This window comes from Zeus faber (assembly GCF_960531495.2).
Source record: "Zeus faber genome assembly, chromosome: 14".
NCBI classification, from domain to species: Eukaryota; Metazoa; Chordata; class Actinopteri; order Zeiformes; family Zeidae; genus Zeus; species Zeus faber.
The window spans coordinates 24,727,818-24,799,165 of NC_137200.1; the positions used below are offsets into that span (position 1 = coordinate 24,727,818).

Genomic DNA, 71,348 nt, shown 5'->3' on the forward strand with positions numbered 1-71,348 from the left:
AATGAGTCAACGACACGAATGAGAAACCGGTTCTGAACGTTAAAGATGCGACTACATGGATGCGTTGACCCCTGGATCCATCTAAATGTACGGTACCGTGGGGCGGTGGGTGGCCCCATTCTAGGGCTACAGACCGGTCGACTGACGCTTTGCTGCTAATTCGGCTTTAAAATGTTTGTCTCATACAAGTAGAAACAAACCAAAATAAAATAGATCTAAAATAAAAACACGGGGAAAACCGGCACGGGTACGGCCGCGGCACTGCGCGGGGCGGCGGCGTCTGGAGGAGGAAGAACTTCCCTCCGATTCTCGGGGTTAGGTTTAGATTTTTCATTTACATTTCGTTTTTCATCGTCCCTGAATCGCGTCGTAGCCCCTGTATCTGGATACGTATCGGTTCCTTTTATCAGGGAGACCCCTAGTAAATAGTTGGGATTTTTCTGTACGGATGAATATATACATAATAGGATAACACGGACACGGGTAACAATGGATGGAGTTGGTGTTGTTGATAATAATAATAAAGCATCATTTCCGCAGAGCTGCATTGTCAGAACACATTGGCAACCGAGGCTCAAAGGAGACGCAAAATGTGTGTGTGATGTGGCTGCGTGCGGGTTGTTGCAGGAGAAGGACAGGCTGTGTGCCCTGGAGAAGAGGAGCCACATGCTCAGCGAGCGGACGAACCCCCCGAAGCTCAGCGGCTGCACAGCGGAGGTAGGACGCGGCCCCGCCACACCCGGAGCGGGCGGCTCCACGGCAGAGCGTCCCACACACGTACACACAGTGCATTTGCTTAGGTTAAAGGAATTAAGTAAAATTTGAAGGTATTTGTACTCGAGCAATTCTATTTTTTTATATATATATATATATATATACTTTTACTTCGCTATATTTCAAAGCAAATACCTTATTTTTACTCAAGGTTTTTTTTTTTTTCTTTTTTATAAATGCGATTCAATCAGTTTGTAGAAAGGTGCTGGTTTTTAAATTTGAAAATGTCAACAATAAAGTTTTGCCGAGCAAAACGGGACCCAAATGGGTTTGGGGCGTTCGGGATGGAACACACCTAAATATGAGGTCGCAAAGCACCTCGCCCCCCTTTCGATGAGTGTTAGGGTTAACACATTCTGGCGTAAAAAGTCGAGTGGGAGACTTTCACTTTGGGGGCTGTTTCACGGGGCGTTCATACTGCTGCTTGCTCCCTCCGGGCGAGTCGCTTCTCACTGAGATGAACTCTTCAAAACAACAGGAAGTGCTCCACATCAGCGAGCCTGACCTCGCTTGTGAGGACGGTCCCCTGCGTAGTCCCTGCCCCTCTCCTTTCCCCCTCTCCTCCCCCGGCCCCGACCCCGGCCCCCGCCCCGACCCCTGCCCCGTTAGGCTCCAGGAGGTAAAGTGCTGTCAACGCCTGATTGCCTGCCTTGCAAAGCCCGAAGAGTTTGGCCGCCAAATGTGCTGGGAATCTGGAATGAAGGCTTGCTTGCTTTTCAAACCTTTAAAACGGATTGAAGTGGTCCTTGGACGTTTCCTGCCTAACCCTTACTTTGGCAAACAGCGAAAGCGTAGCTATTACCGTAAGTGGCTGTTTGAATCGGAACGAGTGATTTAGAGGAGGCTTGTGTTTCATCCCAAGCCAATCTCCGTAAATCGAGCCCGGCGTGATGACATCATCGTGTGCTTGCGGGGGAGAGTGAAGTATCTGTGGTAGAGGTTTGGGCGCATGCCAGTGCCGGCACTCGCTTTGTGCGAGTGCGCGGCTCCTTGTCACCCGTTGCTCCCCGGTTTCCTCCTCTTCCATCTCGGCGCGTGGATCGCCGGCGCAGGAGTACCTCAAGCTGTCGGACGTCTATAAGATGTACGGGAACGCATCCGCCCTGCCTCACCCCGCCTCCTCCTCCGCCTCCTCCTCCACTGCCGCCCTCCACCGCCTGTCCCTGGCTGCAGCCCCGGCTCTGACCTGCGAGGTACAACCGCCTTCTGGCCTCCCCCCACCTCCCTCCCGGTTGCTGTAACGACCCCCCCCCTCACCCTCGTGCCTTTCTGTGTTCGATACCTCTCTCTGACTCCCTCTTCCGTGTTCTGCCCTCTTCTAATTTGCCTGTTGTGTCTGTGGTTGTCGGTTGGGCGCGGTCGCCCGTGTGAAGGAGTACATCACCGTCAATCAGTTGAGCCAGATCTTCAGGATGCAGAGGGTGGATCCCTGCGCCTCCTCCTCCTCCTCCTCCCCCTCCTCCTCCGGCCAGTCATTCCAGCTCGCCGCCTCTGACGCCGCCTTCTCGTGCCACCCGCCGTCTGCATGTGGCACGCCTTCCGTGCTCTCTGTGCAGGTGTGATCTGTCGCTATTTTGGCTCTTTCACTCCTAATACTTTCACTTTTCTTTTATTTCCCGGCTGGGCGATCATTTGGGGCTATTGCCTTTCACGTCGTAGTTCACATATTTCAGATTGCACGATGAGTTTATCTTCTTTATCCCTTCCACTTCTGTGCTGCTCTCTGACGCCGCTCCTCTTGCTTTGCTGCTCTCCTCTCCTCTCCTCTCCTCTCCTCTCCTCTCCTCTCCTCTCCTTTCCTCTCTCCTGGCCGGACAACGCTCCGGTTTCGTGCCGTCACCGTAGAGCCACCAGTTGAGCAGGATGACCATGCCCGCCATTAACCTGGAGCGCTGGTACCAGGACATCATGGCGGCCGGGGAGGCCCGCCAGCCGTGCCCTCCCCCGCTGCCCGCAAAGTGTCTCTCCACGCGCAGACACGGGCAGGTACAGCTCCTCCCCCTCTCCACGCTGGACAGCACGTCCCAAACAGGTGGAGCACGTCCTCAGCAGGTGGAGCACGTCCTCAGCAGACGGAGCACGTCCTAAACAGGTGGAGCACGTCCTCAGGGAGCGCGGCGCAGCTCACGGCTCGGTCGAAACAAGGCGCTGCAAGAGACTGTTATTAAATAAACTGATCAGGTCCTGATGGGTTGTGGTATACAGTATTACTCTACTCTACCTCTACCTGTACTCTACCTGTACTCTACCTCTGCTCTACCTCTACTCTTCCTCTACTCTACCTCTAAATCTACTTTACCTCTACTCTACCTCTACCTCTACCTCGACCCTACCTCTACCTGTACTCTACCTCTACTCTTCCTCTACTCTACCTCTAAATCTACTCTCCCTCTACTCTACCTCTACTCTACCTCTACCGCTACCTTTACTCTACCTCTACTCTACCTCTACTCTTGCTCTACTCTTCCTCTACCTCTACTATACCTCTACTCAACCTTTCCTCTACATCTCACTACTATAACTCTACTCTACCTCTACTCTACCTTCTACTACTATAACTCTACTTTACCTCTACTTTGCCTCTACTCTACCTCCAACTATTATAACTCTACTCCACCACTACTCTACCTCCACCTCCAGCTAGTACAACTCTACTCTACCTCTACCTATACTCTACCTCCACCTCTATTTGACCTCTACTCTACCTCCAACTACTGTAACTCTACCTTTACTCTACCTCCATCTAATCTGCCTTTACTCTACCTATACTTTACTTTTACTTCTACTCTGTAGTGAATTGATAAGAGAGTTCTCCAAAATAATCCAAGAATCCAAGATCTTTCAATATCACGACCAAAATATTTGATACGTTTTGATTGTTAACTCCCCACTACACCTGGGAACGTGTTCGGTCGATGCGGCTAAAACGCAGAATTCTGCTGCCAACAACAGCAAATCTCTCCCCTTTTTTTTTTTTAGGTTTTCCAGCCCAAACCAGATGTCGCGGTTGGACACGCCGCAGCGGCTCCACCCTCCAACGGATTTTCACCTGAGAAGAATACCTCCGCCAAGGTGGGCAAGGAAATCTGGCATGCGCGGGTGGAGGTGCATTCGTCGTCCCGTCTGTTGTATACAGTGTGCGTGACCTCCGTCTCGTGTTTGTGCCAGGATCTGCAGCTTTTACTGAGAGAGCTGTCGAGTCCGTCGGACGCGGAGTCCAAACAGCAGATGTCGCTGCAGAGCCAAGGTAGTCAGTCCCACCCTCCCTTCACCCGGCAACACCTGAATCTGCGCCCAAGTCGACCAACGGCAGAAAAAGGTTCAGGGCAGAAAAGTAATACAGGAAGTTACCTTTTTTTTTTATACACCAGAGTGATGGCATTCTCTGGTGCAGTGGTAGAAATGACTGAAGTACGTATTTCAAGTATCTGTATTTACTTCAGTTTCAACTTTCAAGACCTTCTTCTTACGATACTATATTTCTGAAACGGTTACTTTATTGTTTTGGTTTTTTTTTAGATTAGGATTTATATTTATACCTGGAAATGACTATGACACTGCTTGTAATATTGTTTAACTATTTTTTTTTTGAGCACTCATCTTCAGAAAAAAAAAACCCCGTATCATACACATTTTTGACCATATTATAGGCACTGTTATATCAGGGCACTGCTATGACAATTACTTTCATTACTTTAAGTACGTTTAAGAGTAGTTATATACTTCATAAGTACAAATATCGATGTTGTACTTTCACGTTTACGAGTATAATGCTGTGCAATGGTGGAGAGTAACTTATGTCATACATTTTTCAAGTATCTGTACGTGTACTTTATTCATTTTCCCTCTGTTTTTCCACCACTAAAATGAAAAGCAAATATGTTTGTTTTACTATCTGTATTTATATTTATATTTGCAAATGTGTAAATTGCTGGAACGCCATCTCTGCTCCCGCATCAATCTCCCTTTGCCGTCGGGGGTGTTCGCGCTGGGCGAGGTGCGTCGCAGTGACCCCTCTTGGCCAGTGGAGGTCGCAGTGAGTCCGTGGCAAGTCACCCCCCCCCCCCCCCCCCCCCCCTCCGCCCTGTCCCGCAGATCCCTCCTCACCCACGGTGCACCGCGCCGTCCTGCACCACCAGGCGCCCCCTGGCGGCCACGCGGCGTACGACACGCTGAGCCTGGAGAGCTCTGACAGCATGGAGACCAGCGTCTCCAACGGCAACTGCGCCTGTTTGCCAGAAAGGTGAGAGACTGTTTCCATGGCAACACTGGAGTCTGCCACAAGAAGGGTCACTGCCCCCACCCGCCCGCCCCAACCACAACAGCTTTGCTTTTTTTTTTTTTTTTACTTTGTTCCCAAGACACCGCCTGTTGCCATGACGACCCGCTCAAAGGCGTCTGCGTTTCGGGCAGATGAGGCAAAGGTGTTTTCAAAGCGCTCCGACACAGTTGTTCCAGTCAAAGTCAAAGTCAAAGTATATGAGTACTTGATCTTGAACGTACTTAATGTATTGATAGTAAAAGTACTTGTCACATCCAGTTCCCTGATATAAAAGAGACTATAATTCTGCACAATACTGTAGCTTTCATTCTGCAGATGAGTGCTCATAAAAATAATACAAAACAATAATCAAAATATATGGTGTCATAGTAAATTAAAAAATTTATAAAAATATAAATATAAATCTAGATTTTTTTTCATCTGTGTCTGATGTCGGAGTGAATAGGTATTTGCTTTGAAATGTAGTGTTGTGTCAAACTGAATACACTGAAGTACAGATTACTGAATAATTTACTGAAGTAAAATAATACTTTACTTCATACTTTATATACTTTATTTTTTGAAAGAAACGGCAGTTATTTTTTAAGATACTTACATTTCCATCGTCTGCAGTTTCTTCGCGGGCAGTTGCTACGAATTCCTCTTTCTTTTCAAAGATTTGTGCTGGTCTGCGCAGCCAACAGAGCAATTCGCAGCGGCGCTTGTTTTTTTCTCCAAGCGCCGCTGGGTGGAGTCACTCAGATGGGGGGGCCGTTCTAATTCTACTGAGGCCCTAAATGATGTAGATCGGGTCAGCAAATACAAATAACTTGTTGAATGACGTCTTCCCAGAAATAGGGATCCCACAACAAACTATGCGGGTTTTTTTATTTCACAGTGTGTGTGTGTTAGTGGTTCTGTCAGACACCCAGATGTATGTGCACAAGCACCGAAAAAGGTAACTTTTCATGAAAGGTCCCCTTTAAGTACTTGATCATAAATGTACTTCAATTATTAAAAGTAAAAGTACTTATCTATCATATCCAGCTCACACCACATCCAGTGTCCCGATACAAAAAGCATTAATTTACAGCATATTTAACGAAGTACTCTGCCATGTGTCCTCCATGTTTGGCGTTTGGTGTTTTGTGTTCCATCCCTCGTGTGCGTGGTGCTGCCAGTGGGGGGGAAGCCCAGAGGATCGAGGAGATGGAGAAGATGCTGAAGGAGGCTCAGCAGGAGAAGGCCCGGCTCATCGAGAACCGAGTGAGTCCCAAAAGTCCTACAATGGAGTTTCTGAAAACTCCCGATCTCAAAGATGGATGGAGGATGGATGGAGGGATGAAATGAAATGAAGCATTTTGGGGTGGGGAGTATTCAAGTGGTGGGGTGGGGTGGGGAGGTGTATTTAAGTGTTGGGGTGGGGTGGGGAGGTGGATGGGGTTGTATTTAAGGGTTGGGGTGGAGTCTTGGAAGTCTCTGTTTACACAGCGAACCCCTGGACTGGGACTCGCATTCTCCTCTGACTCCCTTTAGTTTGGCACAGCAGCGTTTCTCCCATCAACATAACCCTCCCTCCCTCCCTCCCTCCCTCCCTCGCCCACCTGTCACTGCTCCTCCGTCACCCCCCTCCCCCCTCCTCCTCCCAGGAGAGGGAGGCGCAGGCTCGGCGGCAGATGCTGGAGGAGGAGCGCGGGAGGCGCGAGGAGGCCGAGCGGAGGCTCCAGGACGAGACGGCCCACAGGCGGAGGCTGGTGGAGGAGGAGGTGAAGATGAGAGAGAAGCACTTCTCCCAGGTCAGTGGAGGGAGGGAGGGAGGCGGGGAGGGAGGGAGGGAGGGATGATCACTGCAGGGGCGGATGAGGAGACAAGATGCTTAAAGGGGAGATCAAAGAGTGGGAGAGGAGAGGGCGAAATGGAGAAAAAAAAAACGGAGAATCGGGGAGAACAGAGCGAGAGGGAGGGAGGGAGGGGTGGTGGAGGGAGACAGGGAGGGGGAGAGAGAGGGACAGAGAGACAGATAAAGAGAGAGAGAGAGAGAGAAGAGAGAGAGAGAGAGAGAGAGAGACACGCTGTATATAAAGGATAATAAACATCATCCTTGTCTTTAATCGGACTGTGTCCCGTCCTGTCTGTTGCCGGGTAAACTCTGTGATTTAACCTCCTTCACCCTCTGACACGATCCTCGTGTTAAAGATGGCGGCCGTAACCCCCTTTCCAGGCGCGCCCGATGACGCGGTACCTGCCGAACCGCCGCGAGGAGTTCGACCTGCGCGCCCACGTGGACTCGTCCGGCCACAGCGTCGACACCTGCCCCTTCGTCATCCTCAGCGAGAAGGTGTGCCGGGGCCACCTGGTGAAGATGGGCGGGAAGATCAAGTCGTGGAAGAAGCGCTGGTTCGTCTTCGACCGCCTGAGGAGGAACTTCTCCTACTACGCGGGTGAGGACGGCGCGCGCCCGGCGGCCTCCGCTCAAACCAAAGCTTCATCAAAGCGATGCGCGAAGGCAGCGTCCCATCCCCCCGTCCCTCCCCCGTCCCCAATTTAACGTGGCGGCGCTGACAGTCATTAGACCCTGCTGCTAATTACCGCTCCAGCCCCCCGGACGGCGCCGCCTCCTCCTCCTCCCCCCGCTGCTTTCAATGCGTCCAAACGCTACAGTGAGGCCTTCAGCTCTCGCACACCGCGTCCCCACGCACCCCCTCGTCACTCCGTCGCGAGACCGGTTGGCGTGGCGCGTGCGCGCCCGGCCACGAAGGGAGCGTCTCGCTGTCGTTTTTTTCAATAAGGCGTCAGCATCATTTCCGAGGGAGCGGGAAGCGCGTCTCCGCTCCGCTTTAGCCTTTTCACCCTCCCGCTCCTGACGAGGAGGAGGACGGCGGCGGCGGCGGCGCGGGGCGCTGATGAAACCCGGTGCAACCCATTTCCGCAGACGCGCGCCGTGCGCTCGCAGGGGGCTCCGCTCGCGGCACGGTCGCGGCGAACCAAAGGAAAGAAATGAAAAAAAAACAAGACAAAAATAAAAAAGGAAAGAAACCAAAAGTCGCACTTTTTCAACAAACATTTATCTCATTACGATGCACGTTCGGCTGCCGCGCGGCGGCGACGGAGCCTTGGTGGCGCAGACTTGAAATTATATCCCTCGGATTTGTGTTGGCGTGTTGTTTGTTCCCGGGGGCGACGTCGGACGTTGCCGAGCGGGGGGGGGGAGATGAAAAGAATGGAGGACAATTTGGGGGAAAAGGCTTCGAGAGTCTCACGCGGGGACGACGCCTCCGGCCGCCGTCGTCCGCACGACAACAACAAACGCCAAACTTCAGCGTCGTTAGGGACGCACAGGAAACGCAGCGGGCACGGGGCACGGAGCACCGAATAAAGTCAAGCACCAGGGGACCGCCTGGAATTTTCGAACGTTTCGAGAAATTCTAATTTAAGGAAATTAAAACTGACGAAAGTGCAAAAGTTATAAGATAAAAAAAAAGAAAGAAGAAAAATAAAAAATCCAAATATATATATTCATGTGGTACATTGGAAATATTCAATATCGTATCCGTGTTCATTCTGGTACAGCGGCTCTCTAGCGCAGCTGTGGCCCGAGGACCGCATGTGGCCTGTTGGCCCCTTCAGTTGCGGCCCGCCACTAGATGAAGACACATCCCTAAAATAGTTATATGTGATTTGTTTTAATTCTAAATATATTTTATTGAGTGTGGCCTTTATTTGTGATTTGCTTTTTGCATATTGGTCGAATAAAGAATTTTAATGAAATATTTTTCTACCATTTTGGGACTTTGTTCTGCGGGCGGCGGGGTATAAAATGGCATTTATTTATAAACATATTTACGATACAGTGTGTGTGTGTATGTATATATATATGTTGTGTTTGGCACTAAAACATCCACCTCAGAGAATCCAAAACAAAACTCTTACATTTTTGTTCTTCTCATTTTGTTGATTCCACTCAAAGTATTTACCCCAAAACTCTTACCCAAACGTCTTTTGAGATCTTATTATGACTTATCAATTATTCATTATTAACGCCCATTTTCCACAAATCCAAACTAATAGTAAAATAGATGATGAGGATTATGCGTGCGCGTGCCCGCGTGTGTGTCCTCCACCTCGAGCTGTGTGATGTGCGGTGAGCATTCTGGCACAAAATGGCTGCCGTGCACCACCCAGGTGGGTGGTGAAGCGTTTTGCATGTCATCCATCTTCTATTCATGAGGGGGTTTCTCTCTCCTCTCCCAGATAAACACGAGACCAAACTGAAAGGACTGATCTACTTCCAGGCCATCGAGGAGGTTTACTACGACCACCTGCGCAGCGCCACCAAGGTGCCTTCCAAACCATGAATGAATGTCTCGTTGTTATTATTATTATTATTATTATTATTTTCATTATTATTTTCATTATTATTATTATTACACCTCCCTCCTTCCCCCTCCAGAGCCCAAATCCATCCCTGACGTTCTGTGTGAAGACCCACGACCGCCTCTACTTCCTGGTCGCACCGTCAGCGGAGGCCATGCGCATCTGGATGGACGTGATCGTGACGGGCGCGGAGGGCTACACCCAGTTCCTGAGCTGAGGGCGACCGCGCCCCTTTCCCACGCCCCCCCGCCGTGACCCCATGAACTGTGTTTGTCTCATTAGCAGAATCGAGGAAAACGGGAGGAGGTTCCACGGCGACGGAAACGCTACTAAAGAGAGAGACACAAGGGGGGCACGTTGTCCCTCTTGATGAAAATTATTATAACTAATATAATTATTATTATTATTATTATTATTATTATTAATAATATTTTACGTTACTTGAAATGTCTCTTTACTTATTGTAACGTGCTTAAACTGTTTACACAACTTAAGGTATGAAACACTTCAGCAGCAAACACTATTTCACAGCTATTTATACTTTGACTCGTCTTTGTGATACCATTTCTACTTTTCACACCGACTTCTGTATTTTTATTTTTGGGTGAGATAATAATTGAAATAATACGTTTGAACAGTTATATTTGAGTCGGTTGCTTAAAACAACTTTCCCAAAGTTCTCACAAGGTTCGTGTCCCCCCCCCCCCCCAGAACGAAGCGGTTTCACAAAAGGGAAATAAAACCATACAATAATATTGTAACTTTACGTCACACATCGCCTCAATAAAGGTTTATACTGATGCCCGTTGGTTTGCTTTGTCCCCGATGATTATTCATATATTCATTAATATGATGTTCATCATATTCATATTGATTAATATTATAAGATGATTATTCGCTCAAATGAGTTGAGAGATTGCGAGTGCTGTCCTCTCCCTCTCCCTCTCCTTCCTCTCCTTCTTCCTCTTCCTCTCCTTCATCTCCCTCTCCCTCTCCTTCTTCCTCTCCCTCTTCCTCTCCCTCGCCTTCTTCCTCTCCCTCTCTTCCTCTCCCTCTTCCTCTCCCTCTCCTTCTTCCTCTCCCTCTCTTCCTCTTCCTCGCCCTCTCCCTCTCCTTCCTCTTCCTCTCCCTCTCCTTCTTCCTCTCCCTCTCCTGCTCCTTCTTCCTCTCCCTCTCCCTCTCCCTCTCCTTCTTCCTCTTCCTCTCCCTCTCCCTCTCACTCTCCCTCTCCTTCCTCTCCCTCTTCCTCTCACTCTCCTTCTTACTCTCCCTCTCCCTCTCCCTCTTCCGGTCACGCGATGGTTCACGCACTTCCTTCGTGCCGTAAATGGGGCCTTCATTTTCCCGGGGATTTGTGCGTTCCGTCTGAATGCATCGTGATGTGGAGTTTTCTGGGGAACCGATCCAAAGGCCGACGGTGTCGTCATTCTCCAGACTTGACGCGGCGCCATCAACATTAACGTCATAATGAGAGGTGAAAACAAAGGAGTTGTTTATTGCCACTTTAAGACCTGAACTGTTATCTGATCCTTCCACAAGCTCTTCTTCTCCTCGAGCCCTTGACTCAACACGTGGACGGATCAGACTTTGGGAGCAGAACACGTCGGATTTCACACGGCCGGAAGCCCACGCCCGTGGAAGAGGACGGATCTCCTTCCTGTTTGGATCTCCTTCCTGTTTTTCGTCACGTGACCTTGTCCCGCCGCGTTCACCTCTGAGCCTGGGGAGTGGCACCGGCAGCGGCGGCGAGATCATTATGATGTGATGAGCGCGAGCGACGCAGAGAGCAGGTGGGGTCGGGTGTAGGGTGGGGTGGGGTATCAATGAGCGGCAGGTGTCCCCCCCCCCCCAACACACACACACACACACACACACACCCCCACCGGCCTCCAGCTCATCGGGACTAACGGGCGACGGGGAAACGAGGTGGAAGACATGTCGAAATGAAGACGTCTGATCTTCGCTAATGAATGCCGCTACATTTCCAGGACGGAGTAATTAAAGAGATGAGCACGGCAGCGAGGCGCCACGCCCGTCCGTCAAACACCACCCGCCGTCTGTGTTGTGTTGCTTTGAACAAATGATCTTGTTTTGGGTCTGTTTGTAACCACATTAGCATATACACTGAAAACACATCAAGTGGAACAAAGAAAATATGTTTTCATGTTTTGTTACAAGCAGAATAATAACAATAATAATAATAATAATAATAATAATAATAATGATAATAATAATAATAATATGTGAAATATATCCAGAGGTGGTAAATCTCCACTGACCTAATGAGGCTGAGAATCCTCTTGTAGTTTTTCCCGCAGTGAAGCGTCCCACCATCATTATTATCATCATTATATTCAAAATGCAGTGCGGTTCTTCCTAATTCTGTGACATTTCAGTGGTGCAGGCAAAGAAAAGGGAACAAAACTTTAGACGATAAATAAAATGTCATCTTCGTTAATTTCTGCATCTACTATTACACTTTTAACTGTTTTCATGCATTTTATTTCACGTGATTTCAAATTTTAAAGTGTCTTTGAGCACAATGCTAATTAACTGCATTATTATTATTATTATTATTATTATTATGTTTATTATTATTATTATTATTATTATTAATAATAATATTGTTATAATTATCATTATCATTATTATTATTATTTTATTATTTTTTTTTGGTAGCTGGATCCCTATTGTTTTTGCTCTGACTTTTATTCTTCATAATCTTCTTGCCATTTTTCGGCCTAAAAGTGTCTGAAACACGACAACCACAGTACGCACAGAGATCGTTGAGGTCTTGTTAGAACCGAGACGTTTTAGACGTCTTGCTGTTTGATCAATATCGATCTACATTTGGAGCAGAAATTAGTGAACTCCCTGTGGATCGCAGTGTTCATAGACAACCAGAGCCGACGCTGTGTTTAATGGAAACTCTGAAAACTGTAATCGGTAACAGAAGGCGTTTTCGCATCGCAGGAAGTTCTCCGTACGCAGGAAGTTCTCACATTCATCACATCACATTTACATTTCGCAGACGCTTTTATCCAAAGCGACTTACAATTATTCAAACACCGACGGACGCAGCCATCAGGAGCAATTAGGGGTTAAGTGTCTTGCTCAAGGACACTACAGCATGCTAGCAGGAGGAGCCTGGGATCGAACCAGCAACCAAGTTCTAAGAACCTTTGGAGGAACCATCCCTTACTTTTGTGTTGATTCACGGAACCTCAGAAACCTGTAATACGTACCTAACACAACGAAACTGGACCCTGTGTATTTCTGCCGGCAGCTATATTTAGGGGTCCAGCCTGCAGGGTTGGTTAGTTACTGTGGTGGACCAAGGAAGGGGTCAAGCCACGGCTGCAGACGGCAGCGTGGCCGTTTCCTGTGGCTGCCAAGCTGCCTCAAATTGGCCGAATCAGCACCCACATGGCGCTGATTGGTCCGATTCGGGGCAGGGAGCTTTCTTATTGTTTGTCTGTCTTGCAGAGGGGATCGGTGCATGGGCCCATCAGCCGACCAGGAGCCAGAGCTGAACGCCATTCCTCCTGCGCCCAAAATCATCATTATTATTTATACTTAATAATAAAAACTCCCACCATTTTGAGGAACTTCAGCAAGAAAGACTCCTCCCTAAAGCTGTACCTGTAGGCAGAGACTCCCCACAAGTGGCACCTGAACAGGGACTCTCCGGCACAGGGAAGGGACACAGAAGGGCCGTCCGAAGACGCCCTGAAGCCACCAGCGGGTCAACGGGCGGCCCCGGCACCAACCCTCTCCCGACTGGCAGCAGAAGCACCCAGGGTGTCTGGCGGAGGACTGGGGGAGAAGCAAGCGCAGAAACCACCACAGGTAACCGCTGGTAGCTAGCTTCTCCACCCAGCAGCCACCACCGGGACCATCCAGTAGCCAGGCCACCCCTCCAAGCAGCCCCCGCAACAGCCAAGTCCGGCCACGCCTCCCCCAGCCAACACAGCAGCCCGAGGCCCCACGCTCCGGAAGGGAGGAGGGGGCAGTCTGTCGACGGCCTGGGGGAAGGAAGCCGGTGGACCGTGCTGTTCCAGGGAACCAGGTCCCCTGGAAGGAGACCAGTTACTTTTTTTTTTGGACATTTGTTTGTTTAAGGTATGGGAACCCTGTTTCAGAGTCCGGTGTTTTATTCATTTTAGGTATAGTATCCTTATGTCAGAGTCTGTATTTTAGGCTCAGTTTGGTGTCGCAGGTATGTGGCGTGGGGATGGTGTGGTTTGAGTGGCCACACCTGACCTGGGTCTAGATAATTGGGGCCCTGGATCGGAGTGGCTGTACACCTCGTACTCACTCGTTGATTGTTCTAACGAGCAACAGGTAAAACCTCCATCCCCACACACACTCAGGAGAGAGGACCCTTGTCATGACTATGTCCATCTGCTCCGGGGCTTGTTCTATCAAGCCCCCTCTCCACAATAAACTTGTGTTTTCTACCCCATCATCTGTGTCTCTGTTGCTGGAGGTCCCTGAAAACGCCACTTGGGTGGCGTGTGGTAGACAAAACTACAGTTACAAACACAGTTTAGATATTGTTTGAACCGGTATGTCACAGGCATGTTGCAGTTCAACTTTCATCCAAATCGATTCACATAAGAAATGAGTGAAAAATCGACCAAATTTGACCCAAATACCAGACAGGGACTAGGTCATTGAACTCCAAAGTATCTACAACAGGGGAAAAAGTAGCAGGAACACAACAATGATGGAAACTGGGAACACGGTTGAGGTGTCGTTTAAAGATCTCTTGGTTTAAGTTTCATCCAAATCGATCAACCTACGGAGCAGATATTAGTGAAAAACTGATAAAATTTAACTCCAAATATTCAGCTGGTCTTGCTGACTGACGCGCCGCTGGTTGTAAACAAAATGAAGGAGATGAGATTTAGAATAAGACGCTTTATGATGTCATAATACTATTTACTATAAATGTGCAGGTTCTGATTCAGAATGTACATTGGACTGTGTCCAGTGTGCGGTGTAGACTCAGTCACTCTGTAGTGGTTAGAGATTACAAACTACACGTTTACATGTATAGTTATGTACCTTCTTACTCGGTGGATGTCTGTGAATCTGTTCCATTGATATTTTATCTATTTGGTCATCATTACTTTGCTGGATTCATAAAAAAATATGAAAAATGTGTCCACAAAAACTCGTGACCACGTATGTGTGTGTGACAAATAATCTCTTGAACTTGAACTTGAACTTGAGTCGAATCTACTGAAATGTGCAACTGAGTGATGCGTTCAAGATCCAGATGGGTGTCGGAAAAATAGAATCGGTGCAATGGTAATTACCCTCAGAAATACCACAACCTTTTTTGTAATTCATGGAAATGTAACTTATTTAAAATTTAATCCCAGGAAAAAAGTCACCACTGAAATACTGTAAATCCAATTACCTTGGTAAACCTACACCTCCATACGTAAAACTGCGATAAACTACTGACAAGTTCTTCCATAATAATTCTAATGCCAAATAAATGTTAAAGTTCCATTTTTGTTGTCTGCGTTACAACATAGACAAATCATCTATTCAACTGAATTTTACAACTGTACATTATTAACAGAAAAAATACAATGAATTAATAGTTACAACTAACACGAATTTATTATATTTATAAAATAACATGTACTTATTATTATTGTTATGTAAAATAATTATGAAGTTTGTTTTCGTTTTCGTTCAGATGCAAAAAAAAAATGCAAAAATCTAAGACAATAAAGAAGCAATTGTCCAAAAATCCAGTCGTCAAGGTCAGTCACAATATTCTAAAAGAAAGATTACAGTGGAAAAAAACAATAATGAGAGAAGAGAGAAAGAGAGAAAATTGGAAATTGTATTATGTTATCAATTGTAATTAGTGGCAGTATAATAAGATGTTTCACTGAACTTCAATCACCTTCAATAGCTATAATGTACAACTAATTCACAACTTCGTCCATCACGCCAAATTCAGATGAGGATCAGGCTGAATCCATGTATTTTCATGTATCAATGAGGAAAATCTTCGAACATCCTCAAAATGTAATTCATGAATAGTCATACTGATGTAAAGAGGAGCGACAGCACGAACTGATGCTACGTTCCATGGGAACTTCAAAAATTGTGATTGGTGTCGATACTGGACCCTGTGTATTGCTGCCTGCAGCTATATTTATTATTATTATTATTATTATTATTATTGTTGTTGTTGTTGTTGATGTTGATGTTGATGTTGTTGTTGTTGCTATTGTTATTATTATAATAATCATTATTATAATTCTGACAAATAACCTCTTGAACTTGAACTTGATATTGTTATCATTATTATTATAATAACTATTATTATTAGCTTTATTATTATTAGCAAGGAATTGGAGGCAGATGATCCGCTGTGGCGACCCCTAACGGGAGCAGCTGAAAGGAGAAGAAGAAGAAGAACATTATAATCAGCGTTATAATTCTTATTATGAGCATTATTATTATTATGGATGTACGTATGTATGTATTTATGTTTAAGTTCAAGTTCAACAGATCATATGTATGTATGTATGTATGTATGTATGTTTGTACGTATGTGTGTATGAATGTATTGCAGTGCCTTGAGCTCTCATTTGGGAGTATTGGGAGACGTCCTCCTTTGTGACATCCCCCTGGAGCGAAACACAAGCTGCGGTGCCTCAAATCCACACCTTTAATTTGCCGTGAAGTCTTTGAGGAATCGTAAATACCCACAATCGGCCGTCTGGCTCCGTTCTGCCGCGGCTGGTGAAGGCTGCAACAATGTAAAGACGAGTGTCTCGTGGGTTCAGTTTTTTTCCCTTATATATATATTTGATCAGATGTCTTTCTCAGATATGCAAACACATGGAAACGGGAGATTTGAAAGCTCACCGAACAAAGCGAAGCCGACAAATCTCTTGTGGCATTGGTTCACGTCTCAGACTGCTGGTGTTCTAAGGACAATACATGCTGAGAGAGATGATGATGGTAATGATGATGATGGTGATGATGGTGATGATGATGATGATGATGATGATGATGATGATGAAATGGCGCTGTAACCCTCACTAATGTGCCATACGTGCTCTTGGCGTGCTGCGTCTACTCTTCCTGACTTTTTCCTCTGCTTTAGCGATTCAGAGAGAGCGAACGTAGGTGTCGGTTAAGGAGCAGCTGCTTCCTGCTCTGGCTCGTTTGGTGATTTCCCGCTTGTCGTCGAGACAAACCTGATCAAAAAGAAAAGAAAATAATCCGGACCGGCCGGATGGCGCTTAAAAGATCGGCTTCGTCGCCGCTGCACAAGTGCTTAAGGCCACAAAATGTGTCTCTGCGTTTTTGTTTTTTTTCACCCATCCCGGCAACTGACACGTCAGGAGCGGCGGCGCCCAGGGAGCAGCAGTTAGGGGGTTAATTAGGTGTCTGCCTTCAACACGGTACCGGGAGGAGCCGGGGATCGCATCGGCAATCGCTCTAACCCATCCCCAGCCACCGCCTCCATAAAAGGTGGGCAGCGACGGGGGGGGGGGGGGGTAACGTGTTGCGAGATCAGGCGATCGTGTGCTGTCGGGCGGCGGCGGCGGCAGCAGCAGCACCGGGGTTTGGCGCCTTCCAGCGCCGCAAGCGGCCCGGCCCTCGTGGACCAATTAGCCCGGGCGGGGGTGGAGGGGGGGGGGGGGCGTCCTGGGAGACTCCCGCCTCTGCGGCTCCCGCCGCTCGGTCCGACCTCCGTTGCGGGCGCCTCCCTCCGTGTTGCGTCAGGTGGAGGCTCCGTCTCCGGCCGCTCGGAGGGCCTTTTTTGCCGAGCAGCGAGATCGTACCCGACGCCGTTTTTTTTTTCCTCCCCCCCAAAGTTGTCGTTTCTCATTGTGGACGTTTCCTCGAAGTGCAACCGGTGGATGCGCCCTTCGTCGGGAGGCGAGGCCCCCATTGGGGAGATTATGAAAAAGAATAATTAAAAATTCGGGGACAAATTTGCCTGACAACAGGTCCGTTACCCAGACCATCAGATATTTTGTTCCAGTAAAACGTCAAAGGAAGAAATACGGCAAAAAAAAACCCGAATAACGTTACAGGGATGCAACTCAGCGAAAGACAAACAAACAAAAAAAAGTGTTAAAGAGCAACGACGGAAAGAACAACATCCAGGGGAGAGGGAGGGAGAGGGGAGTGGTGGGGGGAGAGAGATGCAAATCCCATGGCAACAGCATCCCGAAAACAAGTCTAAAATAGGGGGCAGTGTCCGCTATTACTATAGCAACAGGAGCTCATTCGCGTCTTCAGGATTTTATTAAAAATCATCATTGAACGACTGCCACAGTGGTCCATTGGTAAAAATCTGGTTTTCTCAGGTTAAATGAATGAAGGGCTCCAGCAGACTGCACTCAGTCACATGCAGCTTCCTTTATCTATTATCTCTGGACAGTGGATGTCATGTGGAGCCACAATGCCTGTCAGCAGTCATCCAACCTTCATTATAAACATATTATTATTATTATTATTATTATGATCATGATTATTAATATTTTTTATTATTATATATTATTAAGTATTATCATTAGTATTATTATTATCATTATTATTATCATAATTATTCTTTTTTTATCATTATTATAATAAATATTATAATAATAATTATATATATATATATATATATATAGTTCAATATTGTACTGAACTAATATAAATGTATTGTACTATAACTATATATATATATATATATATATATATATATATATATATATATATATATAGTATCATAATAATAATATACTACTATATATATATATATATATATACATATATATATATATATGGTACTATAATACTATAGTACCATATATACAGTAATATATATGTAATAATAATTATATATATATATATATATATATAGTATCATAACACATAATATACTACTATATATATATATATATATATATATATATATATATATATGGTACTATAATACTATAGTACCATATATACAATAATATAATACTATATATATATATTATAGTATGATAATGATAGTTATACATTATACTACTATATATATATTGTACTATAATACTATAAATTGTACTATAATATTTATATATATATAAATATTATATGGTGTTCCATATACTACTATATATACTGTATATTGTGTACCAATGGATATTCATTCATGCAGCTGTAATTCTCCAGATCAAAACACTCTTTCTGTTTGTTTACGTGAGACACGTGCGTGTGACTCCAGCACTGCGGGGAGGGGGGGGGGGGGGGTGTGGAGGGGGGATGCGTTGCCTTGGTGACTGCCGAGCAGCCAATCAGTTCGCGCCGTCGCGCCCAGCCAATGAGAAAGCGCGTGTCACGGCGCTCGGCCAATGGCCCGCCGCGCGCGCCCCTGATGCAACCCGGGTGCAACGCGCGCGGTGCGCTTCCGCGTCCGACGCGTCAGATAGTCCCGCGTTGGAAAACAACGGCGGACTGTTTTGATCGGGGCCCGGGCGGCGGAGCGATCCGTGACGTGGTGCGTCCCTAGTGACGCGGCCGGTTGCTAGGCGTGAGGGAGCCGACGCCTCCTCCTCTTCCTTACGCTCCGGCGCCAGCAGCAGCAGCGGCTCAGTGCCCGAGCTGAAGCCGTCCAGAGCTGCGTCTCCCCCGGCCTCCCTCTCCGCACCGTCCCGGGTCCGCCGCGCGACATGGCGGCTCTCTAACCGCCGCAGAAGCCGAACCCCGGAAGCAGCCCCGCACCGTGCGCTACACTTCCTGCGAGAATGGAGTAAGTTCCAACACTTTCCAATATTTGAATGCTGGATAGGTTTTTATTTTTATTTTCATATTCATATTAGTATTTTAATTTTCTATCTTATTCATATTTTTTTATTATTATTATTATTGTTATTATTTTATTTTATATGTTTTATCTTTTTTTATTTCCTTTTTCTTTTTCTACTTTGCTCAGCAAAGTCTTTGGAGGTTCCAAAAAGCATTTCACTACATGTTGTAAAGTGCAATATGTATGTGATAAATACTTACATAAATACTCTTATTATTATCTTTTAAATGTTAGAGTAACAAAACTTTTGCATATCAAAGTTTTCATTCTCCAGTTGTTTTATTATTATTATTATTATTATTTATTTATTTATTTATTTATTTATTTATTCATTCATTTATTATTATTAGAAGTAGTAGTAGTTGTACTTTTTCTTCTTGATATACTTAAAAACTCAGTTTTATAAAACATTTTCTGTTTTCTATCTTCTTTCCACTCCTAGAGACAGAAATCACTGCGGGTTGCATTGCACGCAGCTTATTTAATGAAATGACACGCAAATCACTTCCAAGCAGCTGAAGGGGTTAATCTGCATTATCCGCTTAATGATGATAACGGTGCTGAGGAGAATGAGTTGGAGCGTCTCAGCAACAGCTGGTTCCCATGGCAACCGCAACCCCGGTCCCAAGTGTGTCCCAAGTGTGTCCCAAGTGTGTCCCAAGGCACTAGGGACCATTTCCCTGTCGTACTTAAATACCCAAAGAATGACTGTGTGTGTGTGTGTGTGTGTGTGTGTGTGTGTGTGTGTGTGTGTGTGTGTGTGTGTGTGTGTGTGTGTGCGTGCGTGGAGAAAGAGAGCGAGAGAGAGAGAATAGAAGTACCTTTGTTTGTATTCCGTGTGTTGTGTTTTAATGCGAACCAAAACAAACCTTGATAATAAAGGTCATTGATGTACTTTCCCAACAATATTTCAGACTGTGCTGGTCATTTCGAGCTCCAAATCGCACCTCTACGTTCATGACATTTGCTCCCCTTATCTATTCATCTCAGATCAGTTGATTCGTCCTTCGTGATATCACCGGTGGAAAAATAAAACGTGGCCCCGCGAGAGGGGACGCGGCGGTGACAGAAACCCGAGCCCCGTGCGGCGACCGCGCCTCGGTGACGCTCGCGGACGAAACAGTTGGGCGCTCAAAACTGAGAATGACCTCCCCTCCGCTCTGCTCTCCTTCCAGGTCTAACCACGCTCACCCCGCCCTGCGCTCTGTGGCTCGCCTGTCAGACCCCGCCCGCTCACTGCACATGCTCCAGCTCGGACTGAACCGAAACCCCCGCAGACCAAGCGATGGCAGCGCCCGCTCCTCCTGTTTGGAGGGCTCTTGGTGTGTGCCCGGCAGACCCCCTCGCTCCCTCTCACCCACAGGCTAACCACAGCCAATCACAGGGGTGCAGGGGGGAGGTGTCAGAGGAGACTCAGCACTTAATTGGTGAGTCGCTGCGAGTGTACCCTTTTTTTTTTTTTTTTTTTTTTCCCCCCCCGCTTTCCCCATTTCGGGTGGGCACGGCGCTGCGGAGTGCTCATTCTCCTCGGCCGGCGAGTGACAAAGTCGCATCCGAGGCGTGGAAATGTTGCGACTTCCTGCTCGCGCATCGGTGATATCACGCGTACGATAGCGTCGACGCTGCGGGATTACGATGCCGAGTTGATGCGTTTATCCCTCGTCTTCATAAACAAAATGATGCTTTTAAGGCTAGGTAGTTGCAAAGATTAAACTCGTTTTTTTTCCTCTTTTTCCCCTCGGTAGGTGATGGTTTCTCGGACTGGATGACTGAAGAAGTGGATTTCTCTTCATACCTCCCAAACCCTCCCTCCCCGCCCTCCCCTACCAACGCCTCCCTTCCCCCCTCGCCCCTTCAGAATGACACCCAGGTGCCCTCCGACCTGGAGGTCATGACCTCGCTACTGCAGGAGGAGCTCGCTCAGCTGGAGGATTACTTCCTGTCCGAGCCGCTGCCGGAGAAGGGTCCAAAGTTTGGGCGATGCGACAAAGGTCCACCGCCGGCGGGCCCTCAGGCGTTCTGCCAGGTGCCCTACGCGTCGTATTCCGCTTCCGGCCAATCGGAATCGAGCCCTCTCCTTGTTACCCTGGCAACGGGGGAACTGGACCTCCTGAGTATTTGTGGCGGGCCCATTGGCCGCTCCAAAATTCCAAGACACGCCCCATACAGCTGCAGTCGCCCCAAAAGGCTCCCTGACGGGGCGAGGCTAGGCGACGAGTATGAGAATAGCTTATGGAGTTCCAGAGGGAACAACTCAGGTAATTTAGCGGTGACCTTCAACGGAAGCTACGGCTGCGTCGAAGACGAGCAGGCGGGAGGGAAGGGCTACTGCGCGGGCGACGCGGTCGAGATCAGGAGGTGCGTCGTTCCCCCAAAAGAGGAAAAAAGTTATTGCATAGGTCAGGACGTCGGCGGCGGCGACGGAAAAGCGTTTTTTCCCGCTTTCGGCTTCGGCGCGGCACTCGACGTCGCCCGCAAGGAGGAGGATGCGTCGGTGTACAGCGGGAGGGCGGCCGACGGCGGGGCCGAGGCGCTCGGCCCCGTCAAGGCGGGCGGAGAGGCGACAAGAGCCGGCGCGTCGTGGAAAACCGGAAGCCACGACGGCTGTTACCTCCCGCCGACGCCGCAGTCGGAGGCCTACCACGGCTTCTTCGCCGGCATCGGTGAACAGGTCAAGGCAGAGAGTTTACAGGCGGGGCAGCACCACCCGCACCACGCCTTCCTGGACGACCAGGGCCCCGCTTGTCTTCTCATGACCAGGGAAGGTCTCGACCTGGACCCGCCCGGCCGCAGGCAGGAGTGCATGCTGAGCGAAGACCACTGCGCCTTGACGTACGATCTGGAAGGAACGCCGCTGGAGGGCGGAGAACGCAAGCAGAAGAAGAGAGACCAGAACAAAACGGCCGCTCACAGGTACGGCAGCCGGAGAACAAACAGCGGCGAAAAGGCGCTCGATAGATCATATCTTTATTACCGCGTCTTCATCAGGGTCCGATGGGCAAATGGTCCACGTGAAGCTGATGTACATGTTCCTCCTTTTCTTCTCACTGTTGATCGCTCTAGCTCCCGGTGACGGGGTCCACAGTGCCGTCCCGTTGAATGTGATGTCCGCGCCCGTAAAGGTCATTAACCACGCCGTTCTCTCGCTCTCTCTCTCTCTCTACGTTCCACCCGCAGGTACCGACAACGCAAGCGGGCGGAGCTGGACGTCCTGGAGGAGCAGCTGCACGGCCTCGAGGGTCGCAACCGGGAGCTGCGGGACAAGGCCGAGTCGGTGGAGCGCGAGATCCAGTACGTGAAGGACCTGCTGATCGAGGTGTACAAGGCCCGAAGCCAAAGACTGAAGCAGGACGCGACAGCGTGAGGGCGCGGTTCAGCCACACCCATTTGGCCAGGACACAACAGGGAAACTGAAGTTTTTAATTTTAATTTTTTTTTTTTTCCGCATTGTCCAGATTCAAATGTTTTTAGTTTTTTCTTCTTAAGGCGGGCTGGGTAATTTGCATGTTTTGCTCGTGGGTTTTTCAATTTCCACATTTTGAACAGCCTCTCGTCCGCACAATTCCCGTCTGAACATTTGAGCCTGCACCGTGACACTGTAATGTTAAAACGACAATCATTTCGGATGTGGATTGAATTAGAAAAAAAGGCGGAAAGTCATTTTGCGTCGCGCATGCCTTTTATTTATAATTTTTTTTTTTAAAGCAGCCTTTAATTCAAGTTGATGTCAGTAAACAAAAGTAGCTTAAAACTCATTTTATTTTTAATTGTATAATTGAATTGTACCCTTTAAAATAATATATGAGGCCATATATTTTGCTACTACTGATCAAATAGCTTGATTTTAATTTTGAATCTATATCTGGAAAAACATATATATATATATATATTAATGTCATTTCTTTATGGCCCCCCGAGAAAATGGAAATTCATATTTTAAAAACATTGTGATTTCTCATGAATTTTAATTGATTTGATGATAAACGGAAATGGCTTCTACAAGCCGCGTTTTAGCAACTTCAGGTAAAAATAAGAAACAACCAAACATCAGCAATCAATAGAATTATTGTTGAACATCTAAAGTATTTGCTTCTGATGATGAGTGCAGTAGCGCGGAGAAGCGGCTTTACATAAACATCGCTGTATGGACAATCGTGGATTTTAAACAAGAACTACATTCGTTCCCGGAAACGTTCTAAGGTTTTCTGTCGACGGCGTCGTCCCAGGTTTTCTCCGCCCGTACGTTTTTAATAACATTTCTTCGGCAGGCGATTCGGGGAGCAAATTATTTTAAGATGCAAAGTGTGTTCCATGTGAAAGTTGAACGACGCTCTTTCTACCGTTGCAGATTGCAGTACAATATATTTTGCGGCTCAGGTTAAATGATCGCTTCCCAAACCCTGCGGTTATTTAATAGTTTCCGACGGCTGCGTCTGTTCGCGCGGCTGGATTTACCAAATGTACAATAATGTTGAAACTTTTCTTTTTCCGAGACTCTGCATGTCTGTAAGTACATTTCCTCTCTACGGAGTAGAAACTTTCACCTATCGGAATTAGACTGGAGGCTTGATCTCTTCCATTGCTAGTTTAGGCAATACCTTTTCTATGGCTGGGATGCACTGATTTCTACTTTTTGTACACTGAAGGAGACCTTTGCTTTGTAGAAAAATCACTTAAAAAAAAAACAACAGAAATATAATTGAACTTTTATAGCTTCGTGTGAGAATATTGTCTGAGTATCGTCTGTGTGGTTTTGGCGAAGTGGCCGCTGTTATAGTCCGGGGGGAAAGAGGGGGATATCCGCTTTAGACGTTTCTCTTTCCGACGCTCAAGTGAGAGATGTGAACACTATCATGTATGTCGTGCTGCTTATTACTATATTTTGGCTGGTGAAACCTGCTTTAATCCTTGCTGTGAACTATCAATCCCGATGCTAAAATGGGAAATAATGTGAAAAATCCTGGAAATGTTTAAAAATGAAGCTGGAGCTGAGTTGTGGACTCTTGTCGTTTTGTTTTTTTTTGTTTTTTTTACTCCGTTCTCTCCACATCTTTTAGTTTGTGCTGCCTGTCATTGGTTTTTCACCAAATAAAGTGATTTGTGTCCCGTCTTTCCGTCTGGGGTTCTATTTTCTCACACTCTCAGTGAGATGAGCAAGAAGAATAACGACATTGGATCGGATGCCGTTATAAAATAAATCAAACCCTAATTTCAGAGTGCGCTTCACGCATCTTCAAACACACTTTTGAACGATATACGTGTTTTTAACAAACCCAGACAACTGTGATCACTCCAGATTTAATGACTAACATTTGAAGCAACATCCTATTCAATAATCAATGACGTGTAGTGAAAGAAACCTTTATAAATAAACCAAAATGCCATTTTGACTTGACGAGGAGGCCGTTGGTTCATGTAAATCAGACTGAATGTGGGAGTAACAGCTGCAAAGTGTGTAAATGCAAAAGCTAGCAAATGAAAAAGTGAAAATGAATAGAGTTGCCGTTTGTACGGCCGCTGGAGTCCGGCCGAGTCACATGGGAATATTAAAAAAACGCTTCTAAACAGGGCAACGCAAAGCCTGCGGTTTTATTTAGAAACCGAGTGCTGATGGCGGTGAGAAATCGTTAAAACTTTTAAATAAAAAAAAACGTAGAAGACGGTATTTTCCATCAAACGCGAGCTTAAGAAATGTATGATTTTTATTAGAAGTTGAAATATTCCGTTCACAGGCGACAGACACATTTTCTGTAAATAAAAAAAAAAGACAAGATTAAAAGTCATCTGGCAACGGGAAGGTGGGCCCCGGTTACCAGACGGTGGTTAGTTACCGCGGACAGCGTCGCATCTGATGGAGATAAGACAGGAAGGTGAGATGTTGGTGGCTCACTTCAGGAGGTCGATCAGCTGTTGATAGTCGCACTGCGGGGGAGCGAGGTGCGAGGCGTGGACCGCTTTCTGGTACACATCCAGCGACACCAGCACCTGCACACGGTCGGAGAGAGAGAGAGAGAGGGAGTCTGTTTCGGATCAATCTGTCATTTTGTTTTTCATATTTGGTTCCCAGGCACTGCACAAAAATACGGAGGCGCAATGATATTTATTGTGAATATTTTGTATATTTGTTTTGGAAAAGCATTTTGAGAAAGCAGCAGCAAGAGAAAAGTGAAAAGCCGATGAGCTGTTTATGTATGTACAAGTCTGTGACTTTCATTATTCATACTTTTTATTAACTTATTTATTCACATTTATTTAGTTTTTCCTTTTTTTTTCTATTTCTTATTATCATATTGTATTAATTTGTCTCTTTCTCCACTTTTTCAATTTAATTAATTTAAGTCCTGTTTATTAATGTACCTTTGCCTTTTAAATCCATGATCTGAACACTCTGCTTTTATTTCATCTGTCAAAGCACTTTGTAACCTGTGTTTTTAAAAGGGCTACATAAATAAAGATTAATATTAATCTAGATTAATAAATAAAAAATATTATTATTATTATTATTATTATTATTATTATTATTATGAACGCATCAAATAGTCACATGGAAGAATATATTATGTAATATACTACTTCATCAAAGAATATGTAATTTAAACATTTCTAATAACAAATAATAATAAAAATAGAAAAAACGACAAAAAAGCATAATTCACTAAATCAAGACGGGACAATAAGAAAAGAAAAATGTTGGACTCACGCCTTGATTTCATCCCGCCCACTCACTCATTACCTGCAGTGATGGACAGTGGCGGCCGTACAGGCAGAGCGTCCTGATGGCGGCTTGTCTCACGGCGTGGTGCGGATCGGTGCACGCCGCCGTCACCAGTAGGCGGATCACGTCCTCCTCCAGCAGTGCCGCGCCACCGCCGACGGTGGCCAGGTTCCCCAGGGCCGCGCAGCTGTGGCGCCGCGTCAGCGCGTCTTGGTCGGTGATCAGGGCCGCCAGCGGTGACACCGTCCTCCTCGACTCCTCCGCCCAGCCGCTTTCGCCCTCGGGGTCGCCGGGGCCCGTCGGCTCGTCGGCCGAAGCGCGCCCGCCGTGTGAGCGCCCGTTTTTCTTCCTCGGTTTGCCGGGTTCTGCGCCGAACCTGGCCTTCGCGACGTCTCTTCCCATTTGTAAACCTGCCTCCCCGATAAATCCCAGCCAGCTGCCGACCGCCCTGCAGGCCATTCGCCGGACGCGGACGCAGGAATCGTGGAGGCTGCCTATGATATCCTTGAAGGTGGCGGGCTGGAGGGAGGGGAGGGTGCTCGACACGAACGGATTCAGGTTGCCCAGCAAGCTGCAGGTGGCGGCTCTTATCTGCGCGTGGGAGTGTCCCAGGGCCCGGTGCAGCACCGCGGCCTCAAGGTGGAGCTGGGGGCGGGAAGCCTGGGAGGAGCAGCGGGCCACCTGGGACAGCAGCGCCAGGAGCTCCACGGCCGAGTCCCAGAGGACCTCCACCTGCAGCGAGGCCGCCAACAGCGAGCTGATGTTCCGGGTCACCGTCGTCGGGTCCCTGGAGGCGAAGAACCCGCAGTCCCCGGCTGCAGCCGAGAGGCGGGGCACAGAGCGCTCGGGGTCGCACAGGAGCACTCGGCCCAGCAGCGTGAGGGGCAGTTCCAACAGTTGAGGAGGAAGGGTCCGGATCATCTACCAAAAAAAATAAATGAAAAAGAAAATAATCCTCAGTCAGTCAATTCAACGCTGATCAAACACAAAGAAACAGAACTCCCAGCAGTGCTGACAGTTGGACGGTTGGCGCACGCTTCATTTGTACCGTCTGCAACAGTTATCCTCGGTTGCATCAGCGTGTTTGTTACACCCGAAAAAAAAGGGAAGGGAGTCTCTACTGGAAGAGAGGAAGACCCCTCACCTGCAGGAGGCCGGTCACCACGCCGCAGCTGTCGTAGAGCTGAAGGAGTTTGGCCGTCGTCTTGGAAGGAAGGTCCAGGGAGAAGGGGAAGCAAAGCAGGAGGCAGCTCAACACCGCGAGGTCCCCGGGACGCAGGTCCTCCTGGAACGTCTCGTCAGACAACCTGTAAACACTGGAAGGTGCCAGACGTGTCCATGGAGCCCGGTTGTTTTTTGCTACGGGACCGACTACAGACCGACTGTTTTCTGACCTGTCGTCCCTGAGCAGGAGGCCTAGGGTCCGTACGCACTTGGATTCGTTCTCCGAGAACAGAGGGACGCACAGGGGCGGGTACTTGATGAAGGCAAACAGCATGGCCGACAGGAAGGAATACAGTCCTGACAGAACAAACAAACGAGGGGAGAGGGGAATAATCACTTCAGGGAGAACGGTAACCCGCTTGGAATCTGATTACGACCGGCTGGACCCGGCCTCGGCAGGACGACAAACCATTGTCCGAACAGAGGCTGTCGACGCGCCGCGCCGTCTCGAGCGACGCGCCGATGGCTTTCCACAGGTCGAGCAGGATTCCTTCGTCTACGGCCGCGGACGGGGGGCCGCGCTGATACCAAAGACAAAGAGAGGCATTAGGAATTCTCGCTCCGGCGGTTGCGCAGCTCGTGCACTGCGGAAGCAAATTTTCCAGCTCTGGGATCTCCCTGCCCGACCTCGGAGACGCTGTGCAGAATGAGATAGAGCAGGCCGTCGCACAGCCCCCAGCCGGGCGGCAGCGGCAGGCGTGGCTGTGAAAAAAGGGGGGTGAGACCGGGTGACCGACGCTGGCGCTGCTTCACGTTCACCTTCCAACACGAGGCCGACGGAGTACCTTGTGTGGTTCCAGCGAGCAGCTCTTCAGCGCGGCGGTCAGCGTGCCGATGCCGACGTCCACCGAGACTCCGTGTTGCGTGAACATTGATAAAATTAGGGCGGCTAGAGGCTAAGGAAGAAGAACAAACAAAGACAGAAGTTGACAAAAGATAAATGAAACATACAGTATGAAGACATATAAACAGAATATAAGAGGGAGCAGCATTTGTGGAGCTGAGTATTTTAACTTATGTACAAGTACAAGACAAGTATGTTATGTTACATAAGTAAAGATAACATTGTTTATGGTTGTAAACCACCTGTGCTACGGGTACTTACTGCCAAAGGATTATGGGTTGTTTTTTTAAGAATCTTCACAAAGGGCTTGGCAAACTCGTCCAGCCTAAAACAAGAGAAGAGCTGACAGGCCGCACTGCACACGCATTCAGTCGGGTTTAAAGTGGTAATCCATAAGATTATTTTGTTGGGAAAAAAATCCCATACTTTACACTTAAAGACACAGCCGTTCAAATATTTGGATTATGCACGTGCTCTAAATGTTGGTTCCGCAGGGGTCCGCCTTTCCGTTCCTTTCTTTACATGATGTAATTTAGCCACTTTTAGGGCGACTTACAATACAACTGTGGCTATGGAGGAACATTCAGGAAAAAAAGGACGGCAGCCTCGGACGACAACATCCCCGCAATGAGCGACGACAAAAAATACGAACAAATCAATCGATCAGAGGAAGAACTTTCGAGGAGCGGCGACGAGGGTAAACCTGGAGGTAAGAGAAAAAATATCTTGGGACTCTGCCGACCACCTTACGGATTTCCGCTTTAAGTGTAAAATAAAGAGGAAACACGGCACAAACAGACTCCCAAACCTGTTCTCTGCTTGGGCCCAATCACAATGCCGGTACCAGTAAGTCAGAAGCACGAGTATCACCTCTTCAAGCAGCTTGACGATCCAGGGTTGCTGAGCGGGTCAAGGGGAGAGAACGAGCGTCGGGGCGTGGTCCAGCAGACTGTGCACCACCATACTGTGACCCGAAATCCAATACTCAATACGTTTCCCATCCCATTTACCTTGGTAACTATTCGGCTTTCCACTGTCTCCTTGACCAGGTCCAAGAGGAAGTGGGGCAGGCCAACTTGACAGCCAAGATTCAAGGACCTTTCAAGGTCAACGGCCAGAATCAGGTTACATAACACCCTGAGTGGAAGGCACGTCTGCCACGCCACTTCCACGATGCCGTCTTCCAGCTGCCGATGCACAGGAAAGGAAGAGCAGTTTAACTCCCCGTTGCCCCGAGTGAGAAGTGGACCACCTTGACCCACTCTTACCTGGTATTTAAACGCCAGTAACTTCACTTTCACTTGAGAAATGACATCTTGGTGGACCAGCAGTTTGGAATTCTGCCTCGGATCTGTTTCAAAGACCAATTTCTCCCAATATTCTTCCGAGTCGACGTCCTGATACAAAATAAGGGACCAATATCAACTTCGTACAGCATATTAAAAAAAAGTAATTTTATTTTTAAGACGGACATCACAATTTTGTTGAACCATGTTAGAACCCACTTGGGCTGTAGAGCCACTGAACCACACCCAGGGAGGTGACTCCAGGTGATAACCGTGATTCTCACATTGTCACGTCACGTCATATCATGTCATTTCATTTATTATGCCCTGACCTGCTTCGGCGCCAAAGCGTTCTTTCGTCTTTCGCGTCGCACAAGTTGTGGTCCAACTTCCACGGAAGGGAACTGCTGCTCATAGTCCCTGCTGATCTGACCCCTGCTGATCTGGCTGCTGCACAGGAGCAAATGAATCGTCTCTAAAGTCATGTGTGACGTAGTATATAGACTGAAAGAGGGAGAGAGGATCTGAAAGACAGACAGACAGACCCTAACCCTCAATAGACAGACAGACAGACCCTTATCCCAGATAGATAGACAGACAGACAGATAGACCGACAGACCGACAGACCGACAGACCCTAACCCTAGACAGATAGACAGACAGACCCTAACCCCAGATAGATAGAAAGACAGACAGAAAGACAGACAGACAGACAGACAGACAGACACACCTGTGCTTTGACGCTACACTGGACTGTTCCTTTGTGTCACAGATCAGCTTGGCTGTTCCCTTTGTCGCTGCTGAACCTTTGCCCCACTAGAGGGCGCACACAGACCAGCTTAGAGCATCGCCCTGAGTTGTATTGTTGCTTTACATTTGTGTGTGTGTTTTTTTTCCATTACATACATTGTTGACAGGCCGTGCGTCCCCTTCCCCTTTGCTCTGCTTTTTGCCGTCGCAGTGTTTCCTTGCCTTGCGGAGCAGCCGTCTCTCACCGCAAACCGCCGTCTTCTCCTTGACTTGCTGGAGCTTCCGCGCCATCACCTCGGGGCTGGGCGTGACCGTCAGGGGGCTGAAGACACCGGTGTCTGACAGCACTGCCACCGTTGGGGGAGAAATAAGGGTAAGAGTCAGACGCAAAGCTCCCTTTCAAGCAAAGATCCATCTCAGCCGTAGTGTGATGAAGGCCCGCACCTAAAACACCATCGGCGACAAAAGGGTGATGCAAGAGGTCTGGCCATGACAACCTCTTCTGGGGATCTTTGGTCAGTAAACCTTTCAGGAAGCTCTGATGTGTTCAAATAGGAAAACAAAACCAAACACGTGATTAGGACATTCTGATATTCGATCATACACAAAAATGGAGAATGCCCTGACTTCATTAGCATCATGCAGCTTGGTTGTGGTATACAGTATAGGGCATGGCATGGTATGGTATGTATGTATGGAATTGTATAGTATGTATGGTAAAATATGTATGGCATGATATGGTATGGTATGTATGGCATGGTACGGTATGTATGGCTTGGTATGGTATGGTATAGTATGGTATAGTATGTATGGCATTTTATAGTATGGAATTTTATGGTATGGCATGATATGGCATGGTATGGTATGCATGGCATTTTATAGTATGTATGGCATTTTATGGTATGGTATGTATGGCATGGTATAGTATGTATGGCATTATAGGGTATGTATGGCATGGTATAATAGCTATGCTATAGTATGTATGGCATGGAATGGGATGTATGGCATGGTATGGTATGGTATGGCATGATATAGTATGTACGGTATGGTATAATATGTATGGCATTGTATGGTATGGTATGTATGGCATGGTATAGTATAGCATGGCATAGCATGGCATGGTGTAGTATTGCATGGTATAGTATGCTGGTCCACCAACTAGTCAACCAGCCTTGTAACAGTAGTATTCAAAGAACGTGAAAGGAACCTTTGCACCTCAGCTACCAATATATTCTGTATTCTCTCTGTTGCTCCTGATGTAAACAAATTATGTGTAGTAACTCATAATTACTCGTAATTGCTTTGACCGATATTCAGGATATTGTTCAGATTCCAAAGACCATTTTGTACCCAGCATCAAAAACAATAACTGTTGTTCTCATGACTCTGGCAAGGCCCGGCCTCGGTTCAGCCAAGTCGGAAGACATTGAACAGACATAAATATAAAACACAGCGAGGCTTACACTCTGCTACGGGGACACAAGGCCTAATACTCAAGTTGCTGTACCGTGCACACCGGGCTCATCGTGTCCGGCCATTTCACCGGGTCTCTCACTATGATCTGTGCCAGCTGGAAGATGGAGTAGGTGTAGAAGGGGGGCGCCCCCGTGTGGAGCTCGTACAGAATGCAGCCCAGAGACCAGAGGTCGGCCGTGTGGTCGTACGGCTTCTCCTTCACCTGCTCGGGGGACATGTACAGCGGTGTTCCCTTGATAGAAGTTAGGACCAAAGTGGAGATGCTCATTGACCTGGCAAACCTAAAAGGAGGGGATTCCACAGACATGCAGCTCAGGAAAGGGACGACTTCGGCAATAATGGGTTTGCACATACGCTCCTCTTTAGAAAAGGAAACGCTGATCGATTCGAGTCTTTCCAAACGTCTCGTCGGTCGTGTCGTCCGGAGCGCGACGGCGTTGCGCGGGGAGAACGTGAAGCCTGCCTAATGTCGTTTTACTGGACTTCCTGAAAAAAAACACACCACAGGAAAGGGGGCCCCTGGACACCGCCCGTGCTGAGATGCATGGTGCTCGGTGAAAAAACCAGGCGGGACATTGGAGCCGCTCTCAGGTCGCGCTCCGTCAGATCAGCAGTCGGGTCAGGAGAACACACCGTGTTACATGACATCACTGACCAGACTGTTTTGTCCAAAGCGACGTATAATAAGTACAACAAGTACAACTGTACAACACTGTAACGGATGAACCTTCACTCGGAATCAGCGGCATTAGTAGGATTTGAAGTGGTTTATTTATGTGTGTGTGTTTAGGTAAACAGGGGACAGATGTGAGAGAATCAATGAGAGGGGAGAGGTTGTCGACCAACCAGGCGCTCCTGGATGTTCCGCCATCCAGGCACCGCGCCTTCGCAGTGGTGGCCCCTAATCTTTGGAATAGCTTGCCTATACACATAAGCCCTGCCCGTACCGTAGACACTTTAATTCTTTGGCATTCCCCTTCAATAATCGGTCAACGTGAAGATTTTGTCCGTTGTGCCGAAATTATTTTGTTGATATATATATTTTGTATTATTCCTTTGTTTTATTTTAATGCTTATTTATTTTCTTCTATTACTTTTTTAACAATAACTTTATCGTCATTTTTACATGTATGGTTTTATTCTCTTTTTTTATCGGCCATATCATTTTAAAATTTAAGCTATCCGATTTAACTGTTTTACTGCATTCCTATGGTTTCCGTATTATTCATGTATTTCATATCTCAGGCCTATTCAGCACTTTGGTCGACTGTGGTTGTTTTAAATGTGCTTTATAAATAAACTTTGATTGATTGATTGATTGATCCATAACAGAAGGTTCAGCTGAAAGAGATGGAAAGTCCTTTAAAACGAATTGATAAAGAAGTTATAGTCATTTTGTCGCTTTGTTTAGACAGTGTAATGGTAAAAAAAAAATGCTGGAATAAGAAAAACTATGGGGCCTTGAAGTAATCAATAATCAATAATAACTTACCCAAAATCACATAGCTTCACCACCCCACATTTTGCCAAAAGAATGTTTTGGGGCTTTAGGTCACGGTGGAGGATTCTATGTGAATGTAAATAGTAGAGGGCGGAGACCAGCTGGCAGGCGATATGGCAGACCTGGAGAGAGGAGAACCCACATCCTTCACCAACGTGATCGGTCGCGTTTCAGTCGTTGTTTGGCCCCGCGAGCGGCGGCTCGAGGCACGTTACCTGACTTTCTGGCAGGTTCCCGTCGTCTTCCAGGATCTGAAACAGGTCTCCCTCCGCGTACTCGGTTACCACCACAAACTATTGGAAACAACGCACGGAAGAAAATAAACATTAAAAAAATCCTCCACGGGAGCAGGGCCAGATGCTTTTCAGCGGGATGTTCCTACGCCGTGTTAAAAATACGAGGCAGTTCAGCCGCCGTACCTCCGTCTCCGTCTCAAAGCTGTCGAACATCTGAACAATGTTTGGATGTTCAAGTCCCCTCATGATTTCGATTTCCCCTTTGAGACTCTGCAGCTCCTTCTCGGATCGACCGACCTTTGGAATGAACTTCAGGGCCACGATCTGGAGACAAAATGATTTGTGCGGCAGCACAAACATTAAAGCAGAAATGTCATCAATCTTGATCGTTCCTGGCGGGGAATAAACACGGGGAATGTGTTTCAGACAAAACGGTCGCTATTCTGGATTTAGATCGTTGTTTCAGGACACTGGACACTGAAACCAGTACACTGAGACCAGGACACTGAAACCAGTACACCTAGACCAGGACACTGAAACCAGTACACTGAGACCAGGACACTGAAAGTAGTAGACTTAAACCAGGACACTGAAAGCAGTGCCCTGAAACCAGTACACTAACACCAGTACATTAAAACCAGTACACTGAAACCAGTACACTGAAATAGGACATTCAATCCGTACACTGAAACCAGTACACTGAGACAAGACGCTAAAACCAGTACACTAAAACCAATACACTGAAACCAGTGCCCTGAAACCAGTACACTAACACCGGTACAATAAAACCAGTACACTGAAAACAGTACACTGAAACCAGTACACAAAAACCTATACACAAAAACCTATACACTAAAACAGTTCACTAAAACCAGTACACTGAAATGAATACAATAAGACCAGTACTCTGAAACCAGTACACTAAAACCTGTACATTGAAACAAATACACTGAACCCAGTACATTGAAACACAAATACATATTGTACTGTTTCCGGTATACTATATATACATATTGTACTGTTTTTGGTGTACTATATATACATGTTTTTCTCTTTTAATATACCATATATACATATTGTACTGTTTTCAGTGGTCTATAAATACATATTGTACTGTTTTCAATGTACTATATATACATATTCTACTGTTTGCTGTGTACTTTATACACATATTGTACTGTTTTTGGTGTGCTATATATACATATTGTACTGTTTTCAATGTACTTTATATACATATTGTACTGTTTTCAATGTACTATATATACATATTGTACTGTTTGCTGTCTACTTTATACACATATTGTACCGTTTTCAATGTACTATATATACATATTGTACTGTTTGCTGTCTACTTTATACACATATTGTACCGTTTTCAATGTACTATATATACATATTGTACTGTTTTCAATGTACTATATACACATATTGTACTGTTTGCTGTCTACTTTATACACATATTGTACCGTTTTCAATGTACTATATATACATATTGTACTGTTTTCAATGTACTATATATACATATTGTACTGTTTTCAGCGTACTATATATACATATTGTACTGTTTCTGCTATACTATATATGTACATATTGTACTGTTTTCAATGTACTATATACACATATTGTACTGTTTTCAATGTACTATATACAAATATTGTACTGTTTTCAGTGGACTATAAATACATATTGCACTGTTTTCAATGTACTATATATACATATTGTACTATTTCATTGCACTATATATATGCATATTGTACTCTTTTCAGTGTACTATATACTTCCACTCACCTGGCCGCTGAAGATCTTCCTTCCCTTGTACACTCGGCCAAAGGAGCCCTGTCCTGCTAACTCCAGGACGTGGTAGGAATCCATATCTGTTATTATTATTATTATTATTATTATTATTATTATTAATAATAATAACAACAGTAGTCGTCCTGTAGAAACGTCTTCCCGACTGTTTACCTGCTCCCCACCGCGGTCACCAAGGCAACCGGCGTCATGTGACGTCCCTCTGACGTCAGAATCCAGAGCCTTATGAAGGCGCTGCCGTCACGTCACGTCGCAGAGGGAAGCAGGGCTCACGTTTTCTACGTCGCGGGGAGGAAACGATTCCCGGCACGGCAACGCCACGTCTGCCGTTTCAGAATAATGGCGTCCACGCGTCGGAAAGAACACTCTCAGTCACACATGCACGGAGGTGTCATTTTTAATGGGTGTTTACGAAAGTAAACTCAAAACAAGGAAGGTTTTCATGCTCTCCGCGATGTTTCGTCCAAAACTCTACTCCGGCTTTTCTACGGACAGCTAACGGACAGCGTGGGTCCTTTGGCCGGCAACAGTACGGCGTCCGTAGCAACGGGGAACGCGCTGGGGCGGAGTGGCAACAGAGGTTTCCTGTAGAGTGGGAATCATACCCAGTTGTATGACACACCTTCATATGCAGATTAATAAAGTGTGTTTATCTCACACTTGTGTTCATTTATTTCACATGAGACTTGCAGAAGGGCCATTAGAACATCTAGGGTTACATTTTTGGGATCAGATTTTTGTTTTTATTGTCTTTGTATTATTATTATTATTATTATTATTATTATTATTATTATTATTATTATTATATAACAATATATTAATAATTATATAATAATAATTGGGAATTCGCCTTTAACAAACCCAAGGACACTTTACAATGGAAAAAACAAAACAAAAACAATTCTTTGTATTGTTCTAATTATTATTATTATTATTTAATTTTATTATCATTATTATTAATATGATTACTATTGTGTGGTGTTGATATTATTGTTATTATTATAAATATTATTCATATTATTATTGTTAATATTAATGATTATACATGACACTTATTGTGTTATAATCATTATTATCACCATCATTATTTCTCTATTATTTTTAGAAAGGTCCCGTTTTCCCTCTGTCCAATCTCTTTTGTCCACGAGATGTCGCGTGTGTTTAGCAGGAGAAGCAAGCAACCCCCCCCCCCCCCCCCCCCCCCCCCCCCCCAAAAAAAAAACACGAAAACCCTGCACGTGAGTACAAGCCACAGCTCTGCAGCAAGAGAAATAAAGTGCATGGACTCATATCTGTAGCACAAGCAATGTCCAACCAAATTGGATGCTTTAATGTAGGGGCCATAATGTCTGCCTCATGTCGAACGTATTGTCACTTTATTATTCTGAATAAAAATAGGTGGTGTAGGTGGTGTATTGCCAGCCCATAATTATACACAAATCCGCATCATGTGTGTGTTTTATTGCAAAACATGTTCCCGCTCTGGATCCGTCCAGCTGAATGAGTTATTGGCTGTTTGAGAGGTTGTTAGAGGTTTACGCCGCAGCCCCCACCCCCCCCCCCCCCCCGGAGGGAGGCTGCGGTCCCACAGTGTCAGCAGCACACAGGTGGAGCAGGATGGGAGCGGGTCCGGACCGGGAGGAGTTTGCACCGACTGGACTTGTTGCAGTGTTGTAGGTCCAGGGACACCGTGCAGGGATACTCCCCGTCCTCTCCAGAAACACTGGACTCATAGCACCACCTTGTTTCCCGTTTGTTGCGTCTTCACCGCGTCCGGCGCCGTCATGTTCCTCCGGACCGCGCTCCTCCTCTGCCTCGTCTCCTTCCCCAAACGCGCCCGCTGCCTGGACCGGGAGCTGTGCTTCCCCGTCCGGCTGCAGGAGGACTCCCTGAAGGGCAGATGCGTCCTCAGCATCCGCGCCTTCCAGCGGGACTTGGTGCTGGATCTGCGCCGGGACTCCGCTTTCCTCGGCCCCTCCGTCTCGGCGCAGGACACGATGTCGGAGGGCGCGGAGCTCGGCCGCTGTTTCTACTCGGGTTACGTCAACGCGGACCGCTCTTCCTACGCGGCCGTGAGCCTGTGCGGGGGCCTCCGGGGCGCGTTCGGGCTCCAGGGCTGGGAGTACTTCATCAGCCCCGTGCGCAACGGCACCGGCGGCGCAGAAGGTGCGCACGTCATCCAGCGCCGCGGCGACTCCGGCACCGACCTGAAACCCGCCTCCACCTCCAGGTGCGCGGTGGACTCCAGCATCAGCCCCGAGGCTGCAGAGTCCCTGCAGAAGTACACGCAGCTGGCCGCGGACAGCCCTGTGCCCGGCAGCACCGGGAGGTCTAAACGGTTCGCGTCCACTCCCCGACACGTGGAGACGCTGGTGGTCGCCGACGAGTCCATGGCGCAGTTCCACGGCGAGGACCTGGAGCACTACCTGCTCACCTTGATGTCGGTGGCGGCGAGGCTGTACCGACACCCCAGCATCCGCAACTCCATCAGCGTGGTGGTGGTGAAGCTGGTGGTGATACACGAGGCGGAGAAAGGACCCAAGGTGTCCGGGAACGCGGCCATGACGCTGCGCAACTTCTGCACCTGGCAGAAGAAGATGAACAAGAACACCGACAAGCACCCCGATTACTGGGACACCGCCATCCTGTTCACCAGACAGGTAAGGGCCCCTGGTGGCCAGCTGACCAGGGACACAGGGCTCAGTTCGGTGGCATTGGGTTTCTTTCTTCCGCAGCACTGATGAGTCACGATGTCACAAATAGTGAAGATGGAAATAAAGAGGAATGAGACTTTGCAAAGACACACACACACACACACACACACACACACACACACACACACATGCAGGAGCACACATGTATGCGGGTGCGTGCACACACACATACACACACACATGCAGGCACATGCAAGCACGCAAACACACATACACACGTACGTAGGCACATGCACAAACACACACACACATAGACACATATGCAAGCATACACACACAAACACATGCAGGCGCACACACCCATGCACACTCGCTCACACGCATCATTTACAATCCGCCATGTTAACATCCCATAATTTCCCCAGGGAGATTCGACACTAACGTAGGGTCACAGGTGGCAACGGCCCAAGCTGAACGACTATGGTCTTGTTTCCTCCGTAGAGAGGGTTTGTTTTCATGGCCCTGGAACACCCCCGTGTTCTCCCTGCTCCCTCCGTCCCATAAAAGGTGCGATGACATCACTGCTGACCTCCGTCGTTTAACGTGACCCGCGATGAACCCGACCGAGCCGGGGGAGGCTCCGGCACGCACACAATTTTTTTAAGCTTTGCCGATTTATTGGGTCGCTCGGGCGTGTGAGCAAATTGTTGGTTTTCCAGTCGAGGGGTCACCGTGGGCAAACACCTTCCCCAGGACCTGAGGTCAGTCTGCAGCTGGACGGCGATGGCGTTGCTCTGCGCTGAATCACTCTCTGGCTCGGTGGAACCTAACAAGCGCGCACAGGATCATATTATACGGGGTGGATTAGGCTGTTTGAACAAATTTAACTTGACCGAATTTAAAAGCTTTATTGCCCTGAGGGATGCATTCGTGGTCACTGACTTGCTTCTCTTGGCCGTTCCAATCTTCCTCCAGCTGTGGTTTGGGTGGCCCCTCCCTGCGCCAATACTGCTGCTCATTAAACTGGCCCCTGGAGGACGACATTGGGAGTATGTGCGTGTGTGTGTGAGTGTGTGTGCGTGCGTGTGCGAATGTATGTGTGACTGTGTGTGCCTGCATGTGTATGTGTATGTGTGTGTTTGCAGGCCTGCATATGCGTGCGTGTGTGTATGTATGTGTGTGTGTGTGTGTGTGGGATGGGGGCGATATCCCTCCACCTCTCCATGTGTCATCAGCAGCGGCTGGTCAGATTAACACTTCAATGAGCAAAAATAAGTGATTTTTAAACACACCGATCGTGCAACGAGCGTTGTTGTCGGGTGAAGCAGAAACCCCTGTTTTGGGAAACAGCCTCCGGGGGTTTTCATGACGCAGCGCCCGGAGGATTTACTTTAAACGCTGCGTTTAACGTCTTGTCTGGGCCGCGAGCGTGTTTAAAGAACTGGCGCCGACAGAACGCGAGCAGATAAGAGACTTAACGCTTGAAAAGTAAATAGGACCAAATAAGACAAATGTTTTTCAGGAAGAACTCCCCAAGAAACTGCACTGGTGCTTAGTCATCAATGGAATGTTGGGATGGAAGTATGAAACATCTGTGTAACTCGCCGGTTACAGTCATGGCAACAAAGGCTTCACAGGAAATACGATGCACGTGTCAAATCAGTGATTTAAACAGAGGATTGATTTCAAAAGGACTGAAACCCGTGATTTATCCCGTATGTAATGGCCCTGAGGTTCCGCCGGTGGTGTTGTCTTTCTTTGGCCTGGGTTCCTATCCGCCCCCCATGCCCTCTCTTTCTCAGGTTCATAAGTGAACCCTCTCCATTGTTGAAATAAGTGAAGCACTTTAAAAGGCTAAAGGGGACCTACAGTATTATGTTCCTTTTTCGACAAGTCAATATGGGGCTCTGAGGTCCCCAAAACATGTTTTTGAGGTTTTTCGCTGAACCACTCAGATTAGGCATTCTAGCCATTCTAACATGCCTCTAATCCATCCCGTTCCAAAACGGGCTGTTTCAGTGGGTGGAGATTTCGATGTTAATGAGCACGTAGTTATGTGAGCTAATGGGGTTTTAAGTGTGACTTCGTGTTCCGTTGTATTTACTCCGTAACGTTCACTGATTTCACCTCATCAGTCACCAAATTCTGTTTCTGAACAAATCTGAGGCGAGAAATAATCAGTTGCAGTTGCTGATTCTTCACTCATTATTAGATCTACAAGGCCTCATTTCAAAGTTTGTTCGCCACTTTCACTGCGGCGTCAGGAGCAGCGCGGAGCTTGTAGCAGGGTGGGGCTCGGTGATTATTTTTTTTTTGTTTCATCCGATTACGGAAACTTCGGAAAATAAAATAAAATAAACACATCTACAGTTTTGTTTGGAGAAATGCAGAGCGGATCGCACAGCCTACAGTACAGTCAACATACCGTGGACACACACGCACGCACGCGCGCACACACACACACACAAACACACACACACACACACACACACACACACACACACACACACACACACACACACACAGAAAGTCACAGACAGCAGAATTATTTTTGAAATTCTTACATTTCCATCGTCTGCAGTTCTGTCACAGGCAGTTGGCATTAATTATTTATTTTACAAGATTTGTGCTGGTCTCTGCAACCAACAGAGCGCTTCCCATGATTAGCTCTTCGCTTCGATGCGTGTGACGTCCCAGGGGGAAACAGATCTGAACGGCGTATTTCACCACATGTTTTCTGAAATAGGGACCCCACAAACAACCGACTGGCTCGTCTTATTCCACAGTTTGTTTTTAGTAGAACCATCCACGACCCAAATGTACAGTATGTGCACAAGCGCTGAGACAGTGGGTCTTTCGTAATAGGTCCCTTTTAAGTGTACACCTCATAAACTTCAACCCAGACCACACTTTCTCTTCATGTGAAACCTCAAGTATTTCCTCCAGACGTCGTGTTCTCGTGTCTTCTTGCTCGTGCTTCTTGCCCTTCAGTATCCTAAAGTACCCCTAGGGCTATGAGTACCCCCATTTGAGAAACGCTGATCTAGTGCATGAGCTATTGAAGGCTGTCACGCTAAACCACACAGAACAACCCCTTTATTTTGGCTTAAATGTCTTCCTTTTTAGTGAAATAATAGAGCAACAAATGAAAAGATAAATGGCAGATATGAAATGTAGGTCAAAGCGTAGAACAAACTCATTGACACCGACGCTGTTTCTTTCAATCTGTTTCTTGCTTTTGTTAGTTAATAGATGGACCCACTTACAGATGTCATCAGCAGACATGAACACATCTGGGTTTCATTTGCACTGGCCGGCAAATCTGGTTTATGCTCTAAATGTTTTCTCAAAGTACTTCGGGTCTTTCCTCTACGTTGTGCGGGGGAATCTGCGATCGAAGGAAAACCTGAGCAGTCTTGAGGAAAAGCAGAATTCCCTCCCCTGGCGATACCGCGAGCGTTGCGGACCTTTGTCCACCCTTTACTGCTGCCCTTCACTGTGCCTGTTGCCCGTTCCAGCTGCAGGGACGGCTTGGTTTAGGGAGCGGGCAGAAGGGCGTTGCTGTGCGGTGGTTTTCCAGCAGTTGTCAGCAAGCCCTGTGATTAGGAGGGGCGGTCAACTGGTCCAGATGGATACTAACAAGGATTGTGTTTTAAAAGCTTGTGGTTGAGAAATGGGGCATTTGGAAACGTCTGCCTTGGCCTTGCAATATTATGGTCGGGACCAGCAATATCTCATAAGAGAATGTGTGCTCTAAACACCTTGAAATGGTGATTAAGAAACGTGTGAGGATCCCACAAAGTCATGCCGCGCAACTATTTAAAGTGACGAGCAGCCAAGGTCATGTCCACTTCCCAAGTTCGCTCGCTTGTTTTCCTGAATTTGTAACATCTGTTTCCTGTCCAGGACCTCTGCGGGGCCTCTACCTGCGACACCCTGGGCATGGCCGACGTTGGCACTGTGTGCGACCCGAAAAGGAGCTGCTCTGTGATCGAGGACGACGGCCTCCCCTCTGCTTTCACCACAGCTCATGAGCTGGGTAAGTCTGTCCGCAGCCTTGTTCCAGTGCGAGGTTTCTGATCGCATGTGAACCACCGCTGACGGCTGACGCAGTTGTCGCTGTGTACGTTGTTGTTCACCCCAGCATCAACACCTCTTTCTGAATGACAGGGCACGTGCTCAACATGCCACATGACAACGTGAAGGGCTGCGAGGAGGTGTTTGGGAAGCTGCAGGACAACCACATGATGTCTCCCACTCTTATCCAGATCAACCGCACTATGCCCTGGTCCCCCTGCAGCGCCGCCTTCATCACCGACTTCCTGGACAGTGGCCACGGTGAGTCCTAAGACACCCACCCCTCGGATACCAGGTACCTGGAAGCGAAGGAGACACTCGGGGTGAGGGTTAAAGAGGTGTGAAGCTGAGCTGAAGGACTTGGGACTCAGGGACGGAAACTCCAGGCTTTCATTGGATGGCAACAAACATCAGGTTTGCTGTTGGCAACGGGTCACGTTGGGGGAGCACATGCTTATTCTATCAGTCACATAATCACAGAGCCCAGCCTGTTCCTGCTCAGGCCTTTTTTTTCACTGGATTAAGATGTGACTTCCATGTGGCTGTTCTTCTCCTAGAGTTTATCCGATTTTTCATGGTTTCGGAGCCGTCCTCTTTTTTTTCTACTCAACCACAATAATTCTGAGGGAATGAGGGCGCTAGATTGTTAATGGAGGGTTGAGGAATTCCAGCGTTTTCCAATGAACAACATGTGTCATATGCCCAACCTGTTGCAAAGTGCGTACAGAAATACTTGAGTGATCTCTGGAAATGTATTCTGTTGGCAAATCATTCTGCCAAAGAGGTCATACCGCAGGACTCGGCCTCGGAATCATGCTAAACTTACATTTTATAACTGTCCTGCTTTTGTTACAAATTAGAGGGGTTGTTCTAGGAAGAGACACCGCAGCGGTTTGGACGGAGAGCTGTGGTTCGCAGTCTTTCCCATCCACGTTTACTCTAAATAGAGAAACTGCTTGCAGCCTCCTGTCCTGATGCCCTGATGAGTGACGTGCAAGAGGGAAACAGAGGTGCAGCGTTTCAGCATCAAAAAGCTGTCGACCCATTCATGTAGATCTGTTCCTAAAGTGCCAACAGGAACAAACTCTGGATGTCAGGTCACCAATGCAAAACTGGTCAACAGAGAGAGGGAGGTTCATCGCCCTCTGTATTCAGTCGGCTGCAAACAATTTAGTTTTTTATGTTCGATAACCTGCTGAAACGCGACAGTAAAAACTGACCACCACGCCTGTTGCTGCAAAATACTGTGTGTTCCAAAACACATGTGTCTGAACCGCAGAGTGGCGGTGAGATGCGTCTTTTCCAGACTGTAACCCGCCAAAGAAAACACTGTGAATTCCCCTTAAGGGTGTGAAGGCGAGAGCTTCTCAGAGCGATAGAAAGACACCTCTTCCTCTCTGATGTGGGCCTTTCATGTTTCCAAACACCTGCTCCTCAGAACTTTACTATCCTTGGCCTGTTCCTGGAGAGACGCCCCTGTGACGCTTACTGAGGCCAGGTTTCTCAGAGTGGCAGGAGGAACAACACTCTGATGGACCAGGCTCTGAGGAACCAAGCTCTGAAGAACCACGCTCTGAGGAACCACGCTCTGAAGAACCACGCTCTAAAGAACCAGGCTCTGAGGAGCCACGCTCTGAGGAACCACGCTCTGAAGAACCACGCTCTGAGGAGCCACGCTCTGAGGAACCACGCTCTGAAGAACCACGCTCTGACGAGCCATGCTCTGAGGAACCACGCTCTGAGGAACCACGCTCTGAAGAACCAGGCTCTGAGGAACAACACTCTGAGGAACCAGGCTCTGAGGAACCAAGCTCTGAGGAACCAAGCTCTAAGAAACCACGCTCTGAGGAACCACGCTCTGAGAGACCAAGCTCTGAAGAACCACGCTCTTAGGAACCACGCTCTGAGGAACCAGGCTATGAGGAACCATGCCTTGAAGAACCACGCTCTGAGGAACCATGCTCTGGGGAACCACACTCTGAGCTTTAGGATTATTTTTTTCAAGGGTTGCACTCGGTATAAGCTCCACTGTTCCCCAAAAGATTATTTAAACATGACATTCATCCTGTGAAGCTGAGGTCATCCATTTGATTTTCTTTCAACTCTGTGTAAGGGCAGAACGTCCGACTTCAAGATCCACATTGGACATGAGCCACCGGGGCCCACAGGTTCAAGAACCACTGTTCGAACACGCCTTCTTTCGTGAGGTTACGACCATTTAACAACATGCTGTATAGTTACAATAATCGTGATATTTATTATGTTGTACAACTGAGGAGTGGCTTGCGGAGCTAGTCCTGTCAGACAACTCGACGGCGCCACACCTTCTATGCACTTATGGGCCGGCCTATTCAAGCAGCCAATTGCGTTGCTGCGCTCCCTCCACCTCCGGCAGCCACCCTTTGGGCTCTACTCTTCTCTCCAGTGGGGGGAATCAAACTCATCATTCCAAAGTGTCCAGCTCCTTCAGCATTCCTGTGTTTGCTGTTCAGGGATGAGCAGTCAGGCACCGACGCCCAAACTCAAACAATGCTGAATAAATAAAGATAATTTCTTGAGAGAAAGATAAGTCTGAGAAGAGTCGTCTGTCAGAACTATACTTACACGTACATTTCTTAAATGTGTTTTTTGGTATCAAAGCTTAGGTAAGTAAGGAGTTGGAGTAAGAAAGTGAATACTCCAAACACGCAAAAAGGTAGAATAAAAGCAAAACGGAGAGGTAGAATATCAGGTTAGCACAGTTAATGTGATCACAGTTACAACGACATAATGACGTCTGTGTTTAAAAAGTCGTTTATATTGTAATTAGTTTGTACATTCCTGGAAAAGAGAGGCCTCCAGAAAAATGTTCTGCTGGGTCACATGTGTTTTAAATCTGTGTTTGCCCTTTACCGATGAGGATGATTTCATCAAGATGGAGTTTGATCCGGTTTTATGTAAACCCTCCCTCTTCGCACACCAGGTGAATGTTTGCTGGACCAGCCTCAGAAGCCCCTGGTCCTGCCCGACGTCCTGCCCGGCGTGTCCTATAGCCTGGAGCGTCAGTGCGAGCTCGCCTTTGGAGAAGCTTCCAAGCCCTGTCCCTTCATGCAGCCGCCGTGCGCACGCCTGTGGTGCACGGGGAAGACCAACGGTCAGCTGGTGTGCCAAACCCGCCACTTCCCCTGGGCGGACGGCACCGGCTGCGGGGACGGACAAATCTGCCACCGCGGGGTCTGCTCCAACAAGCAGGAGGTCCACGGTGTCAAGGTGAGGCCACTGACTGGACGCGCACACACACACACACACACACACACACACACACACACACACACACACACACACACACACACACACGCAAGCACACACGCACTGTATAGCTTCACTTGCCCACATGATCAAACCAACACACACAGAGCTAATAAAGACCCCATCAATTGGCTTTTTTTTTTTTACTCCCTTTTACTTTTTCTTCTTCTACCATTTACTGTATGTTCTCTGTATGTGATTCATTGAGTCAAAATCCTGACACGTGTAAGCACTACTATACAAAAGGGGACTAACGGGATCAACATATGTAAGAGACAAGATAAGATAAACCTTTATTAGTCCCACAACGGGGAAATTTGCATTTGGATTATGTATTCACTATTTCCCGGCCACTTTCCAAGAACTCTCCATGCAGTGTGAAATGTGTCATGTCGGTGAAAACAGTGCTGTTTCCTTGGGAGATGACAGTATGGGATGAGGTCTATTTTCCGCTGAACACTCCGTTACCGTGTCCTGATGTGAATGCCTCCGCAGGTGGACGGGCGCTGGGGGAAGTGGGGCCTCTTCGGACCCTGCTCTCGCACATGTGGCGGAGGCGTCCAACTGTCCAAGAGGGAGTGCAGCAACCCGCTTCCATCGAATGGGGGCAAATACTGCCAGGGGGTGTGGGTCAAATACCGCTCTTGCAACCTCAACCCCTGCCCCGAAACAAGTAAGAGTCAATGAAAAAAAAAAAATAGAACAGCCACGCCCTACCCCCACCCTATCCCACCCTCCCGGAGCCACCCCACCAATGACCCGCTGCCCCTCTCGCCCCCCTCCCTCCCTCCCTCTCTCCCTCCCTCCCTCTCTGCAGGCAAGAGCTATCGAGAGGAGCAGTGCGAAGCTTTCAACGGCTACAGCCTCAACAGCAACCGTCTGACGCCGTCGGTTGTGTGGGTGCCCAAGTACTCCGGGGTGTCGCCCAAGGACAAGTGCAAACTCATCTGCAGGGCCAATGGCACGGGATACTTCTACGTCCTGGCGCCCAAGGTGATCTTCTCCGCCGCTCTAGAACCTCCTGTCTCGGCTTGTCGTCGAGTCCTGGCTCTGGATAGTACAGTGGCATGGGATCTGTCTGTCGTGGAGTCTGATTGGCTTGACTCTGGGATCTCCTGTTTTCCTCACAAACCCAAACACGTACAGCACAGGTTCGGCTAATTGGACCTTGCGATGGACTGACGCCCCCTTCAGGGTGTCTACGTGTGTTACGCCCACAGTCAGCTGGTATAGACTCCCTGACCGGGAGAAGCGCGTAAAAGAATGTAAGGGTGGATAGTAGAACCTTTCATAGCACGTTGTGGTCGGGAATCAAGTTGTTTGATATTTGTGAGTCCCGAAGAGCTGCAGTGCACATACTGTAGACATAGACATAGCCCCCCCCCCCCACCCCCGCAGGGAGTGAGGCCGAATGACGTGGGAGTCGGAGGAAAACCTTATCTCCTCCTGATAGAGGGTGTGAAGTGAGCGTGCGCAGGAGTGGCGCTGACCCATGGTCCGCACCCTGCGCTGGCACGCCGGCTGAGGAGGGAGCGTCTCTTGGCTTTCAGAGGAGCTGGACGCTGTCTGTCGCTGCAGAGCAATGACCCTCACCCCCCCCACCCCCCCACCCCCACCCCCCACCCAAGGCTTTGATCTTCCGTCCGACCCGTCGCACCAGAGGTTCTCATCCGACTGGAGCCTTAGTCATGACCCCTCGTGATGGAGGAACATCTGGGTCAGCGTGCTTACAGCTGTGTAACATCAACTACCACTCACATATTTAGACAGTGAAGCTGAATCTATCTCTGTCTATCTGTCTATCTATATGTCTATCTGTCTGTCTGTAGTATAATAATGCTGTCCTTTATCTAGATCTTTTGCGGTTTTTCCACAGTTTAACTCACTCCTTGAATATGGAATGTGATCTGATGAGATCTCAGTATGATGTTTGTGTCTGCTATGACTCAGACGTACGCTCGCTTACGGTGTTGTTTCTGCACTGCGATGCCCTACGATAAACGCATTCGTCGGAGATGGGTCAAATCAGACTGAGCGACACGGTCTGCGACAGCAAGACCTTTAATAAGAACGAGTGGCCTAAAGTGTTTGCGTCTCTCAGGTGGTGGATGGAACCCCCTGCTCCCCCGATGCTCCGGGAGTGTGTGTCCAAGGGAAGTGCATCAAGGCCGGATGCGATGGAAAACTGGGCTCCTCCAAAAAGTTCAATAAGTGTGGGGTCTGTGGTGCTGACAACAAGGGTTGTAAGAAGGTGTCGGGCCTCTTCACCAAGCCCTTGTGAGTAAAACCCTCATTCTGCTTCCATGCAGCTCGAGAGAACCTTGCCCTGATTGTACATAATGGAATAAACTGATAAAGCTCCGACTGAATGTGGTGTTTTGTGTCTTGCAGACATGGCTACAACTTTGTGGTGCTGTTGCCGGTGGGGGCCGCCAACATAGACGTCCGTCAGCGGGGCTACAAGGGAGCGGTGAGTGACGACAACTACCTGGCGGTGAAGAACAGCCAGGGCCAGTACGTGCTCAATGGCAACTATGTGGTATCTGCGGTGGAGCGGGACATCATCGTGAGGAACAGCCTGCTGCGCTACAGCGGCACAGGGGGCCTCTCGGAGACCCTGCATGCCATCCAGCCCCTGGGAGAGTCCCTGACGGTGGAGGTGCTGTCGGTAGGCAAGATGACCCCGCCTCGAATCCGCTACTCCTTCTATCTGGCCCGTCAGGGCAAGGAGGACAAGAATCTGAAGAAGGAGGCTCGCATGCGCTCCCACAACAGTGTCTTGTCAGAGGACAGAGGTAACGACGAGGGAGGAGACGGAGACACCCTGAAGGAGACGTCCTACAGCAAGGACGTCCCCGTGCTGGGAAAGTGGTCTGCCACGGGGTGGGACCAGTGCTCGGCGACCTGCGGCAGCGGGTTCCAGAGAAGGATGGTGCAGTGTCTGAAGCCGGACGGGAAGCCGGGTCTGGACTGCGATCCCACACAAAGGCCCCCGGCCACCAGGGCTTGTGGAGAGCCGTGTCCTGTGTGGGACATCGGGGCGTGGTCACCCTGCTCCAGACCCTGTGGGAAGGGCTTCAAAAGGCGGCCGCTTCGCTGCCTTAGTCAAACTGGGACGTTGCTGAGCAGGGAACGCTGCGCTGGCATGCGCAAACCACAGGAGCTGGACTTCTGTAACCTGGTGGCCTGCTAGTGAGCCACAAGTGTCAGCGCTTCTTTACCTGCCGTCCTCTCGGACTACCCAGAGTCCAGCGGATCGGCGTCGGTGTTGGTGCATCCACATTACCAACATTAGAAATGGAAATGTTTGGTGATAAAGTTGACAATTTCAGTACAATGATTCCAAATGCTTGGCAGACTTGTCGGATTCCCTGCAACATCTGCCAAATAGATTCACAGTGTATATATAAAGTGTGGTAAATGATATGTCTTCATTGCTATACATCTTGCAAACAGACACAGAGCCTGGCTCCTGCAACAAGAGTAAGTGAAGCGGAGCTGGAAATGCTCCCCTTTGCTCCACACTGGCTACTCATACTAAAAATTACAAACAATTCAAAGTGCCTTAAAACGGGTTGAAACCAAAATGTGTAGCTTTATTTACTATTTAGTACACGTCATTCCATCTGTAACATGGAAGAACGCCTTCAGCCGTGCACAGAGAGAATCAAAGAGGATGAAAGATGAGTCAATTATTTCTGGGTTCTCGTCTTATTTTGCAACTGTTCTGAAACCAAAGAGACGGTGAAACAACATTACAGACAGTACGTTTATTTTGAGCCGTTGTGCTTTCTGCTGCCAGTACAAGAGTGTTCAGCTGTAACCTGGAATACATGTAAAATCAATTAGTGCCGGTTTCAAGTTTTATTTTGGTTTTGCAAACGGATGGCTGCAGTGTTGGAGAGGTGGTTCAATAAACCATCAGAATTTATTTTTGAAGTAATAAATATTTGGAATATGTTTGGAAATGTTCGAAAGACACAGATTACAGGATGGCTTTCTGCACGTTGGAAAAAAAACATTGCCCTGCGACTGCAGCTCACACAGCTAGGGACCATACGGATACGGAGAGTCATAAGACTGTTATTTCCACTTCTGTGTTTATGGTTTTCAGCCTTGGCTCCTCACGGCTTCTCCGACCAGGTTGTTATGTCACACGTTGCATTTTGCTGCTAAACTAGGTTCGACGCAACCTGTTGTAGACGCAACCTGTTGTAGTTGTGATGTGTGCAGCATGTTGGTACCGTCACGCTCAAGTTCAACGGGTTTATGTCGAGACCGTTTGCACGGGAACATGCCACGCCTTGCAACAACGACAACAGGCGGTAACCAAACGTTTCAGACAGTTTGCATCAACTGACTCTCCACAGCGTCCGCTACGGAAACACTTATAAATAGAATCTGAAGTCACTCTGGTGGCGTTGGTGAGGCCTGGACACAGAACAGAACAGGACAGGAAACACTGGCAGCGCATGGAGGTTTAATCAGACCCACGTTTCAACGCTCAGCTGAGATACGGGATCACTCAGCGTTCTGGAGGACTGTGATGTCACAGCGGAGCCCGAGGCACACACATGCACACACACATGCACGCACACACAATCACATACACACCCGCACACACAATCACATACACACCCGCACACACACATGCACACACATACATACACACACACACGCACGCACGCACGCACGCACACACACACACACACACACACACACACACACACACACACTCATATGGAGTTTGGTTTATTTGTTTTCCTGGTTCCCTGTATGTAAACGTTCATTTTGTTTCTTGGGGCGTCGTGTTGCCGTGATGCTGCCATGTCCAGCTGTGGTGCTGCTCTGTCCAGCTGTGCTCATCTGGCATAGTCACTAAACATAGATTTATTATGGATGAAACGATAAAGCAAAGGGAAGAGTGAAAGCTGGGCCGTAAAGAACGCACGTACAAGACGAAAAGAAAAGGAAGACTTCCTGTATTACTTGGAATGTTTTGTTAACTGTTGCACTGTGTCCAGCAAAATAATCCACTGACCTGCATAGACTGCCCTGTATACTATGTATACATCTATTCAGCTCTGTGCAAATACTTCATGTAAATACCTTTTTCTATGTATTTTTTGTCAACACCACATTTGTAATTTTTCTTTGACTTAAAGATATTTATTCCAAATAAAATCATAATGGAACATTGGTTATCGATGTACATGTATTTTGTGATGTATACATGTATATGCTATGGTATAGTAGAGTACAGTGTAGTCTAGTGCACTATACTACTGTATAATATAGTATATTATAGTATAGCACAATATAGTATATATATATTCTATACTATAATATATTATACTACACTCATATATCATAGTATACTCTTGTAAAGTATGGTGATAATGAAGTCCATCCCGAGGCTTCTTCTTATCATATTACCTTATTCTCTGGTATTTGGCAGAAAACTCTGTGTTTGTCTATGAATGTGCCAAGAAGCTTTCGAATTATATTGGAATATTGTTTCTACAGAGAAGTTCAAAACTGAGAATATATTTTTATTTAAAACATTTAAAACAAGGTTTCCACAACAGGTTTGGAATATTCCAATGGGAATATGCCCGGTGATTTAGGCTGTGTGAGGGAAATATAAATCATTTTTTTGTCTGGAACACTCAAAAGGTGAGAAAGGTGTCCAACATCCTTCCATCCTTCCATCTGTAGAAAATCAACACGCGATGAATCTTTCTTTCGGCCGAAATGACACAGGCCTGAAAGTATTTCCAAGCAGTTTTGCAGAAAAACGATTTTGTCTCAAACTGTGACTGCTGAGGAAAAACATGGATCTGCAAACTGATAAAGGTTACAGCTCAGTGCAAGTGTGAGAGCGTTCTCATGAGGAGTTTGGGGAGGCTCGTCTGACCTACATTACTCCAGATCGGAGCGGACCTGGAAGAACGCCAACGGCAATGTTTAGTTCCCAGCGGTGGAACGCTTCAGTTTATAGCCTCTCAAGTTTTACATTTCTTTGTTTTTTAAGACTCCTTATCGAGTTGGAGTTTACAGTACACCAGAACTCCCCAATTTAGGGTTTCTGATCCGAAGAAGTGCCTTTTGTTTTTGGAGGTCTGGTTAAAACTGAAACGTACACTGAGAAGGAATGATCTCATTTTATAAATACAGCGAGTTTGTCCAACAAACAAAAGAAATGAAGGCGCCGCTCATCTTAAATAATATATTTATTTCACCAGGAAAGTCTGAAGTCTAAAGTTTGCGTCCAACGCGTGCACGGGTCCAACAGCGTGCACGGGGCCAAAAGCATGCACGGGGCCAACAGCATGCAGGGGACCCACAGCCTGCACGGGGCCCAGTGCGTGCACGGGTCCCACGGCGTGCACAGGGCCCCCAGTCACAGCGTACACGGAGGCCCACAGCGTGTATAGGGTCCACACCATGCAAGGGGCCCACAGCGTGTACGAGCCCACAGCTTGCACAGGGCCCACGGTGTGCACGGGGCCCACACCATGCATGGGGCCCACAGCGCGCACAGTGACCCGCAGCATGCATGGCACCCCCAGCCACAGCATGCACGGTGGCCCACAGCCACAGGGTGTACGGGGCCCACATCTTGCGCAAGGCCCACAGCCACAGTGTGCACGGGGCCCACGGCGTGCACAGGGCCCACAGTGTGCATGGGGCCTCCAGCCACATGGTGCATTGAGGCCCACATCGTGCACGGGGCCCGCAATGTTCACAGCGGCCCGAGCCACAGCATGCACGGAGGCCCACAGCCATTGCATGCACGGAGGCCCACTTCGTGCACAGGGGCCACAGTGTGCACTGAGGCCCACAGCGTGCACTGGGCCCACAGCGTGCACGGGGCTCACAGTGTGCACAGTGGTCCGCAGCATGCATGGTGCCCACAGTCACAGGGTGCACGGGGCCCTCAGTTACATGGTGCACGGAGGGCTGGAGGCGCACAGCGTGCAGCGGGCCTTCCCTATGCATGACGCCACCAGCGACAATGTGCACAGAGGCCCACCGCCACAGCATGCACAGGGCCCACAGTGTGCACAGAGGCCCGCAGCATGCATGGGGCCCCCAGCCACAGTGTGCACGGATGCCCGCAGCATGCATGGGGCCACCAGCAATAGTGTGCACGGAGGCCAACAACCACAGCGTGAATGGGGCTCATTACCACAGTGTGCATGGGGCCCCCACCCACAGCGTGCATGGAGGCCCACAGCGTGCATTGGGTGACTCAGCAACAGTGTGCATGGAGTCCAATAGCCACAGCGTGAATGGGGCCAACAGCGAGCACGGGGCCCGCAGTGTGCACAGAGGCCAGTAGCGTGCATGGGGCCCCCAGCCACAGCGTGCACGGAGGCCCACAGCGTGCATTGGGCGACCCAGCATCAGTGTGCATGGAGTCCAATAGCCACAGTGTGAATGGGGCCAACAGCGAGCACGGGGCCCGCAGCATGCACAGAGGCCAGCAGCTTGCATGGGGCCCCCAGCCACAGCGTGCACGGAGGCCCACAGCCACAGCGTGCACGGGGCCAGCAGCGCGCATGGGGTGAGCAGCGTGCACGGGGCTGAACTGGACCTAGGGGAACGAGGAGCGAAGGGAAGTTTCTGAGGAGGAGTCGAAGGAAAATCCGACCTCATCAGTGCATCACAGTGTTTCCTGTTTAAACAAGCTGACCCATAAATTCACCCCCCCCCCCCACACACGCACACACACACACACACTAAAAACTCTTTAACCTTAATCGCTGAAACCACTAAAAACCAGTCACCAACAGGGAATCTCTGGAGATAATTAAGACGGAGGGAGGTTGATGCTGAGCAGCTTTCTGGGGTTTTGCTGCTGAGTCAGATGAACTGAACACAGGTTATTACACACTGATCTGAGAGGAGCAAGTACTGACTGGAGGAGCAGGAGGAGGAGGAGGTGGGGGTGGAGGAAGAGGAGGGGGTGGAGGAGGTGGAGAAGGAGGAGGAGGAGGAGGAGGAGGTGGAGGAGGAGAAGGGGAGGAGGAGGAGGAGTTGGAGGGGAGGTGGAGGTTGAGGGGAAAAAAAAAGTTGAACGCCCACAAACACACATTTTACATCGCTCATCGTCAGACTGAGGCAAGCCTATCACCCTACAACCAATCAGAGCATTGGAAGGACCAACAACCAATCAGAGCATTGGATAGATCTACAACCAATCAGAGCATTGGAAGGACCAACAACCAATCAGAGCATCGGATAGACCTACAACCAAGTACAACAAACACATCCTTCTTATCAACAAAAGCTTTAGATAGAAAATAAAGCGTCCAGTTGGTTTAATACTGTCACCACAGAGGATTTAACAGACCGCTCCACGGCAGCCATCTTGGTAAGGTGCCTCAACGGCAATAGCGGATTCAACAGACTGTTACACATCAGCGGCAGCAAACCTGGTAAGGTGCGTCAATGAGGATAGCCGATTCAACAGGCCGCTCCACGTCAGCGGCAGCCATCTTGGTAAGGTACCTCCACGGCGACTGCAGATTCAACAGACCGTTCCACATCAGCGGCAGCCATCTTGGTAAGGTGCCTCAACGGTTCTCCTCTGTATCGTCATGGTATCAAGTCAGTTCAGTTCAGTTCAGTCCTCCCGTTCCTTCTGGAACACTGGGCGACGAGTCCCCACCATTTACCAGAATGGCGTCTTCTCGTCGTTTCCATAACACATAGCATTAAATAAGTGCATGGTATCAAACCCGCCCCATATTAGATAAACGGTTGTGATCGGCCCGACCCCGGCAAGGTCGATGGAAACCTGTTTGAACGGGAGGGTGGCCAGACGTATTCTGCGGAGCAAATGGAACGTGAGCAGCAGGCTGCTCTGGTTCCCACGGTAGCAGGTGAGTAGAATCCCAACAGAGACAATACAATGCGAGTACGAGCATTTCCACTGCGCTTCTCTACAAAGTCACCAATTGTTTCCAGATTGCTTCAAGGCGTGGCGTTAGTGTCGTTCATGCATGTGCAGCTCAGCGTCGGCTGATCCTCAAGGCTGAGAAGGGACGCTGGTACGAAGTGGAAAGTAACATCGGGACATGAGCAAACAGAAGCTACTGGAGACCGGCTGCTGCATCGTGACATTTTTGGAAATTCACACCGGAGTATATTGTACAGAAGAGTTTCTCAAAGTGTTTTTAGTAGTGTACTAACATCTGTTTTCAGCTGAGTGCCCCTTCACTGGCATCGGGAGAAAATAAATAAAGTGAACATAAATGATGTACTGCATGTGCGTCGCACTAGATTTTTATATATTCTTTTTTTTTTTCGAGTACCCCCTGCAAGACCCTCGGGGGGTACGAGCTCCCCCATTTGAAAAACACAGTTTCTGTGAATTTGATTCCTCATTTCAATCGCACACCAGGGTTTCCAGAACTCACTGGGATGAACTAGACTTTAATACGGATGTTTGAGGAATAATTTAATGTTTCATTTGGGCTCCCCATCCAGAGGCGCGCCAAATACCGAGAATCATATTCCATTTGGTTTAATCAAGGGCTTTTTAAGGTCTCGGGGAGAGGAAGAGGAACATTGAGCAGAAGCAGATGTGTCTCGGTGAGAGTGTTCCAGAGTGGGTGGCTCGCCTCGGAGATCTGACGCGTATTCTTCACACTGTAATTTGGATCACGAGGATGCGAGCGAGCGCCAAATGTGGCATCCATCACGGAGCTGCGATCAAAGCGGCTGCGACGCTCGTACGTCGGGAGGGAGGGGGACGCTTTGGCTTTTGGGTTGGCGGGCCCGGGGCCTTTCGCTCGCCTCGCGGTCGCAGTCGGTTCAGCTTCCCGAGTCCGGGGGGAGGGGAAGCTGCTCTTTTCAATTCTATGCAAAAATGCAGTGTTTTTTACCTTCCCGCCCGCGTTCCCGGGGTCCCGCGTTCCCGGGGCCCCGCGTTCCCTCCGCGTAGAGAGAGGAGCGGCGTCCCACGCCCCTGATAATGTCAACAAACACCTACAAACATAGAGAGCCGCCCCCCGTGTGAGTCCGCGACTTCTCCCAGGGCCTCTCCGGCCTCCTCGCACTGTGGTCGCCACAGAAAGAGCCTGTCTCAGCTTGGAGATCCGTCTCTCAGCGAGCGACCCGGCTTGTCCGGCTCCCCCCGTGGGTCGGACTCGGCGGGCGTGACGGGTCGCGAGGAGTCGGTCCGTTCGGCTCCCAGCTGCGAACGGAATCCTCGCAAGAATCGCTTACTTCCCGTCAAAACGACGCAAAGCGCAAGTCGGCCGCGTCGAACGCCAATCGCGCCGAGCGGGGGCTTGGGGATCTTCTCGTTCCGGAGTCCTGCGCGTCGCCGCGGTTGCCGTCTCTCGTCGCCGGGATTCAGGACGCGAGGCCTTCGGGGTCCGGAGCGAGGAACGCTGACAAGCAGGAGGGCCAACTTCCTCCACTCCGGACGTCGAGGTGTTCCTTCGGGAAAACGGCCGTGGAGCCGCCCGGTCTGGCCTCCCGCCTGCCGCTCATTTCCCAAAAGGACAACAAAAGGGCGACCGCCTTGAGGAGAGGAGCGCGACGACGGGACCGGTTAATCCATTTAAATCCAGCCATCGCGCCGATCTCCAAAAACTCCCGCCTGGAGCCGGAACGTCCGTTCCCCAAATGAACGGCCGGGAGTTTGGATTGCTGGAGTTAACGAGCGATTTGTCAGCGCCAAGGTGGGCCGGCGGCGAGGAGTCCTCCTGGAAAACGCGGACGGTCACACCTCGCAGCACTGAAGACCGTGGAACCGTGTACAGTCCAGTGCACGGAGAACAACGTTTGTGGCAAACACGTCTTCCACTTTGTCCACACCGGTGTCATCTCGGTCGCAGACCAAACGCGGAGATCGGACAAAAGAAACGGGAAAAGGGACGGCAAGTGAGGTGCAGCTTGGTGAATATTATTGCAAAACCCTCATTCCATTTAACATCTGATTCCTTCGCTCGGTCTTGCTGTTTACCTTGGCTCAAACTGATCTCCAAACAGCAGTAGAATCTAAGCGCGTGATCCCGCTGAGGAGATAAAGAAGAAAAGACTGCTCATAACATTCTACGTCTTTTGCTCCGCCAAACGCCGTCAGAAACGCTTAATTTCCAATGACATTGGAACTCTGGAACTATTTTAACTTAATAACAACGTGGCTGAGTGATCGTGCAAAATTAATAACGTCTGGATTCCCCCGGGCGAACTCCCCGGGGAATCAGAAAAACACGGAGCGACGGGATCCCAGAGCGTCTCCGAAAGTCCACTCCCGCCGCTCAGTAAGATGATAGATGAGACGGGAGATCAGCTTTCCCGGAGAACGGGCCTCGGGTTTGGGGAGCGTTTCGTGGGAAGTCGAGGCCCAGACGTCAGCCTTGCGGGTCGCTTGAAGTTTGGTAATAATGGACGCGGGGCGGGGAAAGGGTTAGCCCCCCACGAGAGGCGAGGCAGCCGTCGCGTTCCGGACGGATTTGAAGGCGGTAATCCAGCGTGACACTGTGGGACAACGGGTCCCACGCCCGGTGTCACGCTCCGTGGGTGTTCCGACACGGATTGTGATTCCCAGATCCACATCACACCCGCGGCAGCTGGGCCGCTTGCAGGTCCGCGTCCAGCAAAGTCTCGCCGCCTCCGTCCTGGTCCCGGTGGCTCCGTCCGTGGGAAACAGCCCGGTAGCTTTGCACCGCGAGCCGTCAGCGCAGACGTCCGCTGTTTGGATCCTGTCTGCTCTGGCGCTGATCTCCGGTCAGCGGGAAACACCGCTCTCCGGTCACGGGGCGTCCACCCCTTGGAAGGGGAACCCAGAACCCGTCCTCAAACCGTGGCACCTCATAGAACCTTCCGCTCCCAAGTCAGTCATTTAAACATGTTAGAGTTTGTTTCTGTGCTTTTTGGAAAAGTATTTATTATTTATTATTATGAATTAAATATTTAATACACTTAATCAATCCCTGTGGGAGACACTCTGCATTTAAACCATCCTAGTATCTCAGTAGTAAATTTGTAGTATCTTAGTAGCATATTAGTAGTATCATAGTAGTATCTAAGTAGTATCCTAGTAGTATCTCAGTAGTAGCATAGTAGTATCTTATTAGTATATCAGTAGTATCATAGTAGTATCTTAGTAGTACTTAGTCATATCTTAGTAGTATGTTGGTAGTATCATAGTGGTATCTCAGTAGTATTATAGTATTATCATAGTAGTATCTCGGTAGTATCATAGTAGAATCATAGTAGTATCATAGTAATATCTCAGTAGCATCATAGTAGTATCATAGTAGTATCTCAGTAGTATCTCAGTAGTATCATAGTAGTAGCTTAGTAGTATATCAGTAGTGTGATAGTAGTATCTCAGTAGCATCTCAGTAGTATCATAGTAGTGTCTTAGTAGTACCTTACTGGTATAATAGTGGTATCTCAGTAGTATCATAGTAGTATCATAGTAATATCTCAGTAGTATCATAGTAGAATCTCAGTAGTATCTCAGTTGTATTATAGTAGTATCTTCGTAGTATCTTCGTAGTATCTTCGTAGTATCTTAGTCATATCATGGTAGTATCTCAATAGTATCTCAGTTGTATCATAGCAGTGGCTTAGTAGTATATCAGTAGTATCATAGTAGTATCTCAGTAGTATCTCAGTAGTATCATAGTAGTATCTTAGTAGTATCTTAGTGGTATAATAGTAGTACCTCAGTAGTTTCTAAGTAGTATCCGAGTAGTATCTCAGTAGTACTCAGTCCTATCTTAGTAATATCTCAGTGGTATCTCAGTCATCTCGTAGAAGCATCTCAGTAGTATCATAGTAAAATAAAATAACCTACTTCTAAAATAAAGACACTGTTTTGGCAGCGATGACGAGGGCCCCGTCGCTGGCTCGGTGGGCACCGTTGGTACCGTCAGGGAGGAAGCGATCGGGCCACAGAGCAGTAGTGAGAGTAATGAGTAATAAACGACATTTTTTAAACACCCTACTTGAAGAATCAGACCGCATTCAGTCCAACACCTTTTATAAGATCTAAGAGCATTTCTAACATTTCTAAATATCTAGCTGTAGATGCGAAGCTCTGTGATACTCCAGGTTGGACCAGATGAGATGTAGGAAATAAAGTTGGAAAAAAACCCCCAAAAAAACAATAACACTCAATTTTCCCCAAAACCGGTCCGGCGATCGCTCCTGGTCTCCTCATCATCCCATTACTCGGAAAAACAAAAGTCAGCTGCGTTCGTCATGTGTCAGAAAGCCGCCATTTTAAAGAGATTGTTCTTGGACTTTTGTCGGAGCCCCGAGGAACGAAGCCAAAACGACTGTGGATCCAAACATCATCGATTAGGAGCGTCGTGCTTGGAACGGGGATTATTAGCCTGCCAGACAATTCCGTCCCAATCCTATTTTATCGCTCATCATCCATTAATGTTTTGTCAGAATAATATAAAAATCGTCACGTAGGGACGCAAAAGGACATCTAACGAAGGGGGAAAACAGCGTATCGTGCGTCAGAAACGTGGCTCGACTACCTCCTCCGGTCTAACCGGGTTAGGGCGCCTCGGACCCCGCCTTTAAAAGGGGTTATGACCCGACGCCTGTCTGTCAATTGCTGTCGCGACAACACGGGCTCGGTGGGCGCCGGTCGACACGGCGTGGAGCCGACCTTTTTTTCGCCGCGGCTTCCGAGCGCCGGGGACGCGGTGCTGGCTGGCGATGACCCGTCCAAGGCCTCTGCATCCGATCAGCCGGGGACGTTGACGATTAATCGGCCGGTCGATTAATCGCCGGGGAACCAATCCGTTTGGGGGGTCGTCTTATCAGCGGGAACTGAACGATCCGCGGCTCTGTCTTTGGGGGCGTTTCCGGGAAAACAAGGGCCGGCCAGGGGGCAGTGGGAGAAGCGGACGGAGGCTCCAGGACGCAACAGCAAGCGTGGCCCGCGCGGAGAAAACGGAAGGAGGAAACGAATGTTTATTGCTGCTCAACAACTAACGATGCGTTCGGGTGGAACACGTCGACGAGATAACGGCAGAGGGGGAGGGGAAAAAAAAGACCCTGAGCGAGGGAGAGGCACGCCGGCAAAAAGGGTTAAAATATTGAAATTGCGCAAGCGGGTCGTAAATATTCCTGAGTGAGTCGAACCGGCTCGGAGAGCGTTCCCCGCAACGTCTCCATTTTCAAACGGAGTGAAACGAAAATGAGGAGAAACGCTCCTCGCGCCAAGCCACAAGATCTCACGCCAAGCGTGTGGGACGTCCCGCGGGTCCCCACGCGCCGCGACGCCACGCCCTGGTGACATCACGCCCCGGCGACATCAGGCCCTGGTGACGTCATTGGCGATTCGTCGGCGAGGTTTGTTAAGGTCAACGACAGCAACTATCGATGAAGGACATTCCTTTTTATTTGCGTCCTCAGATCAGTTCCTGATCAGTGTCCAGTCTGTCTGTCTGTCTGTCTGTCTGTCTGTCTGTCTGTCTGAATTAGTACAGGGTTCTTGTATTGTAACAGCAGATATCATAGCCAGGACTTCTACTCTGTGAGGGAAGTGCTGGAGGTACGTAAGTTCAGGTAAGTTTCATTTAGGAGGATTTAAATGTATATTTAATACAACACAGTCAACTAATTCTATTATATAATTATAGGACCCAGAATCGCGATTGTGGCGCCTCCCCTTGCGGCTGCCTGTGCGAGCACCTTGTGTCGATTACGCACATTTTGGTATTTTTTTAGTATTTTTAGAGCTTATAGAGCTTATTGTGCGTAATCACCGGGTGTCATGACATTTCACTGCATATATGTATGACCGTATGTATATGTATGTGATAAATAATCTCTTGAACTTGAACTTGAACTTGTCTGTCTATTTGTCTGTCTATCTAACTATCTATCCGTCTGTCTGTCTGTCTGTCTGTCTGTCCGTCTGTCTGTCTGTCTGCCTTTCTATCTATCTATCTGTCTGTCTGTCTGTCTGTCTGTCTATCTGTCTATCTGTCTATCTATCTGTCTGTCTGTCTGTCTGTCTGTCTGTCTATCTATCTATCTGTTGGTGCAGTCCGCCCAGGGATGATTTGAGAATTATCTCTGCTTATATCTTTTCTCTTCATCCGCCTGCCGCGTCTCCAGTTACCCGCCAGGAGACAGATAAACGCGCCCGGCATGTGTTTGCAAACGGTGTCAAGGCGGCGCTCACGCCCAGTCGGTTCGAGAGAACCTTGAGACGCTCTGCGCGGCGCGTAATAAAAAAAAAAAAAAATCCAAGTTCAGGAAGGTGTTTAGTTTGGTGCATGTCTGCGAAGGCCGACGCGCGGGAGAGTCCAGCCGCAAGGCCGTCGTCGGCCTCGGGAAGGAGAGGAGTCCAGCTGCTACCCGCAGATTTCCTCGACGCACTCGGATCCCCGCGTCCCAAACCCAAACTCCAAGTAATTACGGTGCAGCAGCGGGATCGCAACACTGAAATGCAAATAGCCCGCTGATGCGCATGTAATTGCACATAAATTATCCCACATATGTTCCGTTTTATCGCCATAAAACTCTTGACCCGCGGTTTGTTTGGGTCCCTTTCTCCTGCCAAATAGGAAAAAGTAACTTGGTCCAAAAACCCGGCTTTTTCAGAGTCTCAAGAGGGAACGATATATATGAGCGCCGGTCCTCGGCGGGGAGTGTTCGAAGGCCACGGCCGAAACCCGGGTCGTTACTGACTTATCTGTGTTGTCAGAGGTGAAGAATTCATCCTTCAAGGGGAATTTCACATCACGGAGATAAGGAGTGAAAATATGAGTTCGGGGGGCTGATCTCTCTAGCTGATGTAATATTGTGTCTGGGTGCCGTTGGGATGGTCTCCCGCCCTTCTGACCACACAACGCTTCCTGTGGGACGGAGTTGCATTTCTTCCCTGATAACAGTCCCAGGAGGAGAAGTCATATCGGCACGGTGCCTCTGAGTCCCCCACGTCCACGGCAACGTTCCTTTTCCGCCCCTTTGACCCAAAGTGTAAACTGTGATTGATGTCAGAGCCGCAGCCCTGAACCTGGGAGAGAGTCCCTTGGGTCCGGGTCATGACACTGTAAGAAGAAGAGTTTTGGGGGAATGAATCTCTTTGAATTCCAATACACAACATTCCAGGTACATGGTGTGGCTTGTCCAAATGCAACCAAGTACATATCGGAGATGACTCTGTTTTGAGTAATTTACTGTGATGTTCTTAGATTTCATACTGCTGTCACATTTGATGTTGATGCAGAAATTATCAAATGTTATTTAAATTAGAGCCTGATGCCAGATTTCTGGGTCTGATGCCGATCCCAGTTTTGGAGAGTCCTAGTACACTAATATATTTTGTCAACAAGTGCAAAACATTCAAATTAATTATTAATTATTAATAATTAGTTATTCAGTTAATTATTATTAATAATTTTATTAAGGATTTGAGAACATTTACCTTATATGCAAACAAAAAAATATATGTATGACTATATGTACAGTATATGTATGTGACAAATAATCTCTTGAACTTGAACTTGAACTTCAAATAAATCAAAATAAAGACACAAAGAACTTTTTGATAGAGTTTTTGAGAGTTCCGGTGAACGCATCATCACTTCCAAAACAAATTTGTTTTCCGAGTTTCCCATGGAGGCAGCATGGCTTCCTGCTTGGAGAGCCGTGTCTAAACGCGAGTGTAGTCGGACTTCTGCGCTCATTTTGGTGAGTAACTTAAAAGAAAGAAGTGTAAAAGAAACAAGTACAGGATAAATAATCAATATTTTTTGTCCAATAATAATAATAATATTTATTTATAATAATGGTTGTTAAAAATTGGAACACATCGGCTGCAAAACTGCCGATGCCGATGTGGTCAAAAAAGTAAAATAAAGACAGATGTATCGGTCGGGTCGTAGTTTGAATGCTAAATGACTCAAAGAAGAACTGAAAAATTGTGAAAGTGGGTGTGTGAATAACTTCAGCAGCGTCTTCCTTCTTGTTGTAATACGATGCTGCTTTTGAAACAGTTCAGCACTTATGGGAAAATGAAATACACTTATTTCCTTCTTCAGTTTCAGGGAGTGATCACCTTGGGGGTTGATGTCCTTTGGAAAGACTTACGCTGGATTTACCGTTTCTGGTTATGCAAACACTCTGAGTACTTGTTTTGTCAGATTTGTCTGAACGTAGCACTATTAATGCATATTATTATTTATAGAAACTGTGAATTGCTTTGATATTTTAGAACAAAAAACAATAAGAAACGAATGCGCAGAAGGGTTTTGGTCTCTGTGTGTTCTCCTACAACATCACATCCAGTAGAACATGCATTGAGGCTGTTTGATTGGTGGGGATCCAAAATGATAAATGTATTTTTTATTATTTTTACTTCATTGTTTTTGTGCTTTTTTCCTTTTTGCGATTTTTTTAATGTACTATCGTTTTGTGAATTACTATAGAAAATACTATACACCATATATTATTTGCTATATGTTCGATCCATAAATGGTTAGAATTGTTTATAAATTCAGTGAATTATATTGGATAACAATTCATACAGACAACTTTTGGACTTACTTAAAAATGATCTTTACTTATTATGCGTAATTTGAGCTGGGCTGCTCACCACCCCGGCGAGGTGAACAGCAAACGCAGGCACTTAGTCGGCTGGAATTCGGGGAGTGATGGGTTCAATTCCCCCGTTTGGATGGAAGAGGTGAGCCCAACAGGTGGAGGCTGGGGAGGTGGAGGGAGCACAGCAGCGCAGCAACGCAGGAGGGATGGGCTTAAAGGAGCAACAACTTTTTTGTCCGTTTTTACTTCTCCTTATGAAGTTAATGTTGGTTGCACAGTGTAATGGCTATAGAATAACGACACCATTGACACGACAGATTGGTTCCCTATAAGCAGTGATGTAGTGCAGGCTATACACAGGTATACAGAGTATTCCCAATTATTTTTCAGGCTGCATTGCATCAACCCACTTCCCACTGCCCGTTTTTCGGCCAAACTAAATAAGCACGAGTAGTCTTACCGTACATCTCACTGTTTATAAGACAGGGCGCTTATCCTTTGCAGGACGGGCTGCTTAGAGTAAATTATGGATTTAGGGCAGGAAGTGCGTCAGAGCAATCTCCTCCAGGTAGAGCCCTTGAACATAAAAAACAGTCATTGAAATGGGTCGAGAAATGTCAACGTTACCGTGGTTTTTATCCAGAAGAACCGCAGCCCCCCTGGTTACTTGCGTTTGTTTACAGACCGGTCTCGGCCCGTTCCGATACGGCGGCGACTACGATGGTGCTCATTTAAATGGACCTCTTCGGCGAACGTGCTTCTTTCCGCTCGCACATTTTCAAAGTGCCTTTGATCGCTTCCACGGAGCGCTCTGTGGAAGACGTAAAGCGATGCGGCGCAGAAATTTGTCTGTCGCCCCTTTAAATAAGCCGGTCCGTTCATGGAGTATAACTTCATCGACCACCAGGGTGGAAAGCGATCTTGGGCTCACGAGGCGTAGGGGACGACCTCATAAAGACAGACGAGCCGTTCGTGAAACACGTAGACGAGGTCACATCACACATTCGGACAGTTCACGTTAATGTCGGTGGCTTAAAGCTCATTGGTCACTTTTTGGATTCAACGATGTCGAGGGACTTGTTAAAAATGTTTTTAGTTTCCGGAACGACTCCGCGGCACCTTCTTAGATCTGCAGTCCAGGTGACTGGAGCAGGCGGGAAGATGAAAAGTTAAAACTCTCAACAAGAGCTCCGTACACAGGCTCTAAAATCGGAGGCCGCCGACTCTTCTGAGAAGATAAAGTCGCCGCGAGCATCTGTTGAAAATTCACTCATGGTTTTTCAGAACCGTACCCAGATATTTTAAGGTTTTCCACAGTTTTAACATGTCAGCCGTCAAGTGGAACTGGCTGCTTTCACATCAAATTTTGCGCAGATGATTCATTCTTTGGTCCTGGCCGCACTGATCTATAGCTGATGTGACACCATGTTTGAAGGGTCAGATCAGGGGCGGAAATTACAGGGGGATCCGGACCCCCCCCTTCCTGGGAGAAACAGGGAGTTGTCCCCCTCAATATATCATTGTAAACATAACTATATCTTTAAATATTAGGGCTATTATAAAATATGCATTGAAGCCCACACACACCCTGGGTACGAGGGTCTGTGGAGCAGTCCATGGAAGTGGTGGCGGACCTCCAGTCAGCAAAGGCGAACTCAAAACAAAGGAGGTGTCGGACATGTTTCTTCACTTCTATCATCAGCAGAATGAAGCACATTTACGGTTGGAACCAGAATGCATTCTGTTCGCTCCATTACCTCGCGGTTGGATCTCGTGCGTCAACGCAGCCGCCGTATTGGAACGGGGCAGCCGCGCCTCCCGATGCGTTTACGTCTGGAAATGCTTCGGTAAGAGGTTCTGTTCTCCGTCTGACAATAAAGTGAAGCTGAATCTCATGGCGAGTTCACAGCCGTCATTCTGGAAGGGGACGCTCAGATCAGATCCTGGATGTGGAGAGAGGGCGCCCGAACCCCGCCCTCGTCATCTTCAGACAAAGGGAATTTTAAGACACTAACTCCCGAAATACAAGGTTGATTAAGGCGGATCACCCCTTCAGCACGGTGCGCGATGCGCATCACACCGTTCCCCGCGCGGCGCTGGGAAACAGACATGCACCAGGGTGAGTTAGAACAGTGACACGCCCTGTTCGCAGTCAAACTCAGACGGCTTTGTTTGAAAAAGGAGGATGTCGCACTCTCATAGTGATCATGTCCGTCCGGGACAAATTGATCTCTCTAAGCGGATCATTATTATAACAACGTTAATTTCCTTTTTCCGAATTTCTCATGCAGATGACCATCTAACGGGATCAATGGCTCTACGGAGCCTGACAGGGGACGCATGGGGCTTTTTTTTGTTTCCTTCAGCTTGGAAACGGGGGAAAATAAACGCATGTAAAATAAAAAACACTGTTTTTATTAGTATTTTCTTTAGGGGAGAAATGGGAACCGGAGACGGCTCCCTCTCCATTACTCATTTACCACGCCACTGCTCTACACCTGCCTGTTTTACCAATGATCACTCTTAAACACATTTGAAACTTAAAATAATTGTCGGGCAGGATTTAAAGTGTATAATGAAAGTGTCAAATCCTGACGGGGCTGTAGCACCACCACTGCAGACCGGTTGCTGTGAGGCAAAAAAAATATATATAAATATATATACAGAATTACCGTAGTTCCGTTTTTTCCCCCATATGTTGTCATGTATGAAAAGACCCAAAATGAACCCTGTAAACGGACTACTTGATTACTATAAATGAACCATTTAAACAGCATTTGTATTGGAATGATTCTGTCCCAAATTTTCTGATCGTTAGAAGCGGTTTCCACTGTATTAATACGTAGCTGCATCCTCTATTCCGTACAGGAGAGGTTTTTCAAATAATGGGCGGCTTCCCTACAACGTGCACGTCCGGCGGGAACCCCTTTCCCCTCGGGACTGCGAAACTCCACTCCCCTATAGACACCCCTGCGACGCCGCGTCCACATACTGCGACTGGCCCGCCGCCAAGCCCTCATCCAGGGTTGCGGATGTTCAAGTTCAAGTTCAAGTTCAAGAGATTATTTGTCACATACATATACAGTACATACGGTCATACATATATGCAGTGTTACGTCTTGGTCACGAGCGTCCCAGCAGCCCGGGCGCCCCGACACACAGGTGTGGCTCTGATTGCGGGACGCGGCGCCAAGAAGGGAGGACGTTGAACCGACGGAGTCGATTTCAACTCGGGACGCGGCCGTCTCCAAATCCTGTGGCTGCGGTCCCATAACGACTCATCCATCTCGGGACAAAATAGGTCTGAAAGCTTGAAAAGCTCTATATTTTGGGATGCCCTCAGACCGTGCCGTCAGCCGTGTTTGGTGTTGGCAGTTTTAGGGCAGGGTGTGGAGATGGATATAAACGAGGGAGCGGAGGTGTTTTACTCTTTTACGATTCTGCTTTAAAGTCTTTAACCGGGTTTAACGATACAAATAAACCGCAGCAAAACAATCTATAAAACGAGCCAAGTAGACTTTCTTAAAGTGGAAATCCATCAGATGGTCAGTCTTTGGGACACGTCAAATCCCACATCCCTTGCCGACATTTTTTGGAGGGGTTTATCCGTCTTTGCTCGGAGACGGTCACTTCTATTTGACGTTCACTTTCCCTTCTCGAAATGATGCCTTCTTCCGATCAGTTTATCTGCTCCTGGTTTATAAAACTCATCGCAGCTGCCTTTCTCTTCTTGCGAAAGCCTGAACAGTGCATTCTCGCCGGGAAAGGCGGACACACGCCACCAACAATGGAAGCAACACATAGAGGAGCACATGCAGAATGAAAATTAATCGAATGGCTGTTTCTTAACTAGTGCCAGTTAATTTAATATGGGATGATGAACAAAATAATAACACGGATTGCCACTTGAGTTGGTATTTGGATTTATCTTCAACATGAATATGAACATATGAATATGAATATGAACATATGAATATGAACATATGAATATGAATGAGGAGGGGACCGGGGCACTGTGCCATTCGACTCCAGAAGCTTCACATTAGGTCACAGGAGTTTTATTGTATCTCCTCTTACTCAAGTTCTGAGCCGAGTTCAGCCAGGAAACTCAGCTGCAGCCGCTCGCTTCTACGACAGGTCCGAGTTTCCTGCGTCACAGACTGACGCAAACATCAACACCTCCAGCAGTTGGACGCCGGCTGCGGCAGAAATCGGCGGCCAACAATCTACCGCTGTGTCCAACAACACAAAATGGGACAATACACCTGCAGATTCTGTCTTTTGTCCCAGTTTTTCATGCACAATCCTGTCTTTGTGGGAGTTTATGGGGGACACACAGCGATCAGCCACAACATTATAACCACCGCTAATAACCGACGCTCACGTGTCCATTGTAGACGCTTTGGGCGGTGGACAGGGGTCAGCAAGGGCACTCTGAGCGCTCCCACACGCAGCAAGCTGTGATGCACTGTGTGTTCTGACACCTTTCTATCATAGCAGCATTAACTTTTTCACCAATTTGTGCTACAGTCGCTGTTCTGTGGGATCGAACCAGAGGGTCTAGACTTGGCTTGGCTTGGCTTTCCTTCCTTGGACCACTATTGGTAGGTACTAACCACTGCATACCAAGAACAGCCCACAAGACCTGTGGTTTTGGAGATGCTCTGACCCAGTCGTCCAGCATCACAATGTGCTCCTTGTCAAAGTGGCTCAGATCCTTAAACTGCTTCAACACATCAACTTCAACAACTGACTGTTCACTTGTTGCCTCATACATCCCACCCCTTGACAAGTGGCATTGGACCCAGATGATCATTATGTTCACGTCACCTGTCACTGGTTTTAATGTTGTGGCTGATTGGTATAAACGCAGCCCTATATCATACATTTGCGTATATACTCAATAAATGTGAGATTTCCCGACTGGGAGTGATGTTCATGTTAAACTTTTTAACTCAAAACGTTCAAGTTCGTATCATTGTTTTGCGCTTATTTATTCCCTTCTGTACGTCTGTTTTTGTGGATTGTGGATGGACCTCGATGCGGGTCACACTGACTCGCTCTCTCTGAGATGAACCTTCACGGCGCTGACAGCCGCGCTGAAGGAGTCTTGGTGGATTGGATTTAGCTGGAACGAGCAGAAACGCGTTTTTCCGAGGTTCATTTGAGAGTCACGAGGTGGCTTGAAGAGCCAGACATTAAGAGCTCTGCGTCGCGGTGTCTGATACCAGTTAAAATGAAGTTTTAAATGGAGGTGGGGAGTCCACAGAGCAAGCTCGTACAATGGAAATGTATTATCCATATGTGAAATCGAATATCAAAATTGCAGGTCATTTATTATTGCTGTCAACTTAACGCTGTTGTCACAATATGTTTAGCCTTTAATTACACCTAACGCTGATATCAAGAGATGACACAGGCAAATGTGAAATTAAATCATTGTGTATTGAAATATATAGTGACTATCATGAATAATATGTTTTGAATATATTATAGGACATACCAGTGTTATTCCCACTTTGACATTTAACATTTTCAAACGCCACGTCTGAGTGTTTACATGCAGAGGAATCCATGTGGGCGCTGTGTTTACCTCTGCAGCGTGTGCTCACCCAGCTGCAGCAGCTTGTGCAAAACAAAGGATCAGAAAAACATGAACCCCACCCACCGATAATGTGCAGGGTTACAGTACATCAGGATGGGTGGATGGATGGATGGATGGAATGCTGGATGATAGATAGATAGATAGATAGATAGATAGATAGATAGATAGATAGATAGATAGATAGATAGATAGATAGATAGATAGATAGACAGACTAAAGAACCACGCCCCTGGATAATCAACATCAACAAAATGATCTCCTACTGCACACCAACCCCACTTCACCACGTCGGGCCCTCAGAGAGCTCTGCAAAGGGCCCGGCGGTGTTGTGAAGCTTCCTGGACGGTGAAAACAGGAGACGAGCATCCGGATGGTCAGTGTCCATCCTACTGCCCTGACAACACACGCCCTTTCCTGCCATCTCCACCCCAAACGGCCTCGTCAGCTCAGCTTCTATCACAACGTATTCACTAAGCACAAGCAGGAGAATGACAGACATTAAAATGGAAGCTCAACGTCTTCCCACCGCCAGCTGCAGCGTGTTTGCAGCATCAGCACCGACTCTGTGGGAAGGTTCCAGTGGGTGGTGGGTGGAGGAAAGTGTGTAGTTGTGGTGTGAATGTGTAACTATGTGTGTAGTTGTCGTGTGTGTGAGAGTGTGTGTGTAACTATGAGTGTAATTGTGGTGTGTGTGACAGTGTGTGTGTGTGTGTGTGTCTGTGTGTGTGTGTGTGTGTGTGTGTGTGTGTGTGTGTGTGTGTGTGTGTGTGTGTGTGTGTGTGTGCGTAACTAGAAGTGTAGTTGTGGTGTGTGTGAGCGCTTGTGTGTGTGTAACTATGAGTGTAGTTGTGGGTGTGTGTGTGTGTGTGTGTGTGTGTGTGTGTGTGTGTGTGACTATGAGTGTAGTTGTGGTGTGTGTGTGTGTGTGTGTGTGTGTGTGTGTGTGTGTGTGTAACTATGAGTGTAGTTGTGGTGTGTGTGTGTGACTATGAGTGTAGTTGCCGTGTGTGTAACTATGAGAGTAGTTGTGGTGTGTGTGAGAGAGTGTGTGTGTGTGTGTGTGTGTGTGTGTGTGTCTGTGTCTGTGTCTGTGTGTGTGTGTGTGTGTGTGTGTGTGTGTGTGTGCAGCTGGGCTCCAGGAGGACCTAGTGATCCAACAGACACACACACACAGTCAGATACATTCGTTCTCCTCTCTCTCTCTCTCTCTCTCTCTCTCTCTCTCTCTCTCTCTCTCTGCCCATCACCACTGACTCATTCACAGAATTCCCCCCTTGTTTTTCCATGGACATTTCAAAATGGCCGACGTTAAGCATCTGAAAACTTAAGTGACGTTTTTTTAATCCATCTCTCTCTCTCTCAATCTCTCTCGCTCTTGCTCACTCTCTCTTTCACTCTCTCTCTCTCTCTCTCTTTAGCCATCTTTCTATCTTGTGTTTTATCTGTCATGGAAATAACTTATAATCAGTCAGATCTTTTTTTTACAGCATACATCTAGGAAACAGCTATGTTAAGAATTGTGTTTTATTCTTTTATTTGTATTTATTATATGTAAAGTTTTTCCTTTTCCCTTCAAGAACAGGTCTTTGACATTGTTTTGACATACTGTATTTATCATGATATGTCAACGTAAAACAGGGATATAATAATTACGCCGCCTTAACGGAGCAGCCGCGGCCCCGCCCGCCTCGCCTCCTCACACGCACGACTCCAACCACCTGCGAAACGCATCAGCTCACATGGAATTGGTTGCACATGGAGAGATGCTCTCACACAAATGGTGCGGCCGATTAAAAGGAAGCCTTGGCGTGAAATTGTGTGAAAGCGAGAGAGGAAATCGCGCGGAGGAGAGGAAAAAAAAGGCTGGGAGCGAGAAAATACCGAAATCAAACTTGCGATGCTTGCGTGACCTCTATTTAGAACGCGGTCAGGGGAAAAGAGGCGGCCGCTGAGTAGACGTTGTTAATTGGCATCATTAGAAGCTGGAGCAGGTTGACCTATCCCCCCTATTTACACGGGAATGTTTTGCGCAGTCGTATCTGCATCTGCGGCACCGGAGACAGCAGCTGCAACCGGTTGAATCCTACTGTAAACGTGAGGGGGCTCTGGCGCGGCGTGACCCCGCCTGGGCGTGGGAAGACGGAGGATCCAAGTTTGCGGCCAAATTCGGCCCGTGACTCACGGATACAGTCGGCCAGGGTGTGGCGCGGCGTCCGGCGGCCAGAGATCACAGCGCCACACTGAGCCGCGCGGAGTTGGAATGGAACAGAGTACTTTCACTGACGTGCTGTTTAGGCTGTACGTTTTTTCTTTTGTTTGTTTTGTTTTTTTCGAGGCGCGTCTCTTGGCGTCTCTCGATCCGTGCATTGTCCCCCACCGACAATGCACGGATCGAGGCGTGAGCAGCGAGTGAACGGCGGCCACTGGGAATCAGATCAAACAGCGTGGCTAGATGTGGTCGCCAAACTGTCGATGTGGGTGAAGGTTCACAAAAAAATTACCGAGAAACATCCACACCACCCCGAGGAGAAAACAAACACAGGAAAAGAACCGAACGAGCGTCTTTGAGCGAAGACGATGGTGAACCCAGATATTGATGGAATTCTGGGAGTCATTGCGTCATCCACTCAGCACAGATGACTTTGGGGATTCCCACTCGAACCGAAAGAGATTGAAGGGAAGCACAGCACCACGATGTTGCACAAGCAGTTCTGTCGTTTTCGATCCGTTGTCAGAACGTTTCGACATGGAGTGGGGAACTGAGAACCGTTCGTGTGCTCTGGGTTTTTGTACCGGCACATGAGAACGTCTCCCACTGCCGCTTTGATGGCGATGATGCATAATCAACATTCCCACATTTGTATGGATTCACATTAATTACTTTGTTCTGACTTCTGCCGTATGATGACTATCTGGACTATCTGCAGATCACATAGAGTCATGAACACGGTTTGCCGCCCCGACTCCATGAATAAATCCAAATAAAATAATGAAGATTTTTCATTTTTCATTATTCATTATTTTAATTCATTAAATAATAATTAATAATTTTAAGTCTTAGAACTTTCAAAATACTTAAGAATGGCTGCA

At 47.8% G+C, this 71,348-nt stretch overlaps 4 protein-coding genes across 9 annotated transcripts in view; 3 read left to right on the forward strand and 1 right to left on the reverse strand.

Moving 5' to 3' along the window:
• phldb1a (pleckstrin homology-like domain, family B, member 1a) overlaps nt 1–10,210 on the forward strand; it is a 28,757-nt gene extending 18,547 nt beyond the window's left edge. For 4 of the 6 annotated variants that reach the window (XM_080013790.1, XM_080013789.1, XM_080013791.1 and 1 more), the window contains 13 exons: nt 628–717; nt 1,253–1,393; nt 1,827–1,967; nt 2,148–2,330; nt 2,620–2,760; nt 3,754–3,846; nt 3,943–4,021; nt 4,870–5,017; nt 6,217–6,301; nt 6,685–6,831; nt 7,257–7,476; nt 9,287–9,372; nt 9,486–10,210. In XM_080013790.1, coding sequence (XP_079869916.1) covers nt 628–717; nt 1,253–1,393; nt 1,827–1,967; nt 2,148–2,330; nt 2,620–2,760; nt 3,754–3,846; nt 3,943–4,021; nt 4,870–5,017; nt 6,217–6,301; nt 6,685–6,831; nt 7,257–7,476; nt 9,287–9,372; nt 9,486–9,626 — 1,695 coding nt within the window. In that variant the 3' untranslated portion in view covers nt 9,627–10,210. The remainder of the gene's footprint in view (nt 1–627; nt 718–1,252; nt 1,394–1,826; nt 1,968–2,147; nt 2,331–2,619; nt 2,761–3,753; nt 3,847–3,942; nt 4,022–4,869; nt 5,018–6,216; nt 6,302–6,684; nt 6,832–7,256; nt 7,477–9,286; nt 9,373–9,485) is intronic. The other 2 variants (XM_080013792.1, XM_080013794.1) reach the window with 2 other exon arrangements.
• A 10,316-nt stretch (nt 10,211–20,526) lies between these two features.
• atf5a (activating transcription factor 5a) lies at nt 20,527–22,605 on the forward strand (the record flags this gene model as incomplete). Its single annotated transcript, XM_080013552.1, has 3 exons — nt 20,527–20,668; nt 20,987–22,154; nt 22,419–22,605. 3 exons carry the CDS (start codon nt 20,527–20,529, stop codon nt 22,603–22,605), a joined length of 1,497 nt encoding a protein of 498 aa, XP_079869678.1.
• Nucleotides 22,606–25,113: 2,508 nt separating this feature from the next.
• Nucleotides 25,114–35,144, reverse strand: stk36 (serine/threonine kinase 36 (fused homolog, Drosophila); the record flags this gene model as incomplete). Its single annotated transcript, XM_080013553.1, has 19 exons — nt 25,114–25,226; nt 25,975–26,877; nt 27,101–27,225; nt 27,590–27,701; nt 27,808–27,882; nt 27,966–28,076; nt 28,286–28,349; nt 28,833–28,924; nt 29,035–29,211; nt 29,293–29,421; nt 29,643–29,760; nt 30,040–30,125; nt 30,216–30,406; nt 30,504–30,597; nt 31,567–31,816; nt 33,028–33,158; nt 33,252–33,329; nt 33,456–33,596; nt 35,061–35,144. The coding sequence occupies 19 exons, from the start codon at nt 35,142–35,144 to the stop codon at nt 25,128–25,130; spliced, it is 3,060 nt and encodes a 1,019-aa protein (XP_079869679.1). The 3' UTR covers nt 25,114–25,127.
• A 1,525-nt stretch (nt 35,145–36,669) lies between these two features.
• On the forward strand, nt 36,670–50,303 carry LOC307240141 (A disintegrin and metalloproteinase with thrombospondin motifs 15-like). The gene is made up of 8 exons (XM_080013797.1): nt 36,670–37,744; nt 41,645–41,777; nt 41,909–42,076; nt 44,778–45,064; nt 45,599–45,776; nt 45,921–46,096; nt 47,205–47,380; nt 47,495–50,303. The coding sequence occupies exons 1-8, from the start codon at nt 36,869–36,871 to the stop codon at nt 48,294–48,296; spliced, it is 2,796 nt and encodes a 931-aa protein (XP_079869923.1). The 5' UTR covers nt 36,670–36,868; the 3' UTR covers nt 48,297–50,303.
• Nucleotides 50,304–71,348: the final 21,045 nt, after the last annotated feature.

What these genes read in the sequence shown, in the direction of transcription:
- LOC307240141 (XM_080013797.1), top strand. Translation starts at nt 36,869, where the DNA reads ATGTTCCTCCGGACCGCGCTCCTCCTCTGCCTCGTCTCCTTCCCCAAA. An exon ending in AGGAGGTCCACGGTGTCAAG is followed by an intron (nt 45,065 to 45,598) that starts GTGAGGCCACTG and finishes ATGCCTCCGCAG; the next exon opens with GTGGACGGGCGCTGGGGGAA. An exon ending in TCTACGTCCTGGCGCCCAAG is followed by an intron (nt 46,097 to 47,204) that starts GTGATCTTCTCC and finishes TGCGTCTCTCAG; the next exon opens with GTGGTGGATGGAACCCCCTG.